Below are 72,089 nucleotides of genomic sequence, written 5' to 3' on the forward strand. Positions count from 1 at the left end.
TTACCTCATGGGGAATAGCAAAATGTACATGTGCTTGTTTATGAAAACAAAAAACTTTAACAAATACTAAAGTATAGATTTTATAGGCAATATTATCTGATCTTAATTAATAAAATTATAAGTAAATAATAAAAAAGATGTGGTGCTAGTGGTAAAGAATCCGCCTAACAATGCAGGAGATGCAAGAGACCTGGGTTCAATCCCTGGGTTGGGAAGATCGCCTGAAGAAGGGAATGGCTACCCACTCCAGTATTTTTGCCTGGAAAATTCTATGGACAGAGGAGCCTGGTAAATTTCATGGAGTCAATGGAACCACCAGTGCGTAAGCACACAGTAAAAAGATGACAGAAAATATCTTAATTATCTGGGCACTAAGAAATAGCCTCCAAACTAATCCTACATTAGTTTCCCTGCCCGCCGCGCCCCCCCGCCCCACCCCACTAGTTAAGACTTCAGGTAGGGTATATGCTGTAAGCTGAATTACATCCTTCTCAAAATCCATATATCTGGGATCCTTAACCCTTAGTATCTCATAATGTGACTGATTTGGAAGAAAAACAGTCTTGATTTACACAGATGATTAAGGTAAACTGAGGTTGTTAGGGCAAATCCTAATCCAATGTGATTGATGTCCTCATAATAAAAGGAGATGAGAACATGAACCAACACAGAGGAAAGGCCACATGAAGACACAGGAAAAAGACAGCCTTCTACAAGCCAAGGGGAAAGACCTTAGGAGAAACCCCACACTGCCAACAGATTAATTTCAAACCTCCAGAACTGTTAGGAAATAAATTTCCTTTCTTTAAGTCAGCCAGTCTTTGTACTTCGTTAGGGCAGCTCTAACAAACTAATAGGGTGTATTAACTCTTCCACAGTTTATGTACATACCCCAGTGTATTTGTTAGTAAGTGAAAAATTCACCATTAGAAAGTCACTTAAAAGCTAAGTATACTTGGTCTCTCTCACATTTCATGTTTTGCTTTTGGGCACAGTTCACTGGAAGCATGTCTGAATTATGGAAATTATGACAAAATCAGCTTGGAATTTAGGCTATAAATTCTTAACACTTGATCCAACTAGATTACTATCACCTCCATTTTACAGATGTCAAAAATGAAGCTTTGAAAGGCTAATCAACCTGTTCAGGTTGCGCAATTGGAAAAGGGAAGGGCTAGGATTTGACACTAGGTAGTCAGGGTCAGAGTTGTGTTTATAACTATTGTGGGACTTTACCCCTGCAAGCAGGGTGAAAAGAGACACTGACAAATTCTGAGCTTTAATGGCTGACAGAGAAGATTTCAAAGTTTGTTTTGAGGAAAAAGATAATCAGTTGAATGTTAAACCTGTTAATTTCCATAGCACCTTGTGACAAAGAGCTGAGAGGGAAATAATGGGGCTCCTTCATGTAGAGTCAGGTGGTCTGGTATTCCCATCTCTTTCAGAATTTTCCACAGTTTATTGTGAGCCACACAGTCAAGGGCTTTGGCATAGTCAATTAAGCAGAAATAGATGTTTTTCTGGAACTCTCTTGCTTTTACCATGATCCAGCGGATGTTGGCAATTTGATCTCTGGTTCCTCCGCCTTTTCTAAAACCAGCTTGAATATCAGGAAGTTCATGGTTCACGTATTGCTGAAGCCTGGCTTGGAGAATTTTGAGCATTACTTTACTAGCATGTGAGATGAGTGCAATTGGGCAGTAGTTTGAGCATTCTTTGGCATCGACTTTCTTTGGGATTGGAATGAAAACTGACCTTTTCCAGTCCTGTGGCCACTGCTGAGTATTCCAAATTTGCTGGCATATTGAGTGCAGCACTTTCACAGCATCATCTTTCAGGATTTGAAACAGCTCCACTGGAATTCCATCACCTCCACTAGCTTTGTTCGTAGTGATGCTGTCTAAGGCCCACTTGACTTCACATTCCAGGATGTCTGGCTCTAGGTGAGTGATCACACCATCATGATTATCTTGGTTGTGAAGATCTTTTTGTACAGTTCTTCTGTGTATTCTTGCCACCTTTCCTTAATATCTTCTGCTTCTGTTAAGTCCATACCATTTCTGTCCTTTATCGAGCTCAACTTTGCATGAAATGTTCCCTTGGTATCTCTGATTTTCTTAAAGAGATCTCTAGTCTTTCCCATTCTGTTGTTTGCCTCTATTTGTTTGCATTGATCACTGAGGAACGCTTTCTTATATCTTCTTGCTATTCTTTGGAACTCTGCATTCAGATGCTCATATCTTTCCTTTTCTCCTTTGCTTTTCACTTCTCTTCTTTTCACAGCTATTTGTAAGGCCTCCCCAGACAGCCATTTTGCTTTTTTGCATTTCTTTCCCATGGGGATGGTCTTGATCCCTGTCTCCTGTACAATGTCATGAACCTCCGTCCATAGTTCATCAGGCACTCTGTCTATCAGATCTAGTCCCTTAAATCTATTTCTCACTTCCACTGTATAATCATAAGGGATTTGATTTAGGTTATACCTGAATGGTCCAGCAGTTTTTCCTACTTTCTTCAATTTAAGTCTGAATTTGGCAATAAGGAGTTCATGATCTGAGCCACAGTCAGCTCCCAGTCTTGCTTTTGCTGACTGTATAGAGCTTCTCCATCTTTGGCTGCAAAGAATATAATCAATCTGATTTCAGTGTTGACCATCTGGTGATGTCCATGTGTAGAGTCTTCTCTTGTGTTGTTGGAAAAGGGTGTTTGCTATGACCAGTGCGTTCTCCTGGCAGGATTCTGTTAGCCTTTGCCCTGCTTCATTCCGTATCCCAAGGCCAAATTTGCCTGTTACTCCAGGTGTTTCTTGACTTCCTACTTTTGCATTCCAGTTCCCTATAATGAAACGGACATCTTTTTTGGGTGTTAGTTCTAAAAGGTCTTGTAGGTCTTCAATTTCAGCTTCTTCAGCATTACTGGTTGGGGCATGGACTTGGATTACTGTGATATTGAATCGTCTGCGTTGGAAACGAACAGAGATCATTCTGTCGTTTTTGAGATTGCATCCAAGTACTGCATTTCGGACTCTTTTGTTGACTATGAGGGCTACTCCATTTCTTCTAAGGGATTCCTGCCCACAGTAGTAGATATAATGGTCATCTGAGTTAAATTCACCCATTCCAGTACACTTTAGTTCTCTGATTCCTAGAATGGTGACGTGCACTCTTGCTATCTCTTGTTTGACCACTTCCAATTTGCCTTGATTCATGGACCTAACATTCCATGTTTCTATGCAATATTGCTCTTTACAGCATCAGACCTTGCTTCTATCACTGGTCACATCCACAGCTGGGTATTGTTTTTGCTTTGGCTCCATCCCTTCATTCTTTCTGGAGTTATTTCTCCACTGATCTCTAGTAGCATATTGGGCACCTACTGACCTGAAGGGTTCTTCTTTCAGTATCCTATCATTTTGTCTTTTCATACTTTTCATGGGGTTCTGAAGTCAAGAATACTGAAGTGGTTTGCCATTCCCTTCTCCAGTGGACCACATTCTGTCAGACCTCTCCACCATGACCCACCTGTCTTGGGTAGCCCCACAGGCATGGCTTAGTTTCATTGAGTTAGACAAGGCTGTGGTCCTAGTGCGATTAGATTGACTAGTTTTCTGTGAGTATGGTTTCAGTGTGTCTGCCCTCTGATGCCCTCTTGCAACACCTACCATCTTACTTGGGTTTCTCTTACCTTGGACAAAGGGTATCTCCTCACCACTGCCCCTCATAACCTTGAATGTGGAGTGGCTCCTCTTGGCCCTCCTGAAACCTGCCTGTTGAGAAATCTATATGCAGCAACAGTTAGAACTGGACATGGAACAACAGACTGGTTCCAAATAGGAAAGGGAGTACATCAAATGTCAAGGCTGTATATTGTCATCCTGCTTATTTAACTTATAGGCAGAGTACATCATGAGAAATGCTGGGCTGGAAGAAGCACAAGCTGGAATCTAGATTGCCAGGAGAAATATCAATAACCTCAGATATGCAGATGACACCACCCTTATGGCAAAAAGTGAAGAGGAACTAAAAGCCTCTTGATGAAAGTGAAAATGAAAAGTGAAAATTTTGGCTTAAAGCTCAACATTCAGAAAACGAAGATCATGGCATCTGGTCTCATCACTTCATGGGAAATAGATGGGGAAACAGTGGAAACAGTGTCAGACTTTATTTTGGGGGGCTCCAAAATCACTGAAGATTGTGATTGCAGCCATGAAATTAAAAGACGCTTACTCCTTGGAAGGAAAGTCATGACCAACCTAGATAGCATATTGAAAAGCAGAGACATTACTTTGCCGACTAAGGTCCGTCTAGTCAAGGCTATGGTTTTTCCTGTGGTCATGTATGGATGTGAGAGCTGGACTGTGAAGAAAGCTGAGCGCTGAAGAATCGATGCTTTTGAACTGTGGTATTGGAGAAGACTCTCGAGAGTCCCTTGAACTGCAAGGAGATCCAACCAGTCCATTCTGAAGGAGATCAGCCCTGGGATTTCTTTGGAAGGACTGATGCTAAAGCTGAAACTCCAGTACTTTGGCCACCTCATGCAAAGAGTTGACTCATTGGAGAAGACTTTGATGCTGGGAGGGATTGGGGGCAGGGGGAGAAGGGGATGACAGAGGATGAGATGGCTGGATGGCATCACCGACTCGATGGATGTGAGTCTGAGTGAACTCCAGGAGTTGGTGATGGACAGGGAGGCCTGGCATGCTGTGATTCATGGGGTCACAAAGAGTAGGACATGACTGAGTGACTGAACTGAACTTCATGTAGAGAAAAGGGAACTCTCCTACAGTGTTGATGAGAATGTAGATTGGTGCAGCAAACTATGGAGAACAGTATGGAGGTTCCTTTAAAAACTAAAAATAGAGTTATCATATGATCCAGGAATCCCACTCTTGGGTATATATCCAGAAAGGCCAGAAACTTTAAATCAAAATGATATATGCACCCCAATGTTCATAGCAGCATTCCTTACAACAGCTAAGACATGGAAGCAACCTAAATGTCCAGTGACAGAGGAATGGATAAAGACGTGGTGCATAAATACAATGGAATATTACTCAGCCATGTGAAAGAACAAGAAATGCCATTTGCAGCACATGAATGGATCTAGAAGTTATCATATTGAGTAAAGTAAGCCAGATAGAAAAAATATATATATGACATCATTAATACGTAGAATCTAAAAACTAATACAGATGAATCTATATACAAAACAGAAATAGACTCACAGACATAGAAAACAAATCTGTGTTTACCAAAGGAGAAAAGGGAGGACAGAGATAAATTAAGAGTATGAGATTAACAGATACGTGTCGTCGCTCAGCTGTGTCTGACTCTTTGCAACCCCATGGACTGTAGCCCACCAGGCTCCTCCATCCATGGGATTCTCCAGGCAAGAGTACTGGAGTGGGTTGCCGTTTCCTTCTCCAGGGGACTTCCCAACCTAGGGATCAAACCTGGGTCTCCTGCATTGCAGGCAGACACTTTACCCTCTAAGCCACCAGGAAGCAAAATAGATAAACAACAATAATTTAAAGAATAGCAGAGGGAACAATATTCAATATATTATAATAACCTATAATGGAAAAGAACCAGAAATATATATATACATACATACATATATAATCAGTTTGCTGTACAATTGAAATTGTAAATCAGCTATTTACTTCAATTTAAAAAAATAATAATGAGGCTCCTCCACAGACCACATAGAAGTAGATAAGACCTCAGAGAAGAAAATCATGAAGAGACAAGATAATGAAAAAGACTTTGTCTGAGTAGGGACACAATTATGATGAGAATGAGGAAAAGATGTTTGGAAAGAAGCCAGAAAGGCAGAGCAGAACCAGAAAACAGTGTCTCAAGGATCAAGTTTAAGATAATGTTAAGACTACGATGGTAAATATATTAAATGACAAAATGCTGATTTGTGTTGTTAGCAAATTGAAGTGTGTTACATTAAACTATTATGATAGCAGGCAAGTGATTCGACTCAACATTCTGTTATTACTTGGGTCACTATATGATAAACTAGCATTTTTTAAATATTTGTTTATTTGGCTGTGCCTGGTCTTAGATGAGGCACGCAGGATCATCAGTCTTCATTACAGCATAATTTTGGCATGTGGAATCTTTTAATTGCAGTATATGGAATCTTTAGTTGCAGCACAAGAAATCTTAGTTGCGGCATGTGGGATCTAGTTCCCTGACCAGGGATGGAATGGAGTCTCAGCGATTAGACCACCAGAAAGTCCCAGTAAACCAGTATGTTTAAACACTTAAATGTTACTATTAACTTAACTATGAAAAAATGTGAAATATACAGAAATAGAAATATACTACCAGGCTTGAAAATAATCACAATGATCTGAATATGAAAGAAAGCTGTAAAATCACTTCTTAAATTCAGAAAAATATTTCAGGGCTCAAAAAACCAAGATAGAAAGCTAGTTACATTTTGATAAAAGACTGGATATTCGTATTATAAATATCTAGCGATCCCTCATTGAGAAAATAATACTATAGTTTTACTAAGAAAAAGATAGAAACCCCATGACTTGGCTAAATCCATGAAGATAAAAGATCTTTCAATGAAATATTGTTGTTAATAGAAAAATACATATATCCCACACGTTTACTATCATTTTTCAAAAAATTAGACTAAATTTTACTATTTGACATAGAAACCCTGAGTTAGAAATGTCATTTAAGTTTAATTGCCACATCATATATATCAGCAAGAATTCCCTCTGCTCCATCTCTAACAAAGGGTCGTTCAATAGTCCACATCTTTGCTTCCATTGATTATAGAAGATATAGAAAGTTCCTCTTAATATTGAGTTTAAAGTTGCCTCTCTATAACATCGATCAAATTCTTCCCTAGAGACAAAATAAAACAAGTTTGGACCAAAATACTTAGCCTGTCTCTCATTAATCTTCTCTTCTGCACATTCTAATTCTACCATTAGATCTACCAAGTACATATTTTCAGACTCTCCAGCTGGATCATCATTATTTGTGGGCATTCCAACTTAGCAACGGACCCTTAAACTATGATAGCCAGATTTTAACACAACACTCCAGCTATGTCTGACCATTACAGTTGTCATTCAACAAACAATGACTGAGAATCTGTTAAATTCAAGACACTGGGAATATACATGAATATAAAACACAGCATGTACAATTCAGATCTTCTGGGGAAAATCTGCACTATAAGACTATGTTTTTTTGGCAGCCATGTGGTGTTTTGGTCTCACAGAAAATTCACAGTTGATTAATTTGTCCATGTTTTTTATTTTTGCTTTCTCCAAAACTGCTGTCAAATAAAGGTTTGGGGTATCTTATTGTAAAACTGACCAACAGGAACTAACTTATTTCATGTCATTTTATAGCCAGTCGTCCAGCTTGGTGACATCATTGCAAGCTTTTCATCTTTTACCCCCTACTTTGTAAAGTGGACATTTGTAAATTTTATACACTTGACTTTTGTGTTGATGTCCGAGTCACTGATAAAAATTTTCACAAGAAAAGTCCACGAACAAAGAACAGTGGCATGCCTGGAGAAATTTCCTGGTGGATTGAACTCTCTTGATTTTGTGATTGTCCAACTACCTGAAATGTCATCTACTTTAGTATCGGCCATCCAGCATTCCTCTATCTTGTATCTAAGGTCATTTAGATAGGCTTCTTCTAGTGTAATACAATCATAAATACAATAATAATGAGTGTAATACAGTAATAAAGATTGCCAAGGGTTTATTTGTGCTGTTTATAGTTACTTCTATAGGAAGAAGAAAAAGAAGAACTTTACAGATAGCTAACTGATAAGAAAGCCAAAGGAGGAACCAACCACACAAACGACAGCAGAAACGGTGCATAAGGAAGCCGCAGAGCTCCAATAGCGGCTTGTTGTGCAGTCACTGACTCTTTGCAATCTCATGGACTGCAGCATGCCAGGCTTCTCTGTCCGTCACTGTCTCTCAGAATTTGCTCAAACTCATTTCCATTGAGTCGATGTCATCCAACCATCTCTTCCTCCGGCACCTCCTTCCCCTCCTGCCCTCAATCTTTCCCAACATCAGGGTCTTTTCCAATGAGTCGACTCTTCGCAGCAGGTAGCCAAAGTATTGGAGCTTCTGCTTCAGCATTAGTCTTTCCCATGAATATTCAAAGTTGATTTCCTTTAGAACGGACTGGTTGGATCTCCTTGCTTTCCAAGGGCCTCTCAAGAGTCTCCTCCAGCACCACAGTTTGAAAGCATCAGTTCTTCGGTGCTCAGTCTTCTTTGTGGTTCAGCTCTCACATCGTACATGACTACTGGAAAAACCATAGCAAATCATTCATAAATGGTCGTGAAAACACAGAAATTTTTATCCCGTAGCAAATGTCCACGTTTTATACATTCAGGTCAGTTCAGTTCAATCGCTCAGTCGTGTCCGACTCTGCAACCTCATGAATTGCAGCACACCAGGCCTCCCTGTCCATCACCAAATCCCGGAATTCACTCAGACTCACGTCCATCAAGTCAGTGATGCCATCCGCCATCTCATCCTCTGTCGTCCCCTTCTCCTCCTGCCCTCAATCCCTCCCAGCATCAGAGTCTTTTCCAATGAGTCAACTCTTCACATGAGGTGGCCAAAGTACTGGAGTTTCAGCTTTAGCATCAGTCCTTCCAAAGAACACCCAGGACTGATCTCCTTTAGAATGGACTGGTTGGATCTCCTTGCAGTCCAAGGGACTCTCAAGAGTCTTCTCCAACACCACTTCAAAAGCATCAATTCTTCAGCACTCAGCTTTTTTCACAGTCCAGCTCTCACATCCATACATGACCACTGGAAAAACCATAGCTTGACCAAATGGACTTTTGTTGGCAAAGTAATGTCTCTGCTTTTGAATATACTATCTAGGTTGGTCATAACTTTCCTTCCAAGGAGTAAGTGTCTTTTAATTTCATGGTGGCAATCACCATCTGCAGTGATTTTGGAGCCCCCAAAAATAAAGTCTGACACTGTTTCCACTGTTTCCCCATCTATTTCCCATGAAGTGATGGGACCGAATGCCATGATCTTAGTTTTCTGAATTTTATATATTACCATATGTAAAATAGATAGCTAATGGAAAACTGCTGTATAACATAGGGAGCTCAATCTGCTACTCTGTTACAACCTAGAGGGGTGGGATGGGTGAGGAGTAGGAGGGAGGTTGAAGAGGGAGGGGATATACATATACTTATGGCTGATTCACGATGTTGTATGGCGAAAACCAACACAACATTGTAAAGCAATTATCCTCCAATTAAAAACAATACATTTGGGGTTTCCATAACACAAAACATTTGAAAAGTTAGACAGGGGATTCAACTACCCCAAAGACAGAAGACATTCTCACTCTTATATTGAGTAAACTTGAACCTTCTCTCCTATTATTTTGAATATCTGTATTACAAAACTAAAACGTAAATCCTTATTATATAACCTTGTAATAAACATCAATTAATATAAAAAAGAAAATGCCTATGCTTCTAGGAAATATGCTTCTCCATTCCCTTAGGAATATTGTGAAATAATTTAAAATGTGTGAAAGGAAGACACTGGAGAAATGTTAAAGGATGTAGAGGCGATGATTACAGTCGTGGAGAATAGCTGCCTGGGTCATGGAAAATGAGGTCTTCATGGACTTTGACAAGATCTGATCATTCCTTTAGAGAGAGACTTGTCCATACTAGTTATCAATGTTAGTTTTAATCTCAAGCTCTTTCTTACTTTAAATTCTCCTATGTGAATTGAGATTCCATGATGACAGCTGGGGGTCCCAGAACCAATAAGTATATACTTTGTCTGCTATTTTATGTTGATCATAAAATCTAGGAAATTTAAGATAAAGGAAAATGGGAATCAGTAGACTGACATTGAAAAAAATAATCCATGTCAGTCTCTTATTAATTACCATCTTCTCTTCCAAGAGTTCAGGGCTTCCCTTGTAGCTCTGTCAGTAGGGAGGAGGGAGAGGGGTTCAGGATGGGGAACATGTGTATACCTGTGGCGGATTCATGTTGATGTATGGCAAAACCAATACAATATTGTAAAGTAATTAACCTCCAATTAAAAGAAGTAAATTTATATTAAAAAAAAAAAAAGAATCCACCTGCAATGCAGGAATCCGCATTCAATGCAAGAGACCCAGGTTCAGTTCATGGGTCAGGAAGATCTCCTGGAGAAGTAAATGGCAACCCACTCCAGTATTCTTGCCTGCAAAATCCAATGGACAGGAGCCTGGCTGGCTACTTTCCATGGGGTCTCAAGAGTTGGACACGACTTAGCGACTAAACCACCACCACTTCCACGCATTCATCAACATTAATAAATGGTTCTAGACTTCTCAAGTCTATTTTTTAAACTTTTGCACACTGCCAGGCTTCTTTTCCTTCTATTTCCTGATGTCTCTGACAATACATCATGTGATCCTAGGCCATGCTAAGTCACTTCAATTGTTTCTGACTCTGTGTGACCCTATGGACTGTAGCCCACCTACATGGGTCTGTCCATGGAATTCTCCAGGCAAGAATACTGGAGTGGATTACCATGCCCAAACTGGCTTTTCTCACATCTAACCTGCATTGGCAGGTGGGTTCTTTACCCTAGTGCTACCTGGGAAGCCCTACATCCTAAGACCTTTACATTCTGAAAGGCAAGTTATCTCTACTGGAAACATGACATTTAACGTTGCTTGAAGCTCTCTTATCTATCTCTCTAAATCCCATAGTTGATGATTGAGTGGAAATAAAACAACTTTGGATTCAGAAAACCAAATATCAAACTCTTTGCTCTGCACTTATAATTTGAGTTCTATAATTCAGGGCAAATTGCTAACCTTCACAAGTCTCATTATGTTTCTCTGTAACTGTAGATACCTCATAATTCACAGGGTTATTATAAGAATGCAATGAAAATATGCAAGCAAACCAAATAAGAAATATTATCAGATGAAATCCAGCAATATGTAAAAAGAATTATATAATATGACTTAAGTGGGATTTATCCTGGAAATGCAAATCTGGGTGATTCAATGTAATGCATTATATTGAAAGTGTGTAGAAGAAAAACTATATGATCTTATCAACTGATCAGTAGATCAAAATTCAATATCCATTCCTGATGTATAAAAACAAAAACCACTCTGCAAACTAGGAATAGAATCAAACTTCCTAAACTTGATAAAGAACATCTTCAAAAAACACCTTCAAAAACTTCACACAATAGTAAAAGACTGAATGCTTTTCCCCTAAGATCAGAAACATGCCAAGGGTATACACTCTTACCTTACAACATCCGTTGGATCATCAGAAAAGCAAGAGAGTTTCAGAAAAACATCTACCTCTGCTTTATTGACTACGCCAAAGTCTTTGACTCTGTAGATCACAACAAACTGTGGAAAATTCTTGAAGAGATGGGAATACCAGATCCCCTGACATGCCTCCTGAGAAATCTGTATGCAGGTCAAGAAGCAGCAGTTAGAACTGGGCGTGGAACAACAGACTGGTTCCAAATCAGGAAAGGAGTATGTCAAGGCTGTATATTGTCATCTTGCTTATTTAACTGTATATGTAGAGTACATCATGAGAAATGCTGGACTGGATGAAGCACAAGCTAGAATCAAGATTGCCGGGAGAAATATCAATAACCTCAGATAGGCAGATGACACCACACTTACGGCAGAAAGCGAAGAACTAGAGAGCCTCTTGATGAAAGTGAAAGAGGAGAGTGAAAAAGTTGGCTTAAAACTCAACACTCAGAAAATGAAGATCATGGCATCTGGTCCCATCACTTCATGGCAAAATAGATGGGGAAACAATGGAAACAGAGAGAGACTTTATTTTCCTGGGCTCCAAAATCACTGCAGATGGTGACTGCAGCCATGAAATTAAAAGATACTTCCTCCTTGAAAGAAAAGTTATGACCAACCTAGATAGCATATTAAAAAGCAGAGACATTGCTTTGCCAACAAAAGTGTGTCTAGTCAAAGCTATGATTTTCCCGGTAGTCATATATGGATGTGAGAGTTGGACTGTGAAGAAAGCTGAGTGCTGAAGAATTGATACGTTTGAACTGTGGTGTTGGAGAAGACTCTTGAGAGTCCCTTGGACTGCAAGGAGATCCAACCAGTCCATCCTAAAGGAAACCAGTCCTAAATATTCACTGGAAGGACTGATGCTAAAGCTGAAACTCCAATACTTTAGCCACCTGATGTGAAGGGCTGACTCATTGGAAAAGACCCTGATGCTGGGAAAGATTGAAGGTGGGAGGAAAAGGGGATGGCAGAGGATGAGGTGGTTAGATGACATCACTGACTCTTTGGACATGAGTTTGAGTAAGCTCCGGGAGTTGGTGATGGACAGGGAAGCCTGGCATGCTGCAGTGAATGGGTTCTCAAGAGTTGGACACAACTGAGAGACTGAACTGAATACTAGAAGCCTAATCTGCACAATAAGGCAATAAAACAAAAAACATACATATTGGAAACAAATAAATATGTTCCTATTTGCAGATGGTACGATTGTCTATGTAGAAGCTCCCAAAGTGTTTACAAAAACAATTGCAACAGCAACAATAGTAAAACTCCTAATAATGAGTAGATTTATCATGATCACATGATACAAGATGACACCTCAAAATCAACTGTATTTCTATCTTCTAGCAATAAATGATCTAAAATCAACATTAAAATTATAATATCAGTTACAAAAACTCCAAAATATGAATAGATATAAATCTAAACAAATATTTGCAAGATCTGTATGCTAAAAACTATGAAACACTAATGAAAGTAATCAAAGACCTAAATAAATGGAAAGACTTACTATGTTCATGGATTGGAAGACTCAACTCTGTAAAAATGTAAACACTCCTTAATTGATCAATAGATCTAATGAAATATTCACCTAAATTCCAGCAAAATTTCTATAAATATATGCAAATTTATTTTTATATCTATATAGACTAGCAAAGAAACTGGAATAGTCAAAATAATTTTGAAAAAGAAGAATAAATTTGGAGGAATCATGCTACTTTATTCTAGGATTTCCTAAAAAGTTACAGTAATCAAGACAACATGGTACTAGTGAAAGTTTAACATATTAAAGAATCACTTAGAACTGAGGATGCAGCTAAACCTACACTACAAATATGGCCAACTTTTAACAACGTTTCAAAGACAACTCAAACAGAAGGGTAGTCATTTCAACGAATGGTATTGGGATCATTGGACATTCATATGTGAAAAAACCTCAACCTAAACTTTACCCCCTACACAAAAATTAACTCAAAGTGGATCATAGATCTAAACACATACAACTATAAAACTCTGAGATGGAAACATAGGAGAACATCAGCAGCATCATACCTAGGCAAAGTGTTCTTGGACAAGGCACCAAGAGCACAATCCATAAGAAAAAAATTATATATGATACTTCATCAAAATTAAAAACTTTTAGGACTCCCCTAGCAGTCCAGTGGTTAATACTCTGTACTTTCAGTGCAGGGGGCTCTGGTTTGATTCCTGGTCAGGGGACTAAGATCCCACATGCCAAACAGTCCAAAAAATTTAAAATTTTTTTAACTTGCAAAAAAATTTTTAATTTTTTTTAAATTAAGAACTTGTACTCTATGAAAGATATTGTTAAAAGAATGAAAAGACAAGCTATTGAATGGCAGAAAATACTTGAAAAATCATATATTTGACAAAGCAGTTGTATCCAGAATGTAGGACAATCTCTCAAAACTCAAGACTAGAAAAATCAAACTCAATTTTAAAATGGACAAAAGACTTCATCAAACAGGATAAGAGGATGTCAACTAAACACAACAAAGTGAAATGAAAGTTGCTTAGTCATGTCTGACTCTTTGCAACCCCTTGGACTATCAGCTCAGTTCAGTTCAGTTCAGTTCATTTCAGTTGCTCAGTCATGTCCGACTCTTTGCCACCCCATGAATCACAGCACGCCAGGCCTCCCTGTCCATCACCAACCCTCGGAGTTCACTCAGATTCACATCCATTGAGTCAGTGATACCATCCAGCCATCTCATCCTATGTCGTCCCCTTCTCCTCCTGCTCCCAATCCCTCCCAGCATCAAAGTCTTTTCCAATGAGTCAACTCTTCCCGTGAGGTGGCCAAAGTACTGGACTTCAGCTTTAGCATCATTCCTTCCAAAGAAATCCCAGGGCTGATCTTCAGAATGAACTGGTTGGATCTCCTTGCAGTCCAAGGGACTCTCAAGAGTCTTCTCCAACACCACAGTTCAAACGCATCAATTCTTCGGCGCTCAGCCTTCTTCACAGTCCAACTCTCACATCCATACATGACCACTGGAAAAACCATAGCCTTGACTAGACAGACCTTAGTCGGCAAAGTAATGTCTTTGCTTTTGAATATGCTATCTAGGTTGGTCATAACTTTCCTCCCAAGGAGTAAGTGTCTTTTCATTTCATGGTGGCAGTCACCATCTGCAGCGATTTTGGAGCCCCCAAAAATAAAGTCTGACACTGTTTCCACTGTTTCCCCATCTATTTCCCATGAAGTGGTGGGACCAGATGCCATGATCTTTGTTTTCTGAATGTTGAGCTTTAAGCCAACTTTTTCACTCTCCTCTTTCACTTTCATCAAGAGGCTTTTTAGTTCCTCTTCACTTTCTACCATAAGGGTGGTGTCATCTGAGGTTATTGATATTTCTCCTGGAAATCTTGATTCCAGCTTGTGTTTCTTCCAGCCCAGCATTACTATACAGTCCATTAAGTTCTCCAGGCCAGAATACTGGAGTGAGTAGCCATTCCCCTCTCTAGGGGATCTTCCCAACCCAGGGATTGAACCCAGGTCTCCCACATTGCAGACAGGTTTTTTACCAGCTGAGCCACAAGGGAAGCCCAGGAATACTGGAGTGGGTAGCCTATCCCATGTTACAAATTGCATTCTGCTAGAGAAATGCAAATTAAAAACAAGATGAGATAATACTACACAACTAATAGAATGACCAAAGCAAAAACTACTGGCAACACCAAAAGCTGACCAAGATGCAAAGAAACCGGAGCTTTCATATGCTGGTGGACGTGCAAAAACGGTACAGACACTCTGGAAAACAACTTAGCAATTTCTTATAAAGTTAAATGCTTATTTGCCATATGGCCTGTCAAGCCCATTTCTAGGAGTTTATCCCCTAAGAAATGAAAACTTACATTCACACAAAAATCTCTACATGATGGTGTGACCATACTTATCAAACTTGAAAGACCCTAAATATTCTTCAGTGGATGAATTAAATGGTGGTTCTTTCAAAAAGTATATATATATAAAACTTAGCAATGAAAAGGAATCAACTACTGATACATATACCAACTGAATGAATCTCAGAAGTGGTATACTGAGTAAGAGAAGCCAGTCTCAACAAGTTAAATAGTATAAGATTTCTTTATCAAAAATATAAAACTGCAATCCAGAGAAAGGATCAATGATTGTCAGAGATTAGCTGTAGGGGAGATTTGGATTACAAAGGAATAACACTGAGAAATGTCGGGGAGTAAGAGAACTACTCTGTCTTCTTACTGTAGTGGTGGTTACATGAATCTGTATCTGTGTTGGAACTTCCCAGGTGTTGCAGTGGTAAAGAATCTCCCTGCCAGTGAAGAGATGCAGAGAATCAGATTCGATCCCCGGGTTGGGAAGATCTCTTGGAGGAGGAAATGGCAACCCGCTCCACTATTCTTGCCAGGAAAATTCCATGGACAGAGGAGCCTGACAGTCTACAGTCCATAGGGTTGCAAGAGTCGGACACAACTGAGCACACACACAAACATGTGTTAGAACTCACAGAACTGTACAAGAAAAGATAAAATTCAACTTTACCATACGTTAATTTAACATTGTTTAATGCTAAAGTAAAAAGACACACTCGAGGATACTTCATTCGTATATCCTTCTCTATAAAACAGAAGTTTTAAACTAACTTTATAGGTTACAATAAAATAACAGGAAAACTATTTATCAATATGGTTTCTGCATTGAGTAGTCAAGTTTCCTCAGGCATAAAAAGTATGGAATAGAGGTAAAGATGTATTTTAATTTTGCAAGTTTAATTAAAGTTGCAACACCCCCACCCTCCGTGATAAGTGGTGTTGAAAGGAGTTGCTTTCCTGAACCGACTCTCCAGATCTTTTTTTTTTTTTTAACTTTCTATTTTATATTGTGTGTACGTGCATGCTTGCTAAGTCACTTCAGTCCTATCTGACTCTGTGAAACCCTATGGACTGTAGCACACCAAGTTCCACTGTCCATGGGGATTCTCCAGACAAGAATATTAAAGTGGGTTGCCATACTCTCCTCCAGGGAATCTTCCCTACTGAGGGATCAAACCCACATCTCTTATGTCTCCTGCACTGGCAGGCTAATTTTTTACCACTAGCACCACCTGGGAAGACATTGAGGATTGGGCTATAGCCAACAAACAATGTTGTGATAGTTTCAGGTGAACAGCAAAGAGTCCTAGTCGTACATACACATGTATCCATTCTCCCCCAAACTCCCCTCCCATCCAGGCTGCCACATAACATCAAGCAGAGTTCCCATGTGCTATACAGGAGGTCCTTGTTGGTTATCCAGTTTAAATATAGCAGTGGGTGTACATGTCCATCCCAAATTCCCTAACTGTCCCTTCCCCCATCCTTCTTCCCTGGCAACAAGTTTGTTCTCCAAGTCTAAGAGTGTGCTTCTGTTTTGTAAGTTTATTTGTATCATTTCTTTTTAGATTCCACATATAAGGGATGAGTCTCTGAATCTTATTTCTAAGTATAGAAATATTAACTATTTTTGAAACTGCAAAAGAAAATGTACTCCAGTAGTTTCCAAACAAAGTAAGGACACAACCCAGTGTCCTTAACTTTAATAAATAGAAGCAAAAGAGGCAGAAGACTGTGGACACAGCAGAAGAGCACGGCACAGATCCTAATCTCACTCTTGTGCCCCAAGAAGCCATATTGGGCCATAAAAAAAAATTCCTGAGAATTCCGACTAACATACCCTCACACACATATCTGAAAAGAAGTAAATTTAGTATATATTATTGTCTCTTCCCTCATCTGACTTCAGTTCAGTTCAGTTCAGTCGCTCAGCCGTTCCAACTCTTTGTGACCCCATGAATCGCAGCACGCCAGGCTTCCCTGTCCATCACCAACTCCCGGAGTTCACTCGGATTCATGTCCATCAAGTCAGTGATGCCATCCAGCCATCTCATCCTCTGTTGTCCCCTTCTCCTCCTGCCCCCAATCCCTCCCAGCATCAGAGTCTTTTCCAATGAGTCAACTCTTCGCATGAGGTGGCCACAGTACTGGAGTTTCAGCTTCAGCATCATTCTCTCCAAAGAAATCCCAGGACTGCTCTCCTCCAGAATGGACTGGTTGGATCTCTTTGCAGTCCAAGGGACTCTCAAGAGTCTTCTCCAACACCACAGTTCAAAAGAATCAATTCTTCGGCACTCAGCTTTCTTCACAGTCCAAATCTCACATCCATACATGACCACTGGAAAACCATAGCCTTGACTAGATGGACCTTTGTTGGCAAAGTAATGTCCCTGCTTTTGAATATACTATCTAGGTTGGTCATAACTTTTCTTCCAAGGAGTAAGTGTCTTTTAATTTCATGGCTGCAGTCACCATCTGCAGTGATTTTGGAGCCCAGAAAAATAAAGTCTGACACTGTTTCCATTGTTTCCCCATCTACTTCCCATGAAGTGATGGGACCAGATGCCATGATCTCAGTTTTCTGAATGTTGAGCTTTAAGCCAACATTTTCACTCTCCTCTTTCACTTTCATCAAGAGGCTTTTAGCTCCTCTTCACTTTCTGCCATAAGGGTAGTGTCATCTGCATATCTGGGGTTATTGATATTTCTCCCGGCAATCTTGATTCCAGCTTGTGCTTCTTCCAGCCCAGCGTTCTCAGGATGTACTCTGCATATAATTTAAATAAGCAGGGTGACAATATACAGCCTTGACGTACTCTTTTTCCTGTTTGGAACTAGTCTGTTGTTCCATGTCCAGTTCTAACTGTTGCTTCCTGATCTGCATATAGGTTTCTCAAGAGACAGGTCAGGTGGTCTGATAATCCCATCTCTTTCAGAATTTTCCACAGTTTATTGTGATCCACACAGTCAAAGCCTTTGGCATAGTCAATAAAGTAGAAATAGATGTTTTTTCTGGAACTCTCTTGCTTTTTCCATGATCCAGCAGATGTTGGCAAGTTGATCTCTGGTTCCTCTACCTTTTCTAAAACTAGCTTGAACATCAGGAAGTTCACGGTTCACGTATTGCTGAAGCCTGGCTTGGAGAATTTTGAGCATTACTTTACTAGTGTGTGAGATGAGTGCTCCTCTGACTTGGAAAGGTGAAAAATAGGCACTAAAGAAAAGCAGCCATGAAATTAAAAGATGCTTACTGTTTGAAAGGAAAGTTATGAACAACCTAGACAGCATATTAAAAAGCAGAGACATCACTTTGCCAACAAAGGCCCATCTAGTCAAAGCTATGGTTTTTCTGGTAGTCATGTATGGATGTGAGAGTTAGACCATAAAGAAGATTCAGCACTGAGGAATTGATGTTTTCGAACTGTGGTGTTGGAGAAGACTCTTGAGATCCCTTGGACTGCAAGGAGAGCAAACCAGTCCATCCTAAAGGAAATCAACTCTGAATATACATTGGAAAGACTTAGGCTGAAACTGAATCTCCAATAGTTTAAGCATCTGATGTGAAGAGCCATCTCATTGGAAAAGACCCTGATGCTGGGAGGGATTAGGGGCAGGAGGAGAAGGTGACGACAGAGGATGAGATGGTTGGATGATATCACCAACTCAATCGACATGAGTTTGAGCAAGCTTCAGGAGATAGTGAAAGACAGGGAAGACTGGCGTGCTGTATTACATAGGATCACAAAGAGTTAGACATGATGAATGATTGAACAAGAACAAAGAAAAGCAGGAAATGTAAACAATATGAATGGTTCTCTGAAAAAAAAAATCTTCCCCTAAGATGCTTGACAATGGAAGACTAATGTGGATCCAGAGTCTAGGCATGGGGTACACTCCAACCAGGTAGAGAGAAGCCAGGTGCTTGACAATAAGTGAAGTGAAATAAAAGTCACTCAGTAATGTCTGACTCTTTGCAACCCCCTTGGAATTCTCCAGGCCAGAATACTGGAGTGGGTAGCCTTTTCCTTCTCCTGGGGATCTTCCCAACCCAGGGATCAAACTCAGGTCTCCTGTATTGAAGGGGGATTATTTACCAGCTGAGCCACCGGGAAAAGCCCCACCTGACAATGAAGACAGCTCAAAAGTGAAAGCACAGACCAGTCCCCGGCCCCACCCACCAAACTCCAAGCACACAGCATGCCCTCAGGTTTCATGATAGTGAACAAAACACTAACCTCTGTTGTGGTAGTGATTGGTGGGGCAGCAAGCAGAAGCCAGGTTAGTCACAAAGTCTAGTCTGGAGACTGGTGAGAATAACAATTCAGATTCTGTTTAAGTTACTTTTAATTGTTTCACTATCAAATCAACAAACAGTACAGAAGTTCAAGGTTTCAAGTAGGGGGAGTAGATCCTAATGCCTCCCTTTGCTCTTCTGAAAGAGTCACCTAGATCCAATGGTATCAGCATCTTAAAAAAAGCAATGCAAATCAAAACCACAATGAGGTACCACTTCACACCAGTCAGAATGGCTGCGATCCAAAAATCTGCAAGCAATAAATGCTGGAAAGGGTGTGGAGAAAAGGGAACCCTCCTACACTATTGGTGGGAATGCAAACTAGTACAGCCACTATGGAGAACAGTGTGGAGATTCCTTAAAAAATTGCAAATAGAACTGCCTTATGACCCAGCAATCCCACTGCTGGGCATACACACCGAGGAAACCAGAATTGAAAGAGACACGTGTACCCCAATGTTCATCGCAGCACTGTTTATAATAGCCAGGACATGGAAACAACCTAGATGTCCATCAGCAGATGAATGGATAAGAAAGCTGTGGTACATATACACAATGGAGTATTACTCAGCCGTTAAAAAGAATTCATTTGAATCAGTTCTGATGAGATGGATGAAACTGGAGCCGATTATACAAAGTGAAGTAAGCCAGAAAGAAAAACACCAATACAGTATACTAACACATATTTAGAAAGATGGCAATGATGACCCTGTATGCAAGACAGGAAAAAAGACACAGATGTGTATAATGGACTTTTGGACTCTGTGGGAGAGGGAGAGGGTGGGATGATGTGGGAGAATGGCATTCTAACATGTATACTATCATGTAAGAATTGAATCGCCAGTCTATGTCTGACTCAGGATACAGCATGCTTGGGGCTGGTGCATGGGGATGACCCAGAGAGATGTTATGGGGAGGGAGGTGGGAGGGGGGTTCATGTTTGGGAACGCATGTAAGAATTAAAGGTTTTAAAATTAAATAATTAAATAAATAAATAAAATAAAATAAAATAATTTATATTTTTTAAAAAAGCAATGCATCTACAGGCTAAAGGAGTCAAGACTCATGACCAGCAATAAGAATGAATGATCTTCTCAAAAGTAAAAAAATGCTGTAACACAGTGAAAAGAAACTGTAGGCAAACAGGAGAAGAAAGAAAACATAATACGTAAATAATAATCTAACCTAGGGAAAACAAAGCCAACGAGAAACAGGGAAATTTTTCCAAACAGCTTTGCGTAATAAAATAAGTCAACAACAGCTTCTTAAATTTGACAATATAAAAGCACAAATACTAGAAGATGAAGAATACTATAAACTGAAAAGGGGAAATCTGTTTTCTTGTAGTTCAAATGAGGATAAAAACAATATTATTAAATATAAGCAAGTTCAGAACAACAAGAAACAAGTAAATAAGAGTTAAAAGTAAGAAACTAAATAGCACCAAAGAATTGATGCTTTTGAACGGTGGTGTTGGAGAAGACTCTTGAGAGTCCCTTGGACTGCAAGGAGATCCAACCAGTCCATCCTGAAGGAGATTAGTCCTGAATATTCATTGGAAGGACTAATGCTGAAGCTGAAACTCCCATTTTTGGCCATCTGATGTGAAGAGCTGACTCACTGGAAAAGATCCTGATGCTGGGAAAGATTGAAGGCAAGAGGAGAAGGGGACAACAGAGGATAAGATGGTTGTATGGCATCACCGACTCAATGGACATGAGTTTGAGTAAACTCTGGAGTTGGTGATGGACAGGGAGGCCTGGCGTGCTGCAGTCCATGGGGTTGCAAAGAGCTAGACACAACTGAGTGACTGAACTGAACTGAAGAACAACAAGAAACAAGTAAATAAGACTTAAAAGTAAGAAACTAAATCAACGTACCGTTAGAGAAAGATTATGATCATCACAGTAGCGTAAAGGAGCATAGAGTACTTAGAGAAACACAGAGAAACTACCAATAGAGAGGACCAAAATAGGCCACCAACAAATGTAAAATTGATGTCCCAGAAGAGAAATAACAAGTGGAACGAGAAAAGAATTGCAAGGGTGTATTTATTACAAGACAGTATCCCTGAAATGAAGAACTAAATCTGCACAGTAAATGAATGTGAAAATTAGGCATCAGTTCAGTTCAGTTCAGTGGCTCAGTCATGTCTGACTCTTTGCGGCCACATGAATCACAGCACGCCAAGCCTCCCTGTCCATCACCATCTCCCGGAGTTCACCCAAACTCATGTCCATCAAGTTGGTGATGTCATCCAGCCATCTCATCCTCTGTCGTCCCCTTCTCCTCCTGCCCTCAATCCCTCCCAGCCTCAGAGTCTTTTCCAATGAGTCAACTCTTCGCATGAAGTCAACATGTCATGAAAAGTGAAAGTGAAAGTCACTCAGTCGGGTCCGAGTCTTCGTGACCTCGTGGACAAATTCTCCAGGCCAGAACACTGGAGCGGGTAGCTGTTCCCTTCTCCAGGGGATCGTCCAGGGATCAAGCCTGCGTCTCCTGCTTTCACAGGCAGATTCTTTACCATGGAGCTACGAGAGAAGCCCATAGAGTTCTTAAGGAAAGAAGAAGATAGCCACTTAAGATATTTTAAAGAATTTTTAACAAGCACACATTAACATAAAAAAGGAAATTCCAGATCTTATAAACCTTTAATGAAGACATTCCTTGATGAAATTCAGAAAAGAATCAAAATAAAGGACTCAGAATTGAAAAAGTCATGGTAAAGAGGGCTAGTGGTGAGCTCTGTATGCCAAAAAGTACATGAATTATGGTTACAAAGCAGATTATAAATAGTATAAGAGTAACAATGACAGGAGTCAACAAATTTCCTGAAAAAAGGCCAAGTAGTAAATATTTTACTATTTATTGGGCTACATGGCCTCTGTCAAGACTATTTTACTTCACAGCTGTAGCTCAAAAGCAACTACACAATACACCAAAAAACTGAGCATAACAATTGGGCAAGTTACAGTGAAACTTTATTTACAAAAGCAAGCAGAAGACCAGATTGGGTTGCAGTTTCCTACTCTATGACAGAAGGGAGGGAAAAGCAAAGTGGTACAATAAAATCCCCATCTTCAGAGTGGCTGTTTAAAAACTGCCATCCAGAGACTTCTCAGGTGTTTGGTGGTTAAGAAGCTGTCTTGCAATGCAGGGCACTTGGCTTCCATCCCCTGGCAGGGAGCTAGGATCCCACATGCTGTGGAGCAGCTAAGCCCATGAGCCACAATTAAAGAGTCCACGTACCACAATTAGCTCCCCCATGATACAATGAAGATCCTGCATGCCAAATAAACAAATAAATATGAAAAAAAATCACCATCTAAAATGGAAATATATCATTTTTTTAAATACACAAATTCCATCTTTAAATTTTATATATTTTTCTTTAAAGAGAAACTTTTATGGAAAATAACCTTTGGGGATTAAGAAATCCATCTAAAATTCATTTATTTCCTTGGTTTCACTTAAGTTTAATTTTATCTGTTAGTTCAGTTCAAATAATGTTGAAAAACTTTACTTTAAAAAATTACTCACGGGTTCTTTTCTGCCACAGGATTAATGCCTTTCTTCACTGTTGCTCTTTAACTTTTTTATGACCACATCCCCAAAAATGAGTATGATTCTATTTCATTAAAATGGTCATTGAAAAATATTTGGTTTCAAAAAATATTTGTCCATTGATTTCTCTTGGAACTGAAAAACTTCAGAGTATAAAATAAGCAGTTGTGTTACAATTATGATGTGCCTTGCAGGCTTAACATTCTCCAGATTTGACCTGTCAGAACCCTCTCTGCTTGTTGTCTGAGCTCCCTACTGTTTTTCTATAAAGCGTTAACTATACCTTAAAATAAGCCACTGTTTGTGTTTTCAGCTTATTCTCATTGGTCATCCCAGGTCAACTATCCTGATACTGTGTGATCCCCTCTCATATCATCTGACCCTAAAAATACATCCCTCCAAAGTCAAAGAATGTGTTTTTCTTTTCAAGTCATTTTGACAGGTATCCAATTCCTAAAGCATTGTAACTGATGGAATTTGGGGCATGAAGACTATTTGCGTGAGAAAATCTTTCCATCAAGACCACTGTGTCTAGTCACCATTTTGCTCTAGTTTTACCCCTTTAGAAAAAAAAAAGAGAGAGAGAGAGAGAGAGTCCTTTCTCTGAAGGTAGAGTGCTGTTCATAGAACAGAGCTAAAATCAAAAGGGACTTCCCAGTTCTCTGAGAAAAGCAGCAACTGGAGCTTCATAAAAAAGTGCCAGTAACTCATAAACAACTCAGATATCTTTTACAAGGGAGATTGATTTTCAAAATGATAAATCCTTTGACTGATGCTTGTTTAAACATGAATTCAAACTGCCTGAACCCTTTATCGGATACTGTCTTTCAGGATAATTTCTTTTTTTAATACTTGAAAAATCTTCCTATAATTCCAGGCATAGCTAGAACACTTTGAACCAGATTGATAGCCATTAATTACATGCCAACCATTTAAATGTTAATACTTTTAATAACTTCTACCATATATTTGAAAATGAATCTAAATATAATGGTTCAGGCCTAAAAAGTAAAAAGGAAAAGTGTTTTTTCACCCAAATAATCCCACACCCCCCATGAGTAATCCCATCTCAATAATCCTGCATTTTTCTGAAAATCGCTCTCACTCTAATTGAACAAGCTTTTTGTAGAAAAGAAAAAGTGAATTCCCCATACTGTGCCAATTACATCTATGGCCTTCTGATCTCATCTTGGAACTGTGAATTGTAGATTGTACATTTTTATGATAGGTATATTCTACTCAAAAATCATTCAAATACTTAAAAATAATTTTCTCTTAAAGAGAAAAGTCTGTTCTGAACTTCAGATAGGATAATTCTCCCACACTCCTTAAATAGCAAGGTACATCATCAAACCCAAAGTGCCAAACACTCAGGGTCCTTACAGAAATAGTCATCGTGTTTGTTCAGCTGCACATAACCCCACCTATCTCAGCCCCATGCATGCCTGGTATATTTAGTAACCGTTCAAGTTGCTTATCTTTCTTTAGCATATTCCTTAATAATCCTAAGTAAGAAACTTCTGCCACTCTAAAAATGTATGGCCATTTTGCTTCGAGTCAGTGAATCTTGTGGTCTGATATTCTTTCACCCACGCTCTGACTCAGAGTTTATCACTTCTCCACAAAATTCCGTGAAAGGAGTTTAGATAGGATATGAGATTATATTAGCAATGTAAGAATCATTGGCTGTCTGCATACACAAGGATAGCAGTGTGGTAATTACCCAAAGGCAATATCAGAGTAAGAATGCCTGGGCCCATGGAGCCCCTTGCTCTGCTGCAGGATGTCTTGATTTTTGTATGTTGACCAATGATGATATTGGTCAAGGATTGAGTAAGGGTTATGGTAAATTTGTATTAATATATCCAAAATACTGGTAGGTGCTTTCTGGATTCCAAAGAAAAAGAATGAACCACTAAATAATTTCTAATCAAGCCTCAACAAATTTTGGTTCCAGGAAGACAAGGAGAAGTTGCTGTAATTTTTTTTTCAATTATGATTAAAGAAGGAAAATAAAAGGGAAAGTGGATATTTAAACAGCAATATCCAAGATCTGAAAGTGAAAGTCACTCTGTCGTGTCCAACTCTTTGTGACCCCATGGACTGTATAGTCCATGGAATTCTCCAAGCAAGAATACTGGAGTGGGTAGCCTTTTCCCTTCTCCAGGGGATCTTCCCAAGCTAGGGATTGAACCCAGGTCTCCCACATTGCAGGCGGATTCTTTACCAGCTGAGCCACAAGGGAAGCCCAAGAATACTGGAGTGGGTAGCCTCTCCAGCAGATCTTCCCCACCCAGGAATCAAACTGGGGTCACCTGCATTGCAACCAAATTCTTTACCAACTGAGCTATCAGGGAAGCCCCAGTTCCAGCCAGTCCATCCTAAAGGAAATCAGTCCTGTATATTCACTGGAAGGACTGATGCTGAAGCTGAGACTCCAATACTTTGGCCACCTGATGGGAAGAACTGACTCATTTGAAAAGACCCCGATGCTGGGAAAGACTGAAGGCAGAAGGAGAAGGGGAGGACTGAAGATGAGATGGTTGGATGGCATCACTGACTCTATGGACATGAGTTTGAGTAAGCTCCCGGAGTTGGTGATGGACAGGGAAGCCTGGCGTGCTCCAGTCCATGGGGTTGCAAAGAGTTGGACCCAACTGAGTGACTGAACTGAACTGAACTGAACTGATCCAAGATCTAGATTCAGTTCTAGAAGGAGTTTTAGACCCATCATTTAAATATAGAATGATTTACTGGGTAAGGTTGTAAGCTTGTCACATAGCAAGGTTTTATGAAGATCCTCAGCAGTCTTTAGAAAATAACCATTTACTCTGGACTTACAAATAATCTTCTACAAAATAAATAAATAATAATCATAATTCCAGAAACTTCAGCATATCTCCTTCATTAGTACTGACAGTCTGTCTAATATTATGGTTATAAGCATGGCCTCTGAGCCAGACCACCTGAGCTCAAATTTTAGCTGTGCCATTTATGAGCTTGGTCAGGTTATTTATGAGCTTGATTAAGCTGATCTTCTGGTGACTCTATTGCCTTGTTTGTAAAAGTATCCACCTCAAAAGACTGTGGTAAAACTTAAATGTCTCAATTTAATGTGCCTGGCACATGGTGAGAACTACCTGTGATACCCACAATTTATTGCACATCTCACTTTTCACTTTTCACCAGGATCAGATATTTTGCTTAAATCCAATTTGTTTTATGTCTTTATAGATGTAAAGGTCTATTTACCACGGAAACATGACCTAAAGGCAAAGAGAGGTGAACTATTAAGTTTTATTATTCCTTATGTCTTCATTTATGCATTCATTTATTCATCTCATGTATTTTGAACATCTGTTATGAACCTTGTAGTGTGCAGGACCCTGAGGACACAAAGATAAATAAAATATAATCTTCAGGGAGTTCCAATACTTTGGCCACCTGATTCAAAGAGCCAACTTATTGAAAAAGACTCTGATGCTGGGAAAGTTGAGGGCAAGAGGAGAAGGGGGCGACAGAGAATGAGATGGTTGGATGGCATCACTGACTCAATGGACATGAGTTTGAGCAAACTCCAGGAGATAGTGAAGGACAGGGGAGCCTGGAGCGCTGCAGTTCATGGGGTCACATCGAGTTGGACATGACATAGTGACTAAACAGCAATATGCAAATCCTCAGGGAACAAGAACAAGTTATTTATGCTACTAAGCACATCAACGTCACATGTCTTATGGTAGAAGAATGAGCAAAACACAGTGGAGGTATGAGTGAGGAAGGAAAAATGAATTCTACCCTGGAGAAGAGTTACGAAAAGTGCCATTGAAGAAGGACCACTTCAGCTGAGTACTGAAAGACCAGCAAAGTTTCCCTGGGGTCTGGGTCAGTTTGAGGACAGATTCTTCCACATGCCCAGTATGAAAGAAGGAGAAAGGAACAAACCAGAGTTTTAAAACATGAGGGAAATCAAATGCAAAGAAGTAAGTCAAGCTGAATTGGCTGCCTCCCAAAAGGTTGTCACAGAAGCCTGGCGGGCTACAGTCCATGGGTTCGCAAAACAGTCAGAGACAACTTAGCAACTGAACGACAACAATGCAACATAGTCCGCTTAGATAAATACTTGGAGCTCAACGTCTCCCGGCGGCAGTCCATGGAGCTCAACGTCTCCCGGCGGCAGTCCGTGGGGTCACGAAGAGTCGGACACGACTGAGCAACTTAGCAGCAGCAGCAGCAACATCTCTGAAGAGTGTAGGTGGGTGGCGAGTGGAGAGGTGTGCAGAGACTGTGTGGGAATGTGAAGGTGCCCGCGTGTACTAGAGGGGAGGGGATGGGGAAAATGGAGGAGATGCATCAAGAGATAACCCATCAGAGGCAGACAGGATCGAGTTACACAGGGTCTTGGATGGCATCTGAAAGGTTTGATTTTATCCCTTATCAGAGAGAATACTGAAAAGTTTTAACCAAGAAAGTAATGAATAGATTTCCTTTAGAATGTTCTCTTTGGCAGTAATTGGAGAACACTTGAAAAGAGATTAAGAGCAGAAAGATAGAGAAAACTCAGAGGCTTTTTAACAGTAGATCATACATATTTAGTTCCAAGCTGCATTTACAGGCCCAAGGAACATTCATATACACTAACCAGAGCCGATGGCTCAGTTGATAAAGAATCTGCCTGCAATCCAGGAGACCCGGGTTCAAACCCTAGATCAGGAAGAGTCCCCTGAAGAAGGAAATGGCAACCCACTCCAGTCATCTCGACTGGGAAATGCTATGGACAGAAGAGCCTGGCAGGCTATAGCCCATTGGATCACAGGAGTTGGACACAACTTAGCAACTGAACAACCACCACAACCAGAGTTCCAGACTCAGATTGCCCTGCAAACATCAGCAGAGCTCCAGAAGCTGCAGGCTTGCTCCCGACTTTAATACACATGGAGCATTTACGCTGTCAGACTTTCCAGATATTGAGGATACAGAGAGAAACAAAACATGAGCTCTGTTATTCTCCTCTGAGAGGTCACAAACTAAGAAGAGAATGCTACTGCTGCTGCTAAGTCACTTCAGTCGTGTCCGACTCTGTGCGACCCCGTAGACGGCAGCCCACCAGGCTCCCCCGTCCCTGGGCTTCTCCAAGCAAGAACACTGCAGTGGGTTGCCATTTCCTTCTCCAAGAAGAGAATGAGACATGTACAAAAATAATGTGATGTATGTAAGAGAGATACAAACAAACCACTAGGAAAGCTGGGGCAGAGGGGTGTTGAGAAAGGGATTACAGAGAAGCGGGCATTTGAATTGAACCCAAGATTCAAGAAAAATAAGAACATTTAAGGCAGATTTGTAACTGCCAAGACTCATAAATGTGACATCACTGTGGTGTAGTTTCAGGAAGGACTTCCAGTGAACCTCATATTTGGGTGATACTCTGTCACACGAGTCATCATACGGTATAAGTCAAGAATAAAACTTGATCCTCAGGGAGCATCTAATATAATAATACCTCTTTTTTTTGCTTCTTGTTTAAATTATTTTCTTTTTTTAAATTGAAGTATAATTAATTTACAATATTATGTTAGTTTCAGCTGTACAGCACAGGGATTCCATTAATATATACACAATTTTTTTCAGATTCTTTTCCCTTATCAAAATATTTAATATGGTTCCCTGTACTATATGCTGCTGCTGCTAAGTCACTTCAGTCGTGTCCAACCGTGTGTGACCCCATAGACAGCAACCCACCAGGCTCCCCCGTCCCTGGGATTCTCCAGGCAAGAACACTGGAGCGGGTTTCCATTTCCTTCTCCAGTGCATGAAACTGAAAAGTGAAAGTGAAGTCGCTCAGTTGTGTCCGACTTAGCGACCCCATGGACTGCAGCCTACCAGGCTCCTCCGTCCATGGGATTTTCCAGGCAAGAGTACTGGAGTGGGGTGCCAACACCTTCTCTGCCTGTACTATATAGTAGGTCCTTATTGGTTATCTATTTTATATATAGTATTGTGTATATGTTAACTCCAACTTCCTAATGTATTCTTCCCCACTTTCCCCTTTGGTAACCATAAGTTTGTTTTCTATGCCTATCAGTCTTTTTCTGTTTTGTAAATAAGTTCCTTTGTATCTTTTTTATCTAGAACCCACATATAAGCAATGTTATATGATATTGTTTTTCTCTGTCAGGCTTACTTCTCTCAGTATGATCATTTCCGTGTCCATCTATGTTGCGGCAAACAGCATTCTTTCTTTCTTTTCATGGCTAATATTCCATTGTATATAGGTACTATATCTTCTTTATTAATTCATCCGTTGATAGACATTTAGGGTGCTTCCATGTTCTGGTTATTGTAAATAGAGCTGCAATGAACATTAGGGTGCATATACCTTTTCAGATTATAATTTTCTCCAGATATATGCCCAAGAGTAAGACTGCAAAAGCTTATGGTAATAATTCTTTATTTTTAGTTCAGTTCAATCACTCAGTCATGTCCAACTCTTTGCAAGCCCAGGCCTCCCTGTCCATCACCAACTCCCGGAGTTTACTCAAACTCATGTCCACAGAGTCGGTGATGCCATCCAACCATCTCATCCTCTGTCGTCCCCTTCTCCTGCCTTCAATCTTTCCCAGCATTGGGGTCTTTTCAAATGAGTCAGTTCTTCCCATCAGGTGGCCAAAGTATTGGAGTTTCAGCTTCAGCATCAGTCCTTACAATGAATATTCAGGACTGATTTTCTTCAGGATGGACTGGTCGGATCTCCTTGCAGTCCAAGGGACTCTCAAGAGTCTTCTCCAACACCACAGTTCAAAAGCATCAATTCTTCAGCACTCAGCTTTCTTTATAGTCCAACTCTCACATCCATAAATGACTACTGGGAAAGCCATAGCTTTGAGTAGATGGACCTTTGTTGGCATAGTAATGTCTCTGCCTTTGAAATATGCTGTCTAAGTTGGTCATAGCTTTTCTTCCAAGAAGCAAACGTCTTTTAATTTCACAGCTGCGGTCACCATCTGCAGTGATTTTGGAGACCAAGAAAATAACTTCTCTCACTGTTTTCATTGTTTCCCCATCTAATTGCCATGAAGTGATGAGACCAGATGCCATGATCTTCGTTTTCTGAATGTTGAGCTTTAAGCCAGCTTTTTCACTCTCCTCTTTCACTTTCATCAAGAGGCTCTTTAGTTCTTCTTCACTTTCTGCCATAAGGGTGGTGTCATTTGCATATCTGAGGTTATTGATATTTCTCCCAGCAATTTTGATTCCAGCTTGTGCTTCTTCCAGCCCAACATTTCTCATGATGTACTCTGCATAGAAGTTAAATAAGCAGGATGACAATATACAGCCTTGACGTACTCCTTTTCCTATTTGGAACCAGTCTGTTGTTTCATGTCCAGTTCTAACTGTTGCTTCTTGACCTGAAAACAGTCCTTTTAGGAGGCAGGTCAGCTGGTCTGGTATTTCCATCTGTTTAAGAATTTTCCACAGTTTGTTGTGATCCATACAGTAAAAGGCTTTCATGTAGTCAATAAGCCAGAAGTTGCCGGGAGCCAGCACGAGGAGTCCCGCCCGTGGCAAAGGTCATGAGGTTAAGGGGCCCGACAGGCAAAGGCGAGTTGGGCCCTAAGGGAGCCTCACTGGATCTGCTCGTGCATCTGCCCTAAAACCAGAGTCTGCCTGCTTTACTGTGTTATGCTTTCCACCTACTCTTTTGACATTAACAGGGGGCTGTCCCCCCATCACCTTTTTCTGGAAAAAGTTAATTTAGAGCTTTTAGATAATAAATCTCCTGGGCATAATAAGAGTGTTTTGATCCAAAAACCCCTCTGATGGCTTTCTAGCCTGCCTGCTGGACTCTTACAGCTGTGCATGTGATTGTTTGTGGCCTCCCGACTGCAAGAGGCACAGGAAGCTTAAAACATCCTAGGAATGTAGGGGCTTCAGAGGAGTCAAAATCATTAGAATAGGACTAATTAAGGGTTTCATTTGTTGAGCCAATACTTGCTGCCAAGTTTTCATATCTTTTATTTGTTGGTATAGTTGATATGTAGAAAAAACAGGTAGTAACCCTGGTATTAGCAACATTAGATCTTTGAGTTAAGTACTTTCTTTGTTATAACCCACTGCACCTTTGTTCTACAGGAATGTAACTTTAGTACTTTGAGGGTGATGCAGATTAAAGAAAAAACACTTCAGGGGAAAAAGAGTTTTCTGGTTGATAGACATTTATCTAGGAAAAGAGCCATAAAAATGCTAACAGGCCCCCTGGCCAGAAGATGATATGAAACCACCTGGGACTTTTTGTATATGGGAAGGTATGCAAGAAGAAAGCCTGGTCTCAATAAGGGTCAGGACTGCTGCCCCTGCATAACTCTGCATGTTCCATTATTTCTTTATGTACAACTTGGGGTATATAAGCTGCTTTTGAAAATAAAGTTGTGGGTCTAGCACCGATGCTTGGCTCCCCCATGTCATTCTTTTCTCCCTTTTCTGGCTGAATTCCCATCTGGAGCATGGAGGCTCACCGTGTCTACTTATTTGCCCTGGCTTCTAAGACCCACAGAAGAGGGAGCCCAAGGTGGGGCACCCTCAGCTATTCAAGTGGGCACTGGTGGCCTACGTAGATGGTGCAAACCCCTTGTCTGGGGGTTTTATTGGTTCTCCACGTAAACCAAGTTATTCAGCCTCTCTTCTCCACTAATTTTCCTACTACACTATTCTTTCCTAATCTCTCTTTATATTTCTAAATAAATAAGTTTCTCCTCGCCGACTCCGTCCCCTCTTCGAATGCCCTGGATCCACAGGGGCTGGACCCTGGCAAGAAGTAGGTATTTTTCTGGAACTATCTTGCTTTTTTGATGTTCCAGTGGATGTTGGCAATTTGAACTCTGGTTCCTCTACCAAAATTCTTTATTTTGGTATACCATAAATATTCTACAAGCATTACACACATTCTGCTAGTTTATCCCTACACTAACTCTGCAAGGTTGGTCTTATTCTATCCATTTTGAGGTGAAGAAATTTATTAACAGAAAAGTAATTGAAAACAAGTGTTTGTAACCATGATAGTGGGTCCACCATGGTTCCATCTCACAGAGAAATTCACAACTATTGCAGGCAGTTCCATCTAAGCCAGGACAGCGTATTTTTCTTTCACTCTTCCTGCTCTGACAAGGTGATGCTAGGGTGGCAGAAAATGCCACCCCAAAATATGCCTCTTTAGCATAATGATTATTTTTGAGCTGAAAGTGACTGACAAGAAGCAGATATAAGAAAAGGTCTCTACCATCCTCCTCTCTGCAGAAAAGCAGGACATAAATTTCCAAAGGCATCCCCTCTCCACTCCCTACTAGAAAGGGAAAAAGTTAATTGCTGAGACAAGTTAGGCTCCTATCAGCCTAGAGAAGGCACCAGAGGGATCCACATAACAAACTCTACTAATTAGTTTTTATCTACCATTTGTTTCCCATGTATTTGCCTTCCCACAATTTACTGCCCAGAAGCTCAAAGTCCTTCTCCTTTGTCATGTCATATTCCTAAAAATGTAGTTAATGTCCCTTTGCTAAGATAACTCCCTGTGTGCATGTTCACTCACGTCCAACTCTTTACAACCCCATAGATTGTAGTCTGCAGAGTTCCTCTGTCCATGAGATTTCCCAGGCAAGAATATTGGAGTGAGTTGCCATTTCCTCCTCCAGGGGAATCTTTCCTGATGTAGGGGTCGAACCCACATCTCTTGCATTGCAGTTAGATGCTTTACTGTTGAGTCACTGGGGAAACCCTGCTAAAATACTAAAATAAAACGTTAGTCAGTCAGCTGTATCCAATTCCATGCAACCCCATGGATTGTAAGCCCGCCAGACTCCTCTATCCATGGAATTCTCCAGGCAAGACTACTGTAATGAGTTGCCATTCCCTTCTCTAGGGGATCTTCCTTACCCAGGAATTGAGCCTGGGTCTCCCACATTGTGGGCGGATTCTTATCGTCTAAGCCACAAGCCCAAATTCTACCAGCTCTCTGAGTTAAGCACCTCTGAATACTCTGAGTACTGTGTAATTGTGAAATGCATGCAAATAAACTGTTATTCCTTGTTAATATTTGTTTTGTTTGTCCAATTTACAGAGCTCCAGCCAGAAAACACAAGAGAATAGAACATGAAATTTCCCCTCCCATGCAAGTACCCCAAGTCTGTTCAGAGGAGAGATCCAGAACTTTGGGATCATGAGTGGTCCGTGGATAATAGGTTACTGAGGGCAAGTTGATCCCAAGAAGAGTGTAGCATTGATGCCTTCCTCATCCTAGTCCTTCCTTCCACTCTCTGGTGCCACTCTGATGATTCTACAGCCTTTACACCTTCCTCAGTTCAGTCAGTTCAGTTCAGTCCCTCTGTTGTGTCTGACTCTTTGTGACTCATGGACTGTGGTGTCCCAGGCCTCTCTGTCCATCGCCAAGTCCCAGAGTTTACTCAGACTCATGTCCATTGAGTCACTGATGCCATCCAACCATCTCGTCCTCTGTCGTCCCCTTCTCCTCCTGCTTTCAATCTTACCCAGCATCAGGGTCTGTTCAAATAAGTCAGTTCTTTGCATCAGGTAGCCAAAGTACTGGAGTTTCAGCTCCAGGATCAGTCCTTCCAAAGAATATTCAGGACTGATTTCCTTTAGGATGGACTGGTTGGATCTCCTTGCAGTCCAAGGGACTCTCAAGAATCTTCTCCAACACCACAGTTCAAAAGCATCAATTCTTCAGTGCTCAGCTTTCTTTATAGTCCAACTCTCACATCCATGCATGACGACTGGAAAAACTACACCTTCCTATCCTGTATCAATTTCCCTTCTGCCATGTTCTCCTGATGATCTCAGTCCCAGGCTTATATAGTATTTATAAGTAAGCATAAGAAACTGCTTATGTGGGTGTTTGATTAGAGTCTGGACATGTCCCTGGGTTCAAGTAAAGGTAAGACACAGATGGGAAGGAAAATACCCAGGTATCAGATTAATATTCAAAATAACCTTGCTACATGGGCTGTAGCCTAAAGAGGCAATTGTAGATCAGGGAGGGAAGAGCTAATTTAAACTTAGGAAATGTGTCAAAGCCAGACTGGGCTGAGATGGAAAAGAGGAATTTGGAGAAGAGATAGAAACTTGTGAATCTGAGGACTGGATGGGACTTTAGAGATCTTGGAGTCTGTCTTCCTGTCACCCTCACATCTTGACCTGGTGTATAAGCAAAGATCCAGCTTGGACCACATGGAGCCCTGGGAGGAGGCCAACCTAACAAAAGATGTCCAGAAATGGTGGGAGAAGAGGAGGACACAGAGAAATAGAAATCTGTGAATTACGAGTACTTCCTTTGATAAACAGAGCCAAAATTAAAATTTTATTAAGTACATATTTCTTGTCCATTAAAGAGTCCATTCTCCTGCTGACCCAGGAGAGCCTAGGGGAACAGATTGTTCTTAAGAATGTACTATTTTCTTGAACAGTTGATATTTCTTGCATTCCGTCCACTCACAAGCACATTAGAGTTAGTGGGACTTAACTGCTCTGTCTTGCAGGGGAAGTTTCCTCTCAGTTGTAAATTACACATTTTTGATTGACTGTCATATCTGGTAGACCACTAGCAAACTATTGAGAGAATCACTGTCAACTACAAATTGGCTCTTACGAAGAGCATTGCCAATGACTGAACCCCAAAGGCATTTGCCATCTGCCTCCACGGAGACTGAACCCCATGCTGCTGTAGCCATTGACCCTCAACTACCCCTGAGAGAGTTCAGGGTGGAGTGAGGCACTCTGTGCTCCAGGGAATCTGGTAGGATGAGTCTTTAGATAGTTGGATGCTTTTAGGAACAGATTTTATAATCTCAGTCTTTGCATCTCTTCATATCTAGAGAAGAACTAAATCCCTTCATGGTGATATCAGAGCCTCGTGACCAACAAAAAACCTTTTGTAAAATAAGTGCTTCATGATATTGAACTCCCCCATCACCAAAACCTTATATATTGACTTTCCCCCACTGCCACTTTGGAGCAGTCTCTCAGAGCTCTATGAGATGCTGCCTCCTGGGCTACAGTCTTTATTTTGCCCCAAATAAAACTTAACTCACAACTCTCAAGTTGTACATGTTTTCCAGTCGACACCACTATTCCACCAGAGTATACTATTAATATCAGTTAAATCTGTAAAACTACCTTTGAGTTCTGGGGAAGAATCAGTTCAGTTCAGTTCAGTCACTCAGTCGTGTCCGACTCGTTGCAATCCCATGAATTGCAGCATGCCAGGCCTCCCTGTCCATCATCAACTCCCAGAATTCACTCAGACTCACGTCCATCGAGTCCGTGATGCCATCCAGCCATCTCATCCTCTGTCGGCCCCTTCTCCTCCTGCCCCCAATCCCTCCCAGCATCAGACTCTTTTCCAATGAGTCAACTCTGCATCAGGTAGCCAAAGTACTGGAGTTTCAGCTTTAGCATCATTCCTTCCAAAGAACACCCAGGGCTGATCTCCTTCAGAATGGACTGGTTGGATCTCCTTGCAGTCCATGGGACTCTCAAGAGTCTTCTCCAACACCACAGTTCAAAAGCATTTATTCTTCGGCGCCCATATACAAATACACTCCTGGGGTGGAATTAAATCAGTAAACCACTCTTAGTTTATTGCTACTGTTTTTGTTAGTGTTATTTTTGTTAGTGTTATTTTGTTAGTGTTATATTTTGTAGTGTTATTTTGTTAGTGTTAGTTTTGTTAGTTTATTGCTACTGTTTTTGTTAGTGCTAAGTTGTATCCAACTCTTTTCGACCCCATGGACTGTAGCCCACCAGGCTCCTCTGTCCCTGGGGCTCTCCAGGCAAAAATCCTGCAGTGAGTTGCTGTTTCCTTCTCCAGTGGATCTTCCCAGACCAGGGATTGAACCCACATAACCTGAGTCTCCTGCATTGACAAGCAATTCTTTACCACAGAGCCATGCAGGAGCTAGCAAACTTGAGATCCCTAAGGCCAAATCTGTGTGCCATCTGTTTTTGTAAATAAAATTGCTAAGGGAAGCACACTGACCGAAACCACCCACGCTGGCTGAAAAGTTGTTGCTGAACTGTGAAAGACGCTGGGATTCTTGGCCTCTGGAGGAGAGGAGTTAAATCCGGGGCCAGTGATGAGATTTGATCACTCAGAGCTTTTGTGTAACAAAGGTTTATTAAAGTATAAAAGAGATAGAGAAAGCTTCTGACATAGACATCAGAAGGGGGCAGAAAGAGTGCCCCCCTGCTAGTCTTTAGCCGGATGTTATATAGCTACTAGCAGTCTGCTAATTAGAGCAAGGAAATGTCTCAAAACTCAGAAACTGGCACCAACCCCTCACCCACGGCATGCATTTTGGGATGAAATTGGCACAAGGTGATTTGTCCGGGCCATAAAATGATTGACACGAATCTTGAAGAATGGCAGGTTTCCAAGCGAATACATAGTCTCATTAACATAGCTTAAGAAAACATTTGCATGAGTAAAACAATACTGGTTTGTCAAGTCGGTTCTGAGTCTTAGGCAAACTGACTTGAAGACAGAGTCTAGAGTAAATACATAGTTTATTAACATAGCTTAAGGAAAGCATTTCCATAAGAAAAATGCATTGGTTAGCACAAGGCTTGAGAAAAGTTAAGTTCAGGTGGAACCAAGTGTTGTTATGGAAACACAGAATTTTAAAAGAAACTCTTGTTAAATTTGTATAGAAAGGGAAAAAAATCTAACACTTGTAGTTAGTTTCCTCCTGCTGCTTAAGAGAGAGATTAAAAAATGTCTGACACTTGCAGCCTATTTTCTCCGTTTGGAGACCCCTGGCTTTCCTGCCTGTCACCCTCTCATTCCCCCCATTTCTTTTAGGAGAATTATGTTGCCTAGGGAAAGGGACGTCGTTCTCATTCCGTAACTGCTTCTGAGCTGAGAAGGGGCATCTTCCCTAAATTAGTGAGGCAACATATTCTCCTAACCCCCATATTGAGAGTCTCTGATCCAGGGGCCCCAGGTAGTAGTTGGAGGAAGCTTCCACAGTGGCAGCAGTTTGAGCAACCACTTGTAACTTAAAAGCCTTCATGTGACTAGAAACAAATCCAGCTACACAGTTACAAATGCAGGGAGCAAACAGCAAAATCAGAACAATCAGCAAAGTTAAAAGTCACACATGTCCATAGTTAAGGTACAGAGTTAAGGTAAGGAAAGATTGAAGGCAGGAGGAGAAGGGGACAACAGAAGATGAGATGGTTGGATGGCATCACCGACTCAATGGACATGGGTCTGAGTAAACTCCAGGAGTTGGTGATGGACAGGGAGGCCTGGTGTGCTGCAGTCCATGGGATCACAAAAAGTCAGACACGACTGAGCAACTGAACTAAACTGAAGGTACAGGGTGTTGCACCAGTCCATCTTTGGATTGTTAGATATCATCAGAGTAAGAAGAGGCATCACATATGATTGTTGTTGTCGAAGGTATTCACAGACTTGGAGGAAGTCCTTTCCTTGAAGTGGAGACGCCCACCTTGGGAAGCCCTCCACTGATGAAGAGGGGAGCACTCTGCAGACCCAGCAGGTAGACTGATTGTGGAATGCGGCATAGGAATGAGCCCAGGACAGGAAGGCATTTTCTTAAGGATCGAACGGCAGACTCGGGATTTTGGGAGTCAGCAGGAGCAGGCTCACATAGATTATCAGGCCCATCTGAAAAGTACAAAGTCAGAGCATAGAAAGTAAAGATGTAAAATGAAGTCACCCAGTTCTGGTCAGGGTGCCACCTCTTATCTCGAGTGTGATGTACCCAAGAATCAATTCCTGGCACTTTGACAGCTGTGGGAGAAGAAAAAATAACCTGTTAAGGGCCTTCCCAGAGGGGCTCGAAGGATTGGCCCCCAGATCCCAGTGTTTTTATGAGGACCTCGGTTCCTGGCTCAAACAGAGTCTTCCTCGACTCAAAGGCTAGGTCAGGAGTCACATCCTGGGGTTCCTTTAGTGCCTGTCGAAAAGCTGAGAGCTGAGTTACATAATTAGTTAATTCCAAGCCTTCAGGGTCTATAACAATGTCTGTGCATAAGAAGGGCCTTCCAGAAATACATTCAAGGGGGGACAGTCCCTCATTTTGGGGGGCAATTCAAGCCCTCATTAAGGCTATGGGTAGAACTTTAATCCAATTGTCCTGCATCTCTTGAGTTAATTTGCTCAGAAGATGTCTCTTAATAATGTCATCAGCATTTTCAACCATTACTGAGGATTGGGGTCTCCAGGAACAGTGTAAGTGACATTCTATTCCTAGAGATTTTGACACCCTCTGAGTTACAGCAGCTTTAAATGCAGAGCTATTATAACCCTGAAGGCTACATGGCAGCCCAAAACTGGGAATAATTTCATGGATTAAAATTTTTATAACCTCCTTAGCCTGTTCACTACAACAGGGAAAAGCCTCAATCTATTCAGTAAAAGTTTCCACCCCAACTTGTAAGTAAGAATATCCACTTGCCTTTGAATATGAGTAAAATCAATTTCCCAGTCCTCTCTAGGATATTTTCCATTTCGTTGAAACCCAGATTTTGCTAGCTTTTCAGTCTTTGGGTTATTTTTCTGACAAACCTCACATCTCTTGATAATGTTCTTTAAAGTTTTCATTACATTTTAACCTTCAAATAAATAAGAAGCTATCTGGTAAGTATTCTCAATACCTAAATGAGAGCTCTGGTGTAAATCCTTAAGAATTTTCCATTAAGCATTTTCAGGAATTATTAATCATCCATCCTTGGACTGTAACCACCCTTTATTAGTAATCTTTGCTCCTCTGTTCTCATATCTTTCTAATTCTTCCTCAGTATATTATAGTCTTTCCTGTTCCACAGGACCTGTCCAGATCAAAGGCATCTGCAGTGAAGGGGTTTCCTAAAGCTTTGCCTTTATCGCTTGACAGTCAGCCAGCTGATTACCCTTGACTGCTTTACTCCAGACCCCGCTGTGCCCTTTGCAATGCATAACAGCTATTTCTTTAGGACAAGATATAGCAGTTAAAAGTCTCTCAATCTCTCTGAAATGCTTAATAGGTCCTCCCGTTGTCACTTTAAACTGTCTTTCTCTCCATATTGCAGCATGAACATGTAAAGTCAAATAAGCATACTTAGAATCAGTGTAGATATTTACTACCTGCCCTTTGCTTAACTCTAGAGCTTGGGTCAGAGCTGCAAACTCAGCTAGTTGAGCAGTCATTCCCTGAGGGAGAAATTTTGCTTCTAAAACCTGTTCAGTCATCACCATGGTGTAACCTGCTTTGCGCTTCCCATCCTGAACAAAAGAACTGCCATCTGTAAATATTTCCACGTCAGGATTGTCTAATGGGGTATCCATCAGATCTTCCCGAGCGCATAAAGTTAGAAATTGGGAACAATTGTGATCAGGTGTTTCATTTTCCTTCTCAGGAAGGAAAGTGACAGAATTTAAATTTCCACAAACTTTAAGCTTAGTTACTAGTCCTTCTAACAACAATGATTGATATTTAAGAAGCCTACTGTCTGTCATCCAAATATTAAACTTAGAGTTTAAGATTCCACTCACATCATGAGAAGTCAGTACAGTAAGATTTTGTCCATTAATAATTTTGAGGACCTCTGGTGTTAATAAAGCAGTTTCCTCAATTAACTCTTAGACAGTGTGGCCACCCACATGACCCTACATCTAATTCTCTGCTCAGGTATGCTATAGCTTGCTGTTGAGGACCTCGGGGTTGTGCCAAAACTCCCAAGGCCATACCTGTTCTTTCAGTGACAAACAAATTAAATTCTGACCCTGTGGGCAAGCTCAAAGTGGGAGCTTGCAGAAGAGCAGTCTGAAGAGCCTTAAAAGCCTTTTGAATATCTGGAGACTAAACCAGTTTGTCGGTTTTGGCTTGCTGGGTTTCAGTTATAAGTTTATTTAAAGGCTGGGCAAGTTCCCCGTAACCCAGAATCCAGTGCAGCAGTAGCCTGTGATTCACAAAAATCCTCTCAATTGTCTTAAAGTCATAGGTAGGGAATGATTTAGTATAGGTTTAATTCTCCTGGGGCCTATGGCCCTAGTCCCTTCTGATATGATTAGGCCCAAATATTTAACAGATTGTTAACAAAGCTGAGCCTTTTCTCTTGATGCCTTATAACGGTGGCCAGGCACAATAGTAACGATTTGCATGAGCTGTTTTACGACAGGAGGTCCTGGTAAGGAACAGGGAACTAATAAGCCACCATGAACCGGGAGAGTTCAGGAAAGGTCAAAAAGTGACACCACGTGTCCAACTACCTCCCAGAATCCTTCTCTCTGGCGTCCATCTTATCTGAACGAGACTGCACCACCAGGAAGGACTCTGAGTCAGAATGATTGGCTAAAGACAACCTGGAAACTAATCCCTTCACCATGAAACCTGAGACTGCAAGCCATGTGGCAGAGCTGTTCTCCTGGGTTCCCTTATCCTACTGCTCTCCACCCGGGTGCCCTTTCCCAATAAAATCTCTTGCTTTGTCAGCATGTGTATCTCCTCGGAAAAGTCATTTCCAAGAGTTAGGCAAGAGCCCACTTTCAAGCCCTGGAAGGGGTCCCCCTTCCTGCAATAAAATTGCATTGGAACACAACCATACCCAATCATATTGTGTATAACTACTTTCCTGTTACAATGGCAGAGAAACTGGATGGCCTGCAAGGGATAAAACATTTACTACCTGATCCTGTACTGAAAGACTTTTCTAGCTCCTGGTGTATTATAGTTTTTATTGGTTGCAAAATATGACTAGGAATACGTCCCAATCCTATTTTCCTCTCCCCAATAAACTTTTATTGAGCACCTATTATGTAATAGGCACTGAAATCAATAGATATTACAGAGAGAGGGGTACACGGTTGAAAAAAAGAAAGTTCCAGCAAGAACTCTCTAAAGGCTAAGAAACATGAGTAATTTTAATGACTTATCATAAACTGGAGAAGGAATTCTGGAGACCTCAGACCACAGGCAAATGACAAAGTCTGAGTAGAAGTTAGTAAATGAAAGGGTTGAAAAGGAATCAGAGAGCCTATTGTGATCATAAAAAGCCAGAATTTGTCTCTGCTTTTTTAAAAATAAGAGTATAATTTCTTTACACTTTGTGGAGTTTCTGTTGTACAACAAACTGGACTAGCTACATGCATACATATATCCCCTCCCTGGGGGGCCTCCCTCCCACCGTCCCCCTCATCCCCATCCCACCCCGTTAGGTCATTACAGAGCACCAGGTCGAGCTCCCTGTGCTACACAGGAGTTTCCCACTCGCTTTCTATTTCACACATGGTAGTGTTCATGTGTCCATGCTCCTCTCTCAGCTCGTCGCACCCTCTCTTTCTCTTTCCATGTTCTTGTGTCCACTCTCTACGTCTGCATCGCTATTCCTGCCCTGAAAATAGCTTCATCTGTGCCACGTTTCTAGATTCCACATGTATGTGTTAATATATGATGTTTGTTGTCTCTTTCTGACTTGCTCCTCTCTTTGCATTTCTGCTGTAACAATCTTCACTGAGAAAATGGATACTTCAGGCTGGAAGGTTGGAGGGGAGGGGGCGGTCTTGTACATTTCTGTTGCGGTTCCGATGACTCACTACTTAAAGACCAATGAAGAGGAACAAAAGAACGAAAAGCTGGAATATTAAACTGTATGAAAGGAAACTCTTGTCTCCACAAAACTCTAGCTTTATTTTAAAGGACAGAACTTAATGACAAATCATTCTACTTGCAGAAATTATAAGCAGTGTACTCTTTAATGTGCAAAAATCTGGACAACATCCAACACTATTGTACAAGGTAGGAAATAAAAGTTTTTCTGCCTCATTTTTTGACTGAGCACCCAAAACCAATTCAATAGGTGACACACAACCTGCAGAATAAATTCTTTGTAAACCTGTATACATGTTGTGAATTGAAGACAACAAGTTCAGTTCAGTTCAGTTCAGTCACTCAGTTATGTCCAACTCTCCGTGACCCCATGAACTGCAGCACACCATGCTTCCCTGTCCAACACCAACTCCTAGAGCTAGCTCAGACTCATGTCCATTGAGTCGGTGAAGCCATCCATCTATCTCATCCTCTGTTGTCCCCTTCTCCTCCTGCCCTCAATCTTTCCCAGCATCAGGGTCTTTTCAAATGAGTCAGTTCTTCCCATCAGGTGGCCAAAGTATTGGAGTTTCAGGTTCAGCATCAGTCCCTCCAATGAATATTCAGGACTGATTTCCTCTAGGATGGACTGGTTGGATCTCCTTGCAGTCCAAGGGACTCCCAAGAGTCTTCTCCAACACCACAGTTCAAAAGCACCAATTCTTCGGCACTCAGCTTCCTTCACAGTCCAACTCACATTCATAAATGACTACTGAGAAAACCATAGCTTTGACTAGACAGATCTTTGTTGGCAAAGTAATGTCTCTGCTTTTTAGTATGCTGTCTAGGTTGGTCGTAGCTTTTCTTCCAAGGAGTAAGCATCTTTTAATTCCATGACTGCAGTCATCATCTGCAGTGATTTTGGAGCCCAGAAAAATAAAATCTGTCACTGTTTCCATTGTTCCCCATCTATTTGCCCTGAAGGGATGGGACCAGATGCCATGATCTTAGTTTTCTGAATGTTGAGTTTTAAGCCAATTTTTTTCACTCTCCTCTCTCACTTTCATCAAGAGGCTCTTTAGTTCTTCTTCACTTTCTGCCATAAGAGTAGTGTCGTCTGCATATCTGAGGTTATTGATATTTCTCCCAGAAAGCTTGATTCCAGCTTGTGCTTCATCCATTCCAGCATTTCTCATGATGTGCTCTGCATGTAAGTTAAATAAGCAGGGTAACAATATACAGTCTTGATGTACTTCTTTCCTGAAGACAAAAAAGAAGGTCCTAAACTCCAAAAGTGTCTCTACTACCAGCTACCATAGTCCCTTAAATTCTGGGCATTAGAAGCACTCCTGTGGGTTAACATAGCAAAATTTCCGAAGACTATTTCCAATTCAGTTGTGTATGTTTGGTACTCAAAAGTTATCACACACAAATGTCTTTTCTTTCACCAAAAACACAAGCAGGAATTATTTTTTCCTGAATAGCAAGTGGAAAGGGAAAGCCTGTTTGTGCCTCTGTGCATCTGTGTCTGGCAGGGGCCAGGGTCACAAAGGGGAAAAAAGGCAGGTAAATATATCCTATATATTAAATAGTGCAGGTGGCTGCGACTGGCACACATAGTGCTGCCAAGAGGAGCTACCCCATGTCCGAGGTCGGGACTGAAGCCGGGAGGACCCAATGCCCGAGGGGTGGCGGCCAAGAGGAGTTACCCCACGTCCAAGGTCAGGGACAGTGGCTGAGAGCGCCAGGTTGCGACAGTGCAGGAATGGCCGAGAGGAGCTGCCCCACATCCAAGGAGCGGTGGCTGCGAAGGCGCAGGAGGGCCTAGAGGAGCTATTCCACGTTCAAAGTCAGGAGGGGCAGTGGTGAGGAGATACCCCTCATCCAAGGTAAGGAGCAGTGGCTGCACTTTGCTGGAGCAGCCGTGAAGTGATATACCACATTCAAGGTAAGAAAAACCCAAGTAAGACGGTAGGTGTTGCAAGAGGGCATCAGAGGGCAGACACACTGAAACCATACTCACAGAAAACTAGCCAATCTAATCACACTAGGACCACAGCCTTGTCTAACTCAATGAAACTAAGCCATGCCTGTGGGGCCACCTAAGGGGGGAGGGTCATGGTGGAGAGGTCTGACAGAATGTGGTCCACTGGAGAAGGCAATGGCAAACCACTTCAGTATTCTTGTCTTGAGAAACCCATGAACAATACGAAAAGGCAAAATGATAGGATACTGAAAGAAGAACTCCCCAGGTCAGTAGGTGCCCAATATGCTACTGGAGATCGTGGAGAAATAACTCCAGAAAGAATGAAGGGATGGAGCCAAAGAAAAAACAATACCCAGCTGTGGATGTGACTGGTGATAGAAGCAAGACCGATGTTGTAAAGAGCAATATTGCATAGGAACGTGGAATGTTAGGTCCATGAATCAAGGCAAATTGGAAGTGGTCAAACAGGAGATGGCAACAGTGCATGTTGCCATTTTAGGAATCAGCGAACTAAAATGGACTGAAATGGGTGAATTTAACTCAGATGACCACTATATCTACTCCTGTAGGCAGGAATCCTTTTGAAGAAATGGAGTAGCCATCATGGTCAACTAAAGAATCTGAAATGCAGTACTTGGATGCAATCTCAAAAACGACAGAATGATCTCTTGTTCGTTTCCAAGGCAAACCATTCAATATTACAGTAATCCAAGTCTATGCCCCAACCAGTAATGCTGAAGAAGCTGAAGTTGAACAGTTTTAGAAGTTGAACCTTTTAGAACTATCACCCAAAAAAGATCTCCTTTTCATTATAGGGGACTGGAATGCAAAAGTAGGAAGTCAAGAAACACCTGGAGTAACAGGCAAATTTGGCCTTGGAATGTGGAATGAAGCAGGGCAAAGACTAATAGAGTTTTGCCAAGAAAATGCACTGGTCGTAGCAAACACCCTCTTCCAACAACACAAGAGGAGACTCTATACATGGACATCACCAGATGGTCAACACCAAAATCAGATTGATTATCTTCTTTGCAGCCAAAGATGGAGAAGCTCTATACAGTCAACAAAAACAAGACGGGGAGCTGACTGTGGCTCAGATCATGAACTCCTTATTGCCAAATTCAGACTTAAATTGAAGAAAGTAGAGAAAACTACTAGACCATTCAGGTATGACGTAAATCAAATCCCTTATGATTATACAGTGGAAGTGAGAAATAGATTTAAGGGACTAGATCTGATAGGTAGAGTGCCTTATGAAATATGGACAGAGGTTCATGACATTGTACAGGAGAAAGGGATCAAGACCATCCCCAAGGGAAAGAAATGCAAAAAAGCAAAATGGCTGTCTGGGGAGGCCTTACAAATAGCTGTGAAAAGAAGATAGGCGAAAAGCAAAGGAGAAAAGGAAAGATATAAGCATCTGAATAGCAAGAAGAGATAAGAAAGCCTTCCTCAGCAATCAGTGCAAAGAAATAGAGGAAAACAACAGAATGGGAAAGGCTAGAGATCTCTTCAAGAAAATTAGAAATACAAAGGAAATATTTCACACAAAGATGCGCTCGATAAAGGACAGAAATGGTATGGACCCAACAGAAGCAGAAGATATTAAGAAGAATTGGCAAGAATACACAGAAGAACTGTACAAAAAAGATCTTCATGACCAAGATAATCATTTTGGTGGGATCACTCACCTAAAGCCAGACATCCTGGAAGTGAAGTCAAGTGGGCCTTAGAAAGCATCACTATGAACAAAGCTAGTGGAGGTGATGGAATTCCAGTTGAGCTATTTCAAATCCTGAAAGATGATGCTGTGAAAGTGCTGCACTCAATATGCCAGCAAATTTGGAAACCTCAGCAGTGTCCACAGGACTGGAAAAGGTCATTTTCATCCCAATCCCAAAGAAAGGCAATGCCAAAGAATGCCCACACTACCACACAATTGCACTCATCTCACATGCTAGTAGAGTAATGCTCAAAATTCTGCAAGCCAGGCTTCAGCAATATGTGAACCGTGAAATTCCTGATGTTCAAGCTGGTTTTAGAAAAGGCACAGGAACCAGAAATCAAATTGCCAACATCTGCTGGATCATGGAAAAAGCAAGAGAGTTCCAGAAAAGCATCTATTTCTGCTTTATTGACTATGCCAAAGCCTTTGACTGTGTGGATCACAAGAAACTGTGGAAAATTCTGAAAGAGATGGGAATACCAGACATCTGACCTGCCTCTTGAGAAACCTATATGCAGGTCAGGAAGCAACAGTTAGAACTGGACATGGAACAACAGACTGGTTCCACATAGGAAAAGGAGTGCATCAAGGCTGTATATTGTCACCCTGCTTATTTCACTTGTATGCAGAGTACATCATGAGAAACGCCGGACTGGAAGAAACACAAGCTGGAGTCAAGATTGCCAGGAGAAATACCAATAACCTCAGATATGCAGATGACACCACCCTTATGGCAGAAAGTGAAGAGGAACTAAAAAGCCTCTTGATGAAAGTGAAAGAGGAGAGTGAAAAAGTTGGCTTAAAGCTCAACATTCAGAAAACGAAGATCATGGCATCTGGTCCCATCACTTTATGGGAAGTAGATGGAGAAACAGTGGGAGATTTTATTTTTCTGGGCTCCAAAATCACTGCAGATGGTGACTGCAGCCATGAAATTAAAAGACACTTACTACTTGGAAGAAAGGTTATGACCAACCTAGATAGTATATTGAAAAGCAGAGACATTACTTTGCCGACTAAGATCCGTCTGGTCAAGGCTATGGGTTTTCCAGTAGTCATATATGGATGTGAGAGTTGGACTGTGAAGTAAGCTGAGCGTCAAAGAATTGATGCTTTTGAAGTGTGGTGTTGGAGAAGACTCTTGAGAGTCCCTTGGACTGCAAGGAGATCCAACCAGTCCTTTCTGAAGGAGATCAACCCTGGGATTTCTTTGGAAGGACTGATGCTAAAGCTGAAGCTTCCAGTACTTTGGCCACCTCATGCAAAGAGTTGACTCATTGGAAAAGACTGTGATGCTGGGAGGGATTGGGGGCAGGAGGAAAAGGGGACGACAGAGGATGAGATGGCTGGATGGCATTACTGACTCGATGGATGTCTGAGTGAACTCCAGGAGTTGGTGATGGACAGGGAGGCCTGGCGTCTGCAATTCATGGGGTCACAAAGAGTGTGACACAGCTGAGCACCTGAACTGAACTGAACTGAACTGAAATATATCCTAAGCCTAGTGAAGGTATTTTTGAAACAATATAGCCATTCAGATTGAGACTTGAATCCACAGTCTTCTATTTAGAATCAACTCATCTGGTGTCTGGACTTACTGAGGCTCAGGTTCTTTGGTTGTGCTTTTCATTCTGGAGGCTGCTGGATTACAGTTCTTGCTTCTTCTGTCTTCCTTCTGGTGGATGAGAGTAAGGGGCTTGTGCAAGCCTCCTGATGGGAGGAACTGCTTGTGGGGAAATTTGGATCTTGCTCTGGTGGGCAGGACAGTAAAACTTTAATCCAATTGTCTGCTGGTGGGTGGGGCTGTACTCCTTCCTTGTTAGTTGTTTGGCCTCAGATGACCCAGTGGGAGTCTACAGGCTCTATGTGAGGGTTAATGGCGACCTCTAAGTGGACTTACTCCAACATGCACCTCCAAGGCCTGCTGCTGCCAGTGCCCCTGCCCCTGAGGGAGGCCACTGCCAACCTACGACTCAAACATTCACAGGTAGATCTGGCCTAGTGCTCTGTGGGGTCACTGCTCCCCTGGGTTCTGGCACACACAAGGTTTTGTTTGTGCCCTCCAACAGTGGAGTCTCTGTTTCCCCCAGTACTGGGGAAGTCCTGTAAGCAAATCCCACTGCTGCTGCTGCTGCTGCTGCTGCTGCTGCTAAGTCGCTTCAGTCGTGTCCGACTCTGTGTGACCCATAGACGACAGCCCACTAGGCGCCCCCATCCCTGGGATTCTCTAAGCAAGAACACTGGAATGGGTTGCCATTTCCTTCTCCAATGCATGAAAGTGAAAAGTGGAAGTGAAAAGTGAAAGTGAAGTCACTCAGTCATGTCTGATTCCTAGCGACCCCATGGACTGCAGCCTACCAGGCTCCTCCATCCATGGGATTTTCCAGGCAAGAGTACTGGAGTGAGTTGCCATTGCCTTCTCCACAAATCCCACTGGCCTTCGAATTCAGATCACTGGGGATTCCCAGTTCCTTTGCCAGATCCCCAGGCTGCGAAGCCTGATGTAGGTCCAAGAACCTTCACAAAAGTACAAGAACTTCTTTGGTATTATCGTTCTCCAGAATGTGGGCCACCAGCCCAGCAGGTATGAGATTTGATTTGATTGTGATGGTACCCCTCCTATAGCTCCTTGGGGCTTCTTCTTTGTCCTTGGACTCGGGGTATCATTTTTTGGTGGGTTCCAGTGTCCTCCTGATGATGGATGTTCAACAGCTAGTTATAATTTCGGTGTTCTCGTGGGTGAAGATAAGCGCACATCCTTCTACTCTGCCGTCTTGAACCTGTCTTTCAGTTCTTAGTCAGCTTCTCTACAGGAAGAACAAGGAGATTGCTAAGGATGCCTTTGCATGCTTGTCCTATCTCCCCATGGGATGGTGGGAAGAGTGCTTTGCTCTGTTTCTCAAGCTGTCTGAGTCAGTTCTGGCTTCTATAACAAAAACACTGTAAACTGGGCGACTTAAACAGCAGAGATTTCTTTCTCACAGTTCTGGAGGCTGGAAAGTCCAAAATCAAGGTGCTGGGCAATTTAATGTTTGGCGAGAGCTCTCCTCCTAGTTATATGGTAGATAAAGAGAGAGAAACTGAACTTATTTGTGTCTCTTCTTATTCAGGCACTAATTCCATCATGAGGATCAAGCTTCATGACCTAACTACTTCCCAGGGTCACACATCTCAAGCCATCACATTAAGGATTAGGGCTTCAACATGATAAATTTGTGGGGGACATAGTGCAAAGCATACACCAAGTGAAGGTCTTTAAAAGAACCACTTATAGAGACTGGGGTGTCTTGCATGAAGGATTATGACATCTCACCACCACTACACTCTCCCCACCATCCCCCACCCCCAGACAGCTGATGCCAACTAAGCTGGAGCAACTCCAGGCCTCACAGTGGCATTGCCCTGAGGGGAGTTTCCAAAAATGAACTAGAGTTTCCTGGATTTGTGGGGAGGTGAACTCATGTAACTCAGATTGGGACTTGAACCCAAATGGCCAGGACTTGAATCTGGCCAAAACCCACAGTGTTCCAATTGAGATCATACACCTTGTCTCAGGAATTAATGAAGCTCAGGTTCTTAATCTTTCATTGCAGAAAGAATTCAGTGAGAGACAAAGTGACAGGTAAGAAGTGGATTTATTTAGACAGAAACACACACCACAGACAGTGTATGGGCCATCTCAGATGAGAGTGGCCTCAGAATATGGTGCAGTTAGCTTTTATGAGTTGGGTAATCCCAAAGGCTAATGACTGGGAGAATTGTTCCAACCACTGTGGGCAAGGGGCAGAAATTTCCAGGAACTGACTTGACTCTATGTCAAGAACTTTTATCACTTATATAACACCATCTAATGGACCATTTATGTTATTATTTCCAAGAAAATGTCTTTAAACAATGGTTCCCTGGTGGCTCAGATGGTAAAGAATCTGCCTGCATTGTGGGAGGCCTCGGTTCAATCCCTGGGTCAAGAAGATCCCCTGGAGAAGAGAATGGCAACCTACTCCAGTATTCTTGCCTGGAGAATCGCATGGACAGAGGAGCCTGGCAGGCTATACAGTCCATGGGTTCGTGAAGAGTTCCTCCCAACTGAGAGTAACATACATACACAAATACTATGGAGTTTGTTCTCATTTGAGGTACAAAGGGGCTTTTTTCCTATATACATAAACTAGAGAATAATATTAAGAAATAAAAATATTGCTCTAAATTTTAAGTTAACAAAGGCAAGAACATATTCCTAAGCCTTCACTGTTCAACATACTATGTATGCTATTGAAATTTATAGTAAAATTAAGCTAAAGCTTAAAAAATGAAAGTAAGGTAGAACTACTAAAATAAGTTAGAAAAACAAGACTGGGAGGTGACTGTGTTTCAGATCATGAACTCGTTATTGCAAAATTCAGACTAAAATTGAAGAAAGTAGTAATAACCACTAGGCCATTGATTATACGGTAGAAGTGACAACTAGATTCAAGGGATTCGATCTGATAGACAGAGTGCCTGAAGAACTATGGACAGGAGTTTGTAACATTGCACAGGAGGCAATGATCAAGACCATTCCCAAGAAAAAGAAATGCAAAAAGGCACAATGGTTGTCTGAGAAGGGCTTAAAAATTGCTGAGAAAAGAAGAGAAGCGAACGGCAAAGGAGAAAAGGAAAGATATACGTGTCAGAATGCAGAGTTCCAGAGACTAGAGAGGAGAGATAAGAAAGCCTTCCTCAGTGATCGATGCAAAATAAGTAGAGAAAAACAATAGAATGGGAAAGACTAGAGCTCTCTTCAAGAAAATTAGAGATACTAAGGGAACATTTCATACAAAGAGGAGCACAATAAAGGACAGAAATGGTGTGGACCTAACAGAAGTAGAAAATACTAAGAGGTGGCAAGAATACACGGAAGAACTGCACAAAAAAGATACTCATGACCCAGATAACCACAATGGTGTGATCACTCACCTGGAGCCAGACAACCTGGAATGCAAAGTCAAGTGAGCCTTAGGAAGCATCACTATGAACAGAGCTAGTGGAGGTGATGGAATTCCAGTTGAGCTATTTCAAATCTTAAAAGATGATGCTGTGAAGGTGCTGCACTCAATATGCCAGCAAATTTGGAAAACACAGCAGCGGCCACAAGACTGGAAAAGGTCAGTTTTTGTTTCAGTCCCAAAGAAAGGCAATGCCAAAGAATGGTCAAACAATTGAATTGCGCTCATCTCACGCCCTAGCAAAGTAATGCTTAAAATTCTCCAAGCCAGGCTCAACAGTATGTGAACCTTGGACTTCCAGATGTTCAAGCTGGATTTCAAAAAGGCAGAGGAACAAGAGATCAAATTGCCAACATCTGCTGGATCATAGAAAAAGCAAGAGAGTTGGCAGAATACAAATAACTAAAGAACCTCTTGACAAAAGAGTAAGAGAGTGAAAAAGTTGGCTTAAAACTCAATATTCAAAAAACTAAGATCATGGCATTCAGTCCCATCACTTCATGGCAAATAGATGGGGAAACAATGGAAACAATGAGAGAAGTTCTTTTCTTGGGCTCCAGAATCACTGCAGATGGTGACTGCAGCCATGAAATTAAGACACTTGCTCCTTGGAAGAAACGCTATGACCAAACTAGACAGCATATTAAAAAGCAGAGACATTACTTTGCCAACAAAGGCCTGTCTAGTCAAAGCTATGGTTTTTCCAGTAGTCATGTCTGGATGTGAGAGTTGGACTATAAAGAAAGGTGAGCGCTGAAGAATTGATGCTTTTGAAGTGTGGTGTTGGAGAAGACTCTTGAGAGTCCCTTGGACTGCAAGGAGATCCAACCAGTCCATCCTAAAGGAGATCAGTCCTGAATATTCATTGGAAGAACTGATGCTAAAGCTGAAACTAGCTCCAATATTTTGGCCACATGATGCAAAGAACTGACTCATTGCAAAAGACCCAGATGCTGGGAAAGATTGAAGGCAGGAGTAGAAGAGGGTGACAGAGGATGAGATGTTTGGATGGCATCACCAACTCAATGGACATGAGTTTGAGCAAGCTCTGGGAGTTGGTGATGGACAGGGAAGCCTGGGTGCTGCAGTCCATGGGGTATCGAAGAGTTGGACATGACTGAGCTACTGAACTGACCATATGATCCAGCAATTCTAATTCTGATCATTAATCCAAAGGAAATTAAATAACTATCTCTAAAAGATAATGCACCTTTTTGTTCATCGTAGCATTATTCATAGTAGCCATGACATGGGAACAACCTACATACCCGTCAATGAATGAATGGGTAAAGAAGATGTGGTGTATATGTATAGATAATGGAATATTATTCAGCAATAAAAAAGAAGGAAATCTGCCAGTTGACGCAACATGGATGGAGGGCATTATGCTAAGTGAAATGGAGAAAAACAAATACTATATGATATTCTTTATATGTGGAATCCTAAACAATAAAAAAAAGAACAAACACAAAAAACTTCTTACAGGGAACAGATTTGTGGTTACCAAAGGCAGGGAGTGGGAGGGGTAGGCAAAACGGGTGAAGGTGGTTAAAAGTTAGACTTTCAGTTTTAAGATACATAAGTCCTAGGGATGTAAGGTACAGCATACCGGCTCTGGTGAATTAGGCTCTCTTGTACATCTGGCTGATACTAAGACAGTGGATCTTGACGTTCTCGTTGTATGAAAACAATTGTAACTATGTGGTGATGGATGCTAAATCAATTTTTGTGGTAATCATTTCACAATACATACATATGTCAAGTCATTATGCTGTACACCTAAAACATCATGTTACGTGTCCCTTATATTTCAATTTAAAGAAATGCATTTTTAAAACATAAGTGTCTTGGTCACACTTGCCATTTCACTAGCCACATGTGGCTAGTGGGTACTACATTGGACTGTGTAGTTATGGAATGTTTTCATCACTTCCGAAAGTTCAGTAAGACAATGCTGTTTTAGAGTTTCAGAGACAACCGTTTTTGACACTGAGAAAACATTCCCGTCTCCTCTGCATGACTAGATTCTTAATATTTTAATCTTCAGTGAATTTGAGCTTTTATAAAGTATGAAGATACCTGATATCAGAAGCTTGTAAGAACAGAATATTATTTCTCATTTTAGAGGCAGGCCAAGTTCCTCTGATAACTCTATTTTTAAACAGCCTAACTAGGCCAAAAGACAGGCAGAAATCCAAAGTTGCAAAACTTTTTCCTAGAAGCCTGAATGCCTTTCAGATTGCTTACAGACCATAAAAATTCAGCACTGGGAGGTTCAAAATGTTGAGTTAGTGACCTCATGCATTCAACTTTTTCTCAGAAGCTTTCATGGCTTCTTTTCTAAGCATACAATGCACTTCTTTGTATCACATTCTTTTCCCATATTTGTAACTTTCACTTCCCTTTTATGTGATACATAATTTAATGTAATGTAATAAGGTTGTATTATTTACTGATGTGGATACATATTTATGTGAATTTTAAAGGAAAGAGAACTTTTAGGAACATTTTTGGAATTCTGTCATCTTAAAAGCTGATAAGGGACTTCCCTGATTATACAGTGGTTAAGAATCCACCTGCCAATGCAGGGGACATGGGTTCGATCCCTGGTCCAGGGAGATTTCACATGCCTTGGAGCAGCTAAGCCCAAGCACCACAACTACTGGAGCTTGTGTGTCCCAGAGCCCACATACCACAACTACTGAGCCCATGTGCAGCAACTCCCGAAGCTCACACTCCCCAGCAAGAAAAGTCACTGCAATGAGAAGCCCGCAGATCACAACAAAGGCTAGCTCCCACTTACTGTGATTAGAGAAAGCCCACATGAAGCAACTCAGTGCAACCAAAAACAAAACAAATGAAAAAATTGTATGTTTTTAAAAGCTGATAAAACTAGAGTTTTTTATTTGCTTAAAACGAGAAAAATTACGAGTTTTGAAAACTTTAAAGTTCATTATACAGCCCTTCTTCTCACACCAAAGAACAAGCTGAAAAAATCAGATTTTAAATTTTCTCTAAATTCGTCCTCTGAAAGACTTAAGAGAACAGGGTCATCAAAAAACACATGTGTTGTCTGTTGACATGTTCAAACTCAGAAATTTTATCCAATGTTTAGTCAGAATATGTTATGATATCTGCCTAGAGTGGGAAAATCTGTTTAACCTATAAAGTCTTATTATGGCTTTTTAAAATAAAACTGTCAGTGGATTATAGGGAGACTGAGAAGGCGTAGCTTCTTTACAAGCAATATGGCCACCAACACAGAGCCTTATATCATCTTGGAGCACTGAAGCCCACAGGGAAACACACTGACTAGAGAATTCTATATATGCGATGTGTATTGTGGCTACCACTGTACGGCTCTGGCACCAAATTTCTGAAAATAAATTATTATGATGAAAAATGTTTTCATATATGCAGAATTTTTTTAACTCTTAAGAACCTTTTTTAAATGGAAATTGATTATTCATACATGGCCCCTAACCCTTTCTTACAATTAAAGGAAGACAGAGAGACTGACTTTGGAAAACTAATGGATAATGCTCAACAAATTATGAAAAGTTTATTAACTTTCTAAAGTTTACTGCAGTCCTCTTAGAATTATCCCAGACATAGCATGGGTTTATGTAAAATAAACCACCAATGATATTAGAAACCAGAGAAAGGAAAGAGTATCAAAGATTTGGATTGAAATGAACTGTCAAGATTTTGAATTTCCAGGAAGGGCAACATTGCAGTGAATTCTAAATGAAGTCGGCAGGGAGAGAAGGTGTCAGAAATGACAGGGTTTTGTAAGAATGCAAAATGCTGTCTTCAGTGCTTTTTAGACTTTAGAGGGCATAAGAATAAAATCTTCCCAGAATGCAGCTTTTAATAGACTAAGTCTAGACTAGAGCCCGAGATTCTCCATTTCTAACAGACTCCCAACAAAGGTCCATCTATTCAAAGCTATGGTTTTTCCAATAGACATGTACAGATGTGGCATTTGAATCATAAAGAAGGCTGAGCACCAAAGAACTGATGCTTTCCAACCACGGTGTTGGAGAAGACACTTGAGAGTCCCTTGGACTGCAAGGAGATCAAACCACTCAATCTAAAGGAAATCAACCCTGAATATTCATTGGAAAGAGTGGTGTTGAAGTGGAAGCTCCAATACTTTGGCCCCCTGATGCAAAGAGCCAACTCATTGGAAAAGACCCTGATGCTGAGAAAGATTGAAGGCATGAGGAGAAAGGGGTGACAGAGGAGGAGATGATTGGATGGCATCACAGACTCAATGGACATGAGTTTCAGCAAACTCTGACAGATGGTGAAGGACAGGAAAGCCTGGCGTGATGCAGTCCACAGAGTCTAACACGACAGAGCGACAGGACAACAGAATCCCAGGTAATCCAATGCCTCGTTTCCATAGACATCATTTTGAGTAACAGAGAAAGTTGTGATAGATTCAGCTATCACAATCAACAAAGAACTGACGTTTATATCGATGCTTTGTTGTCTAAGCCCAGTCCTCATATATTCTGCATCATTCGATTTTAAACAAATAAAACAGGATTCTGTATCTGCTCTTATATCACCTCATATCTTCTATATTGCCTTTCCCAAACTGAATCCAATTAGATACGCCAGCAATAAAAATGTGCCACACTCAAAGAGGTTTAGAAAATGTTAAGTTAAGCAGTTAGATAAGCTCCTTAACTACTACAGGACTTTGAGAGCCTTTAACCCAAATGTACATTATGCATCTTCAAGAAAGAGAATTGATCGCACATAATGCTTTCTTAGTAAACTTATTCATACTTACTGGAGTAGCTTTCAAACTGTGAATAGTAAGGTTTTGAATACAAGTTCTGAGGTCTCCTTGGTTCTTAACGTTTACAGATACTGCTTTGCTCAGCCCAAGTGATGACCTACACTTAACTGAAAGTTGCTGATAAGAGTTTTCAAAGATGACTAAGGTATCAGGTTAAAAATAATGATTATCTTTGGACCAATCAGGACAATCTTTGCAATCAATCAGATGAGGTTCAGCAAGGAGTGACTTCTGTATTAAACACCAGAAGACATGTTATAGAATTAGGTGTTACCATTTCGTACATTACAACAGAGCTCCTATAATCTGTTAAGAAATGACAGTGGCAAACAGGACAGGCCAGTCTTCTGTGTACTGAACAGAAATAGAACAACATGAAAACTAAGGCGAGAAAGTGCTCAATTCAGGGATACGGTTTACTCAGAAAATTTTCCAATAGTGCTGCATAGCACCTTGCAATCATTGCCTTTGGGAGTCTGATGTACGGGGTGTACTCATGTACACCCGTGGCTGATTCATGTCAATGTATGGCAAAACCAATACAGTATTGTAAAGCAAAATAAAGTAAAAATAAATTTAAAAAAAAAAAAAAAGAAAGAAATATGGGGAGTCTGATCTCACTCCTGCCCACTATGATGACTGGATAAGAAGCTTCTAGCTATATAAAGCATGTGAAGTTCAAAGCTCCAAGAAATACTTCGACCTTTCCTTGGACTGGTCATGCTGAAATAAATGGTAGACTGAGAGTTTGCCTACAACTAATGGACCCAGGGTGCTGACGGGTCCCTCCCTCCTGTGAATTCTGAGTGTATAATGAGCTTCCTTTTAACATAAAAAATGAATAGAGGTTTAACCAAATTGGCTTTATATTTTATACATATGTAGAATTTCATGCCTTCAAACTTCAGGCAAAAGTAGCAAATACACTCTCATGGCAGCTAATGAGGCTCCTTGGTAAAAAAGTTTCATCTCATAGGGGACTAGAATATGATGGTTCTCAGCATTTGACTGCATTAGAATCACCCAGAAAGCTTGTCAAAACACAGATTACTGCAACTCATCCTGGATTTTCTGATTCAGCAGGACTGGGATAGTGCCTGAGGATTTACATTTATCACAAAATCTCAGATGGTGCTGCTGCTTTGAAGAGGGCATATGCAGGTCAGGAAGCAACAGTTAGAACTGGACATGGAACAACAGACTGGTTCCACATAGGAAAAGGAGTACATCAAGGCTGTATATCGTCACCCTGCTTATTTAACTTCTATGCAGAGTACATCATGAGAAATGTTGGGCTGGAAGAAGCACAAGCTGGAATCAAGATTGCCGGGAGAAATATTAATAACCTCAGATATGCAGATGACACCACCCTTATGGCAGAAAGTGAAGAGGAACTAAAAAGCCTCTTGATGAAAGTGAAAGAGGAGAGTGAAAATGTTGGCTTAAAGCTCAACATTCAGAAAATGAAGATCATGGCATCTGGTCCCATCATTTCATGGGAAGTAGATGGGGAAACAGTGGAAACAGTGTCAGACTTTATTTTTCTGGGCTCCAAAATCACTGCAGACGGTGACTGCAGCCATGAAATTAAACGACACTTACTCCTTGGAAGGAAAGTTATGACCAACCTAGATAGCATATTTAAAAGCAGAGACATTACTTTGCCAACTAAGGTCCGTCTAGTCAAGGCTATGATTTTTCCTGTGGTCATGTATGGATGTGAGAGTTGGACTGTGAAGAAGGCTGAGCACTGAAGAATTGATGCTTTTGAAGTGTGGTGTTGGAGAAGACTCTTGAGAGTCCCTTGGACTGCAAGGAGATCCAACCAGTCCATTCTGAAGGAAATCAGCCCTGGGATTTCTTTGGAAGGACTGATGCTAAAGCTGAAACTCCAGTACTTTGGCCACCTCATGCAAAGAGTTGACTCATTGGAGAAGACTTTGATGCCGGGAGGGATTGGGGGCAGGAGGAGAAGGGGACAACAGAGGATGAGATGGCTGGATGGCATCACTGACTCAATGGATGTGAGTCTGAGTGAACTCCGGGAGTTGGTGATGGACAGGGAGGCCTGGCGTGCTGCAATTCATGGGGTCGAAAAGAGTCAGCCACGACTGAGCAACCGAACTGAACTGAACAGGAAGGGAAAAAGCCTTACTGATCAGCTGAAGCATCTCCTTTTCCTTACAGATGCAGAATCTGAGGCACACATAAGAAGTCAACACCCAAGCCGGGGTCAGAAACAGTCCTTTTGACTACCAGTCACGTGGGCCATCCTTGGAGTACATCCCAGATCGCCTCCACTGCTTCAGTCTTGTGCAGTTTCTCAGAATGTCACACACCTCCTCCCTACACACTCCTCCTCTCCATTCCTGAATCAGAAAAAAATTGTGAAAGACTTTGATGTGAGCAAAAAAAAAAAAAAAACTCACTGGGTGTCCTGTCTCTCTACCCTTCTGGTCTGTCTTTGCTTTTTAATGTCTTTCAGCTATTTTATGACTCTAAAAATTGTGGAAAACTATAATGATGCAAATGATTCTTGTCTGTAGAAATGCACGTGAACTGGGACTTTTGAAATAGAACTGAGCGTTGGGTGTTAACCAGGCATGTATCTCTTTGTAAAACTATTTCAGCATTCTCAATTGCCTGTATGTATATGTATGTGTTTCTTTTAATTCTCTCTTGAATCTGTAACATCTTACTGAGTCCCACATTAAGTAATGAGTTAAATAAAATCCTTGGCATTAGTTCATTTACTATTTTGTATAATTTGTCTATCACACTTTACATTTTTTAAAATTATCTTTTAACATCCTAAAAAAGAAGAGTGCTTCTTGAATGACAGATTAAGGGTCTTCAAAAATCTGCTCCTTCATGAAAAGCAATAAAAGGAGTGGCAAAAATTGTCCAAATTAACTTTTTCTTGGAGTTTGGAAATTAACTAAAGGATTGCAAAATTTCAAGGAGTGTTTATCAAGAAAAATTGCTGAATTTTGGTAAGAGAAGCTAGCTGCTTTGTGGCATTTTTAAGTTGACCTAATCCCATCTTCCTCTTCACATCTCCATGGTAGCCTTGAAAACAAAAGACCTCGCAATTATGGTAGTTGTACAAACTAGCAGTCTAACAACCACTGGAGAGGACAGAATGAATTTGGAACTTCCCCAAAGCCCCATAAGGGCTCAGCTTTAACCACTGTGGAGGCTCATTGAAAATCCCCATTCTCAGGGTTTATCTTTATTTAACCTGACTCAGAACCTGCTCTGTGCCAACAGCCCCATCTCTAGGTAATTTGCTAGAAAAGAAAAATCAGTGAGAATATTTCAGCACCTAAGATGATGTTACTAAGTTGGGCTAACAAAAACACTTAAAAAGAACAACTGGGAAATGAGAGATTCATAAAGGACCTTGAAACACTCATACCTATTCTTTAGAATCTTTAAGACCGTGAATAGGGCTATATGTTTGCACAGAAAAGATCTGATAAGGTTTTAACATCTCATCACCAGATTGCCTTGACACTCTACACAAGCAGAAAGTAAAGGCTAAGGCAGAGTTTTAAACTGCCTGCAAGACTGTAGAAGATAACCCCCAGCACGCACGCAGAGCCAATCAGCAAAAGCTGAGAGAGTTATTGGTTCAAAGCATTTATGGAAATCTCTCCACTCATTCGCTGACATTTTAAGCTAACCAGGCAGACTTCAATGGCCACACGTGACAGAGAATATACTTTATAAAACTGGTCCAGAAAAGTCACAAATGAGTAAATAAAACAGCAACAATAATAACAAAAAAACAGCACAAAAACACATCCTAGAGAGAAGAGAGTGATTTTCAGAGTCATCACAACATGTTATTTTAAACATCTAGTTATCAACAACAAAATTAAAAATAAGGGACTTCCCTGGTGGTCCAGTGGCTAAGACTCTGCACTCCCAATGCAGAGTACCTGGGTTTGATCCTTGGTTGGGGAACTAGGTCCTACAGGCTGCAACTAATAATTCCCATGTTCCTAAATACCCTAAGACTTGGTACAGCCAAAGAAATAAAATTAATTAATTATTTCAAAAAGCAATGTGTACTTTAAAAAAAAATGAAGCACACAAAGAAATATGAATGTATAGCTCATGGGAAAGAAAGTATCCCATCAATTCTCCCTGACAAACTCCAGATTTGGACTTACTAACCAAAGACTTTAAGAAGAACTTTTTAGTTTTTCTAATGAACTAAAGGAAACTGTGTCAAACAATTAAAAGTAAAATAATTCAAAAATGAACTCAAGAAAACAATCCCTTCAAAAGAGTATAAAGATGCAAAATATTTAGAAATAAGTATTTTTAACCAGAAGACTTGTACTGAAACTCTGTAAAGCATTACTGAAAGAAATTAATAAATAAATAAACACAAAGGTAGCCCACATTCATGGATCAGAAGACATTATCAATAGGATGGCAACATTCCACAAACTGATCTATAGACTCAACTCAGTTTCTACCAAAACCACATCTGACCTATTTTTGCAGAAATTGACAAATTGTTTCCAAATTTACATGGAAATTCATGGAAACTGAAATACCCAAAGCAATCTTGAAAAAGATAAAGTTGTAAGATTTAGAATTCCCAGTTTCAAAGCTTATTACAAAGTTATGGTAAGTTAGACAATGTGGTACTGGCATAGGATAGACATATAGATCAATGGAGCAAAACTGAGTCCAGAAATACTCATATTGATGGTCAATTGATTTTCAGCAAAACAATTCACTGGATAAACAATAATCCTTTCAACAAATGATGCTGAAACAACCGGGTGCAAAATAATAAAACCAAACCCCTACCTAACCCCACACATAAAAATTAACTTAAAAGTGACATTGGGCTCAGCAATGGTTTTTTAGATAGGACACTAAAAGCACAAGCAACAACAGTAAAAATAGATTAATTCAATTTCATAGAAAGTAAAACATTCTGTGATTCAAAACAATAAAGTGAAAAGATAGTCCTCAAAGGGAAAATATATGTAAATCATATATCTGATAAAGGACTTGTACCAAGAATATATTTAAAAAAAAAAAACTCTTACAACTCAACAATAAAAAGAGCTCAGAGATAAAGGAGGAAAATTTTTCTCCTTTAAGTGATATTCATTGTTGCTGTTCAGTCATTATGTCATGTCTGACTCTTTGAGACCCCATGGACTGCAGCATACCAGGCTTCCCAGTGCTTCAGTCTCCTGGAGTTTGCTCAGATTTATGTCCATTGAGTTGGTGATGCTGTCTAACTATCTCATCCTCTGCTGCCCACTTTCTCGCCTTCAATCTGTCCCAGCATCAGGGTCTTTTCCAATGAGTCGGCTCTTCGCATCAGGTGGCCAAAGTATCAGAGCTTCAGCTTCGGCATTAGTCCTTGCAATGAATATCCAGAGTTCATTTCCTTTAGGATTGACTGGTTTAATCTCTTTGCAGGCCAAGGGACTCTCGAGAGTCCTCTTCAACCACAGTTCGAAAGCATCAATTTTTCGGTGCTCAGCCTTCTTTATGGTCCAACTCTCCCATCCACACATGAGTACTGGGAAAGCCATAGCTTTCACTATATAGATCTTTGTCAGCAAAGTGATGTCTCTACTTTTTAATACACTGTCTAGGTTTGTCACTTCTTTTCTTCCAACGAGCCAGTGTCTTTCAATTTCACTGCAGTCACCATCTGCAGTGATTTGCGAGCACAAGAAAATAAAATCTGTCACTGCTTCTATTATTTCCCCTCCTATTTGCCATGAAGTGATGAGACCAGATGCCATGATCGTAGTCTTTTAATGTCAAGTTTCAAGACAGCTGTTTCACTCTCCTCTTTCACCCTCATCAAGAGGCTCTTTAGTTCCTCTTCACTTTTGCCATTAGAGGGGTATCGTCTGTATATCTGAGGTTGTTAATATTTCTTCCAGTAGTCTTGATTCCAGCTTATGATTCATTCAGCTTGGCATTTTGCATGATGTACTCTGCACAGAAGTTAACTGAGAAAGTGACAAGATTCAGCCTTGTCGTACTCCTTTCCCAATTTTGAACCAGTCCATTTCTCCACATCCACATACAGGTTTCTCAGGAGACAGGTAAGGTGATCTGGTACTCTCATCTCTTTAAGAATCTTCCAGGAGCTCATGACCTTCATAATGTCTGACAATAAAGGAATTTCTGCTTTCCTTGAATTGGACAACCTTTTCAAATGGGTAGAGACCGTTCATGGAACAGCTGGCACTGAGGTATATGAAGACCTGAGGTATAAGCTGTCCCTGGAGTTCCCCAATGGCTACCCTTACAAAACTCTCATGGTGAAGTTCCTCACACCCTGCTGCCACCCCAGCGTGGAGACTCAGGGTAACATCTGCCTGGACATTCAGAAAGGCAAGTGATCCGCCCTGTACAACATCAGAACCACTCTGCTCTCCCATCCAGAGTCTGCTCAGAACCCAACATCATAGCCCTTTGAACACATATGCTGCTGAGCCTGGGAAAAACACCCACAGCCCTTAAGAAGAACCTCCAAAAAAACCACTCACAGCACATCTCCAGCCAAGAGTCCTGACCTGGGATGTCCAGCTGTCCTTGTGTTTTCTTTTTATTGTTTTTCCTTATGTGGTCTACCCTTTCCTCGATTTCTGTACAGGACTCTGTAGTTTTCTCTGTAGTGTCATTTTCATATTATTTATGTTTTTTAAATTAAGTGTCAGGTTAAGCACTTGTGATGAATATATTAAATAAGTACAATTTGGGTTTTTTTTTTAAGAACTATTGAGAAAGATACAAAAAAGTTGAAACCCCCAGACATTGCTGGCAGGAATGCAAACTGATGCAGCCACATTGGAAAATAGTTCCTCAGAGTTAAGCATAAAATTGACCCAGAAATTCCTAGGTATACATCAATTTCTACTCCTACCCAATAGAATTGAACACATATGCTCCCTTCAGATTTATAAATTAATATCCACAGCAACATTTTCATAATAGCTAAAAAGTGAAAACAAATCAAATGTCCATCAGCTACTGGATAGATAAAATTCGGTAAAGCTATGTAATGGATTATTATTTGTCATGAAGTACTGAAGATAATGGCATCCAGTCCCATCACTTCATGGCAAATAGATGGGGAAACAGTGGAAACAGTGTCAGACTTTATTTTGGGGGGTTCCAAAATCACTGTAGATGGTGACTGCAGCCATGAAATTAAAAGAAGCTTACTCCTTGGAAGAAACGTTATGACCAACCTAGATAGTATATTCAAAAACAGAGACATTACTTTGCCGACTGAGGTCCATCTAGTCAAGGCTATGGTTTTTCCAGTGGTCATGTATGGATGTGAGAGTTGGACTGTGAAGAGGGCTGAGAGCCAAAGAATTGATGCTTTTGAACTGTGGTGTTTGAGAAGACTCTTGAGAGTCCCTTGGACTGCAAGGAGATCCAACCAGTCCATTCTGAAGGAGATCAGCCCTGGGATTTCTTTGGAAGGACTGATGCTAAAGCTGAAGCTCCAGTACTTTGGCCACCTCATGCGAGGAGTTGATTCATTGGAAAAGACTCTGATGCTGGGAGGGATTGGTGGCAGGAGGAGAAGGGGACGACATAGGATGAGATGGCTGGATGGCATCACTGACTCAATGGACGTGAGTCTGAGTGAACTCCAGGAGTTGGTGATGGACGGGGAGGCCTGGTGTGCTGTGATTCATGGGGTCGCAAAGAGTTGGACACGACTGAGCGACTGAACTGAACTGAACTGAACTGACACATGCAACAACATGGACAAAACTTAAAACTTATTTTTGTAAGTGGAAAAAAAAATTCAAAAGGCTACAGATGGTATGACTACATTTATATAAAAAATCCACAATAGGCAAATCCATAGTAACAGAAAGCAGATTAATGTTTGCTAGGGATTGAAAAAGGAGAAATGATTGTTAATGACTACAATGTTTTGGGGGGAGTAATAAAACATTCTGAAATTAAATAGTGGTGATAGTTGCACAGCTTTGTGTATTTACTGAAAATTACTGAATTGTATACTCATTTCTTTCAACTTTATTGAGATATAATTAACTTACAGGATTGTTCAAATTCAAGGCGTACAATGTCTTCACTTGACACCATTTCTGTACTGTAAAAAGATCACCACAGCAGGGTCAGTTAACAACTCCATTACCTCATGTTATCACCATTTCTTTTTTATGATGAGAACATTTAAGATGGACTCTCTTAACAACTTACTAGAATATAAAATGTTGTTGTTGCTGTTGTTTAGTCACTAAGTCATGTCTGACTCTCTGCAACCTAGTGGACTGAAGCCCACCAGGCTCCTCTGTCCATGGGAGTTTTCAGTTAAGAATAGTGGAGTGGGCTGCCACTTCCTCCTCTAAGAGAGCTTCCTGACCCAAGGATTGAACCTGTGGCTCCTGCATAGAAGTTGGATTTCTTACCACTGGGCCACAAGGAGAGCCCTTATATAATATGATACTGTTAACTGTAATCACCATGCCTTATGTTAGATTCCTCAGAACTTATTCCTCTCACAATTGAAGGTTTATATTCTTTGACAAATAACTTCTCATTTTCTCTACCGGCTACCCCTGATAACCACCATTCCCTGTTTCCATGAGTTTGATTTTTTTTTTTTAGATTCCACATGTAAGTGAGATAATACAGTATTTCAAGGTCCATCCATGTTGTCACAAATGGCAAAATTCCCTGCCTTCTCTGGCTAAAGAATACTATATACAAAGGAAATACATAGTATTTACAGCTTCTTTGTCCATTCACGTGTAGACAAACCCTTGTTTCCTTACCTTGGCTGTTGTGAATAATGTTACAGTGACATGGGAGTGTAGATAGGTCTTCAAGATCCTGATTTCATTTCCTTTGACTATATTATGAGAAGTGGGAGAGATGGGTCATATGATGGTTCTATTTTTAATTTTGAGGAACCGGCACACTGTTTTCCATAGCAACTGCACCAGTCTACACTCCCCCCAACAGTGCACAGGGGTTCCCTTTTCTCCACATCCTTGCTAACACCTGTTATGTCATGTCTTTTGATATCAGCCATTCTAACATGTGTGAAGTGATACCATGGTGGTTTTGAGTTGCATATCCTTGATGATTTGTGATGTTGAGCATCTTTTCATGTACCTGATGGCCATTTGTTTATCTTCTTTGGGAAACTATCTATTCAATTCCTTTGCCCATTTTTTCAATCAAAATTTTTCTCTTTTTTTGCTATTGAGTTGTATGAGTTTCTTACATATTTTGGATATTAACCCCTTATCAGATATATGGTTTCCACATATTCTATCTTATTTCATAGATTACCTTTTTATTTTGCTAAATATGTCCCTGTTAAACAAACTGGAGAGCTGAATGTGTCTTCCCCCACTACAACAATGCTGCATGTACTTCAGCCACTTGGCCTTAGGATGTGCATGAGTGAGCTAACCCAGGAGTCCTCCTAACAGCCTTAGAGGGAAACTACACTTCCATTTGCAAATAATCAGTTTAATAAACGTTTAAATTAAATCCATTCTTCTCTTCTTTGATCAAGGTTTTTTTTTTTGTTTGTTTGTTTTTAATGTCTGTCCTTCTTTCTGTTTACAAGCAAACTGATGTTGCATCTTTACACAAAACTCCTGAATATGCGCCCTAAAAACTGTAACCCAGGACCTTAGCCAGAGAGAGCAACAGGAGGAAGGTTGAACAGGGGTTTTCCTGAGGGTGTGTCAATAGTAATGACTCATGCTGCTTCCTCATTCTAACCCTTTCCATCGATGGGGTGGAGAAAGTCCACTCAGGCCTGGGGGAAGTCGTCTTTATTTAGAGGGTGCTCTTCCTATGTGTGCTCGTTGCTCAGCTGTGTCCGACTTTTTGTGGCGCGTCTCCACGCAAGAATACTGGAGTGGGTTGCCATGCCCTCCTCCAGGGGATCCTCCCAACTCAGGAATCGAACGCATGTCTCCCACGTTGCAGGCAGATTCTACACCCTCTGAGCCACCAAGGAAGCCCTTGCTGTAGTGACACCTTCTTGCTTTCCTTATACCACAATGCAAAGCAGGGAAATTGAAATGAAGGGCAAGATAGAGTTTAAGACAACACGAGTCACCTGTAAAATAAAGGTGACATACACTAAAATGAATTCCTCAGTGTATGCAAAAGAGAAAGGCAAATTCAGCATATTTCTTTGTGTGTGTGTAGTCAGGTACTAAGTGACTCTTGAGTCATGCAAAGCCAGTAAAGAGAAGAGAGACAAAGAAGAAAAAAGAAGAGGAAGGAATGGGAAGAAGATAAGTGTGAACATAAATTATCTTTCCAATGTGGGCAGTCCAGATAGTATCTCAGTTCCCCAAACAATGTTTGCTTTGTAATTTCATCACATTACTCATTCAAATGTTTTCTCCCGAGATGGTTCAAAGTCCGCAGTTCCAGACCTGAAATCTGTCTGTTAAGGTAAAGCATTCAAGTCCTTTCTAGGACTCTCCACTCATAAAAAGAGGACTAATTGAGGTTTTTATACCTTGAGAGATTTCTGAAAGCACTGCACAGAGATTAAACATCAGCAATTATACAGTGCTACCCATTGCTTAAAACTGAGGAGAAGGAAGCCAAGTTGTTGAAGCCAGAGCCAGAAAAGGACTGTTGCTTGGTTTGCTGAGCCATACTGCCTTTGAAATAAAATAATGCAAATGATTCGACGAAACGTGTTTGCTGAAATTTTTTTTTCCTTACTGAAGAGAAAGACAGAGTAAGGATGGCATGAATTGCTATTCCATGAAACAAGTATAATTATACCCACTGAATGTGGTGTTATAAAAATTTAAATTTAAAAGTTACAGGTAAAACAGCTTAAGAAAAATTAGAGATAAAACACAGTGTCTGGTACATGTATCAGTAAGACTTGGCTGTCATAGTTTTTACTTTTATTGTTCTTATTCACTGGTTACTATTATAGAGGTGGATCTGTGAGTGGCAGAGAGCCTGCGGTAGCCAGATAACTGATCCAAATCATTCATCATGCTTATGTTGAAACTCATGAACCATGTACAGAAAACAGAATGATATTTCAGTTTGCATTTGAAAGTATAATTAGTTGATACCAGACCCTCAGAAGAATGCTTATTTTCATGTTATTATCCGAAATGAATTTCAGTACCAAATTCTGCGTGTGAATCTTCATTGCTGCTTAGTCATTCAGTCGTGTGTGACTCTTTGTGACCACATATAGACGGTAGCCTGCCAGGCTCCACTGTCCTTGGGGATTCTACAGGTAAGGATACTGGAGTAGGTAGCCATGCCCTCTTCCAGGGGATCTTCCCAACCCAGGGATCGAACCCAGGTCTCCCACATTGCAGGCAGATTCTCTACCCTCTGAACCACCTGAGAAGTCCTATGTGAATCTTTAGCCCCCATTAATCAACTTTATTCACTAGCTATTTCTGAATCTTGAATTATTTATAAATACAAAGATGTCAGATACACCAAAAGCACCTTTTAAATTAAAAAAAAATATGAGACAAAAAATGTTAGATTTTGAAATTTACTAAAGTGTCCTGTCCAGCTCATCCATCTGGATTATCTACACTTTTGTTTTCCACTAACTGGGCTATTTCAGATCTTTTTAGATATAGAAGTTAACTTAGAGAAAAGTGCCTGTAATGCAAGTAATTTCTGTCCATAAAAATGCAAACTGCACTCCTGTGAATATTAACCAGTTTTACCAGTTTTGCATCTATTTATAAATTCACTTCACATTCTTTATCCAACTATAAATGTGTACTTCGCTTTTGAACTGGTTGAAGAATCTATTGGTCTCTCATTAATTCCTGAGTTAAAATATTTGATACATGTTCATTTTATATTTTATGAAAGTCATAATTTTATCATCATAGAAAATTTATCCTTTAATAAGTATCAACTTCAAATTTATATGGCTCCCTAAGGACACATCCAAACAAGTTACCTTCCTTGCAAATTTTCTAGCCAAGGTCAGAATTATCTTCTTATGGTTTCTGAACAGTTATTATTAGAAAATCTGTCTGTCAAATATGGGTGTGTAAGCTCACTAAGTAAAGAGCAGTGCTCTGGGCATTTTTGAATAGCTTCTTCTACACCCAGGAAAAAAAAATTTGCAAAGCTTCTAAGGCAACAGACAAAAAGTTTAACCAAAATGAGTTAAGATTTGTTGAAAGGACTTCCTGGAGGGAGGATGTGGAAGCCAGATTTAAATTGAAACAGCAATATTAGCCCATCTCACAAGAGTATATTCAAGACTAACACTCTGATATTTTAAAGGAAAGTTTAATTAATGTCTAGAGATAAAAAAATTGAAATGCATTTGTTTTCAAGTTTTATTACTACAGTTGTATTTTTTTTTAAATATAAGAATAAGACTGTTCAGACATTCTCCAGGGAATAGGTTGCTAAAATACCAGATCTTTTTTTTTACTTATTTCAATCCTACATAGTTACAGAATTGAATATTTTACAACTATAATATCATTCCAGTTATGTAAGTAAAATTTTATATAACTGAAATAATTATGTGGGAGGAATTCAGTCAACTCAATTATATAACTATTCATGTAGGTTATAGAATTGTAAAGACATTGAAAACATTTCTATGTGAAAGTATAGTGTTTCTAACAAAATTGGTACCAAACTATAATCATAAAAGTAGCTGAAGATTATAAATAATGACCATTTAATGACTATGACTAATGATATTAGTGGGTGTTTTACCTAAAAAGGGAACAAGTATGAGAATTTAAGTGTGTTTCATCAATGTGGCGCACTTAATAGATTACAGAAACATGAGAGGTGTTTAGAATGAACTTCCATATCTGTTTTAAAAATTATTAATGCTTCTTTTACTTGTGAATATTCTTCATACATTTCCTGTTATTAATCTCATTAGAAGGTGAAATAATCTTGCCCATCACTGCTCAAGCATACTCCCCCTGCAAAATGATCCTTGCTGTCTACAAGACAGAATTAGATGCTCTCTCCTTTTTGTTCCAACACTGATTATGTCATAAGGGTCCAGTAATTATTTATATATGAGTCTTTAAGTGTGATAGAGGGCTTCCCTGGTGACTCAGACAGTAAAGAATCTGCCTGAAATATGGGAGGCCTGGGTTTGATTCCTGGATGGGGAACATTTCCCAGAGAAGAGAATGGCTACCCACTCCAGTAGACATGCATGGAGAAAACTCCATAGACAGAGGAGCCTGGTGGGCTACAACTCCCAGCAAAGAGCTGGACATGACTGAGTGATTAACACTCTAAGTGTGATGTAGTGGAAACAATGTAGATGCTGGATTCAAATCAGATTGAATTCCAAAATAATTAATTGCTAGTTGAATGATCATAGATAAGCAAATAAACCTTATGAACCTTAGCAAGATTTGCGTGACAACTTGTTACAGTATTGTATTTACTTATATGGGCATATGTGCATGCTCAGTCATTCAACCATGTCCAACTCTTGACCATAGAGACCCTGGGGAGTATGGCCCACTGGGTTACTCTATCCATGGGATTTTTCAGGCAAGAATACTAAAATGGGTTGCCATTTCCTCCTCCAGGGGATCTTCCTGACCCGGGGATTGAACCCATGCCTCTTAGATCTCCTGCATCAGCAGGTGGATTCTTCACCACTGAGCCAGCTGAGAAGCCCATGAACTTATATAGACAATAGTATTATTGTCAAGATTAAGGGAAATTACATAGGTTGTTACCTGGAGCATAGTAAGTATTCAATAAGATTATAAAAATAAGACTTCCTTGGTGATCCGGTGGTTAAGACTCTATACTTCCAATGCAGGGGGCATGAGTTCAATCCCTAGTCAAGGAAATTCTGCATACCTCAGGGTAAGGCCAAAAGCAAACTTCCCAAAGATTATAGAAATATTGTATTTCTACCTCTTTCCAACTTCATAAATAAGCTATTTTTGTCTGTTTCATTATATATTTGTCATATAGCATTATTACTATATTTATTATATAATGCTATTATAAATAAATATTTTAATAAAAAATTGGGGAGACCTAACATTACAAATTCCATTGAAGTTGTTTGTATTGTTAGTTTTTCCCACGTCATTCTTCTTGTTTTGATAAGTCATTATTAGTGTTCACTTCTTCCTTGCTAGAAATGCTGTTTTGACACCAGTGTTTGAAAAAAATGCAAATGGTTGAGCAATTCATGACCCTTGCAAAATGCTCCTGGTGTTTCTTCTTCATTCTTTAGAAAGAGAGACTAATGCCCAACCCTGCTCATCTGGGTAAGGTTGGAACTTTCACCCGGGCTCCATTGTGTCTCCTCACAATCTTTGGCCGAGATGAAGGGGGCGGGAGTGCTCAGAAGACTGAGACTTTGACTCATGTGGAGTCACCCAGCTCTACTCAACCATCTAGCTGGGTTTCTCACACTTCTCACACTGGCAAAACCAGATTCCAGCCTGTCCTGAACCTCCCCTGTCTTTTCCCCTGAGATGTCTCTGTGGGAACTGCGTTCCCTCACATTTTGGCTTGCATCTTTGGCAATTCAACTCAGTTGGTATCTTTTCTAGAAAATCTTTCCTGAATTTTCTCTCTTTCTCGAATATACTCCCTTGCATTCCCCCCATAAAAATACAAAACTAATCCTTTATAAGCCACATTCCTTTCTCATAAAGTGGATAAAATACATGAGGTCCAGTCAAATTTTAGTGTTAATCAGCAACAATGTTTAGTGGTGGTGCTGTTCAGTTGCTAAGTCCTGTCTGACTCTTTGCAACCCCAGGTACAGTAGTCCTCCAGGTTCCTCTGCCCATGGGATTTTTCAGGCAACAATACTGGAGTGGCCATTTCTCTCCCTCCTCCAGAGGGCCTTCCCAACCCAGGAATGGAACTCATGTCTCCTGCATTATTGACAGGTGGATTCTTTACCACTGAGCCACCAGGGAAGCCCAACGTTTAGTATTAGTACGTCCCAAATGTTTCATGAGACTTATACATATTACTTGTTGTTTATCTTGAATTCAAATTTAATTGGGCACTCTGTATATTTATTTAGTAAATTGAGCACCTCTAATCTCCTATCTTGCTCTGTCGTACTGTATTATGTTACTTGTATTACACTGTGAGTCTCAGGTGTTATCCAGGCTGCAGGCTCTCAAAGGCCAGGAACGGCGTCCAATTCCTCTGTTTCACCACCATTTCTACCTCACCTTTCCTCATGCTTCACACCAAACAGTGTCTTAAATGCCAGTGAGAGAGCAGGAATAGGGTCTTCATTCAACCTTTCCTTCCTTCCTTCAGCTATCAAATATCCATTAAATTCCCACCAGGTGCCAAGCCCTAAAAAACATTCTGGAGATACAGCTTTAAATGAGACACAGCTACTGTCCTCAAGGAGCTCCCAGCTCATTCAGAAAAACAGGCAGGTCAGGATGCTATTTCCATCCGTATGATAAGTTCTAAAAGGGGGTAAGATGAGAAGCCAAGGGAATGGCACCAAACCCAGTCTCCAGGGGTCCAAGGAGACATTTGAGCAGAAATACCATATCAGTGAGGTAGAGACCTAATCATTAATAAGAGTTAAGCAGGGAATGGCAGAGAGAGAAGGCACCCCAGGCAGAGAGAGCAGCATGAACAAATGCGCAAAGTAACAATGAATATGGCAGCGACATCTAATTAATTAATCAGATCTTCCTCTGAGTTCAAGCTTGCTCTGGCTCACAGATGCCATTGTATCTTGAGGCCTCAAACCTCTTGACAGTTTTTCTCAAAGAATTCAACGATGACAGCTCTTCCTTCTCTCTCACCTCATCACCTCTCTTCTCGTTTCTTTTCTCCTTGTAGCGTGAGCATCTGAGGCTGTTGTAGAGCACAGGCTGTTCAGCTCTGTGCTCTGTGATGACCGAGACAGGTGGAATGGGGAGGTGGTAGGAAGGCTCACAAGAGAGCAGATATATGTCTGATTCATGATGTGGTACAGCAGAAATCAACACAAAGTAAAGCAACTATATTCCAATAAAAAATAATTTTTAAAAAAAAGAAGGTAGAACTGATCTGTGATGACCTAGAAGGGTGGGATGAGAAGGGGTGGGACAGAGGCTCAAGAGGGAGGGGATACATGTATACATATGCATACATATAGATGATTCATGTTGTTGTAAAGTAGAACCCAACACTGCATCATAAAGCAATTATCCTCCAATTAAAATTAAATTTTAAAAATCCATTTAAAAAAAAAAGAAAGAACATAGAACCAAAAGTGACCACCTGTCTTGGCTTCCTGACCTTCTTTCTGTCAGTCTCGCTCTCTCTGCTCCATCAAAGATTTTCTTATTTTTCCCTCTGCTTGCTCCTTCCCATTCTTGTTACCCCACGGAGACTGATGCCACTAGCCATCGCTACTTTCTAGTCCTCTTTGGGTGATTCCACTCACTCCTCATTCTCTCCTTCCTACATAACCTAACCATACTCCACACAGTGGTGGCAAGACAATTGTAGGGTTCCAACATTTAAAAGTCCCACTCCAGTACTCTTGCCTGGAAAATCCCATGGGTGGAGGAGCCTGGTAGGCTGCAGTCCATGGGGTCACTAGGAGTCAGGCACGACTGAAGCGACTTAGAAGCAGCAACAGCAACAGCAACATTTAAAAGTACAATCACAGGGGAAAAGAAAAGCACATCCCTGGTAAGAGGGATAAAAAGTAAAGGAGGAAGTTCTCAAGTGAAACCCTTTTAAATAAAATTGCTTCTCCACAATGCCTATTTGGACTAACCAACTATTCTTAGTCATTTCCACAGCCCAAGCTTGCCGCACAAAGCAAGCATTCAGTAAACTGTTGATGCAAGAATTTACCTTTTTCTAATTTTCTCATTGACCTTGTTCT

At 40.7% G+C, this 72,089-nt stretch overlaps 1 long non-coding RNA gene and 1 pseudogene across 1 annotated transcript; both read left to right on the forward strand.

Moving 5' to 3' along the window:
• The first annotated feature begins 27,210 nt into the window (after positions 1 to 27,210).
• Positions 27,211 to 57,935, forward strand: LOC132658335 (uncharacterized). Its single transcript, XR_009597799.1, has 2 exons — positions 27,211 to 27,331; positions 57,374 to 57,935. It is a non-coding gene; the product is annotated as an uncharacterized LOC132658335 (long non-coding RNA).
• Positions 57,936 to 61,332: 3,397 nt separating this feature from the next.
• Positions 61,333 to 61,757, forward strand: LOC101117388 (ubiquitin-conjugating enzyme E2 C-like; annotated as a pseudogene).
• Positions 61,758 to 72,089: the final 10,332 nt, after the last annotated feature.

The sequence above is a fragment of the Ovis aries genome, chromosome 1 (genome assembly GCF_016772045.2).
Source record: "Ovis aries strain OAR_USU_Benz2616 breed Rambouillet chromosome 1, ARS-UI_Ramb_v3.0, whole genome shotgun sequence".
Lineage (NCBI taxonomy): Eukaryota > Metazoa > Chordata > Mammalia > Artiodactyla > Bovidae > Ovis > Ovis aries.